This window comes from Drosophila kikkawai, chromosome 2L, assembly GCF_030179895.1.
Source record: "Drosophila kikkawai strain 14028-0561.14 chromosome 2L, DkikHiC1v2, whole genome shotgun sequence".
Classification (NCBI taxonomy): domain Eukaryota; kingdom Metazoa; phylum Arthropoda; class Insecta; order Diptera; family Drosophilidae; genus Drosophila; species Drosophila kikkawai.
In genome coordinates, this window is record NC_091728.1 from 30,245,763 (window position 1) to 30,317,851 (window position 72,089).

The 72,089-nt window shown below is 40.5% G+C and overlaps 2 protein-coding genes across 2 annotated transcripts; one reads left to right on the forward strand and one right to left on the reverse strand.

Annotated features, from left to right (window-relative positions):
* The first annotated feature begins 10,939 nt into the window (after positions 1 to 10,939).
* On the forward strand, positions 10,940 to 12,007 carry LOC138928631 (uncharacterized). The gene has a single exon (XM_070285986.1). It carries the CDS (start codon positions 10,940 to 10,942, stop codon positions 12,005 to 12,007), a length of 1,068 nt encoding a protein of 355 aa, XP_070142087.1.
* A 32,560-nt stretch (positions 12,008 to 44,567) lies between these two features.
* RpL38 (ribosomal protein L38) lies at positions 44,568 to 45,139 on the reverse strand. Its single transcript, XM_017176400.2, has 2 exons — positions 44,981 to 45,139; positions 44,568 to 44,916 (listed from the first exon to the last, which is right to left on the reverse strand). The coding sequence occupies exon 2, from the start codon at positions 44,914 to 44,916 to the stop codon at positions 44,704 to 44,706; it is 213 nt and encodes a 70-aa protein (XP_017031889.1). The 5' UTR covers positions 44,981 to 45,139; the 3' UTR covers positions 44,568 to 44,703.
* Between the last annotated feature and the right edge of the window lie 26,950 nt (positions 45,140 to 72,089).

Below are 72,089 nucleotides of genomic sequence, written 5' to 3' on the forward strand. Positions count from 1 at the left end.
ATTTGTGCATTTTAGCCCAATGCGAGGCTGCGTTTTATACCTTCTTGATACCTGCTGCCAGGCTAGTTCCACCGCCAGCCACTATGGCGCAGACGCAGGTCACGCAGCCGCCCAGTATTAGCCGACGCTGCGTGGATTAAGCCATTGGGTGTGGCGAAAACTTCCACCATATCGGGACGACACGGAGCCTCCCTCGCTGGTCGAATATTTCCCTCCGACTTCGTGCACGGGGGGTTATACCGACCCGCCTCGGTCGCCAGAGCCCCGTTTTTGGGTGTGCCGCCAGGGCGGTGGGGATGGCAGTCGGTCCGCTCCGTGACCTTTTCCACCAATTGGCCGCTCGTGTGAACCTCGAATTCGATGGAACATGGCCCAATTCCGTCCCCTTGCCAAGGACTTCGAGCAGCAGCCCTGGAATGTATGCTACGGATTTCCGCAGCGATCGTTTGCTGAAGCTTGTAGCATTAAGCTTCTGACACCTGTCAGGGGTTTAACCCCGTAGGTGGCGCTAATGTGCGCATGTAGAGTGCATCGGCGCTGCAGCGCTGCCACTCAGCTGCAGTGCGCTCTTTACTCTACACTAGGGGCACTGCCACAGCGCGAGTCTATTGCGGAGCCCCCGATGGGGCGTCCGTTCACCGCGACTTACACACACTGACGAAGAAGTGAATACGTGCATACATACATTTGTATGTGTATCAGTTGATTAAGTATTGCTGTCATAGGCCTGACGACGAATTTGCATGTAGGCAAATTAAGTATTTCGTGAGCCGGCTGGCTATACGTCTGTGGCAGGGGTGAAGCCGGCTGGCTATTTATCCGCGGCGGGGTGGTCGGCAGACCGTGGTTGCTGCCAGTGGCTCTAGTCGCAATAGAAATCGAAGGTGGCCGTTTGGCCTGTGGCATCAAATGTAGAAATATGTTGATTAGGATGAGAGGGTAACTGCCCTCATCTCACCCGCTGGCCTAGAGAATCAGTCAGGGTATCAAATCAATAATTAGTTAACGGCGGTTGCCGGAGTTCCTTTTAGCGAGCTTTGGCACTTTATTTATCTATATATATGTAAGATGGGTTGATAACCCCGCTTAGCTGGTTCTTTATTATAGTAGTTTTTTTTAATTATATTTATTTTAATTATTGCAAGTTTTGCGTCTTCTCTGCTTTTTTGCTTTTCAGCTTTCGTTTTTGTTCTTTCTGCTGTCGTATCTGAACTGCTGAAATGAAACTGCTGAATGAACTCTTTTCCCTCGGTTACTGCTTTACTGCCTGTGTCCCCTGTCACCTCCCAGCTCTTAGCCTGCTCCGTTCAATACCCTTTTTTACATATATAAAAGAAAGTCGTGTTAGTTACACCACTAAAAACTCAAGAGCGGCAGAACAGATTTGGGTGAAAATGGGTAGGGAGGTAGCTTTACTTTTTTATCCCGTTCGACACTATAAAACGTAGTATAACAAAAAAGAATCAGATCATAACAAAACGCTATCTTGCATACAATGGAATTATTTTTAAATCAATCGATACTGTTGTTGATGAAAATGAAAGTGTGAATTTTCCAACTGAATTTTTAAATTCACTAGATATACCACGTCAAGTATGCAACGGTACGCGTTTGGTCATCAAAACGATCACCGGAAATATTCTTGAAGAAACCATTTTAACTGGGAAGTTTTAAGGAACAGTGGTTTGTTGCCACGTATTCCAATGATACCGTCAGATTCTACCATACCCTTCAAAAGGCTACAGTTTCCAACTCGTTTGTCTTTTGCCGCATCTATAAATAAGTCTCAAGATCAAATGTTCATTTGTGGTTTACATTTGGAAAATCCATGTTTTCATGGGCAACATAGCATTCTCATGTGTAGGAAAACCGTCGAATATATTTGTGTAAGCAAAAAACAGGTTAACCAAAAATATTGTGCACCGATAAGTGCTAAATTAAATTGAAATTATAAGTATTATATTTATAATTCAAATAATAAATATTACTGATTTAAAAAATGTTTGCAGTATAAGGACAGCTCTTGCCAGTCAGACCTGCAATCGGATCTTAATAACTTTCAAGCATGGTGTCGTGCTAATTTATTACATCTCAATAGCTCTAAATGCAAGCTGATGACATTTTCACGTGTCACTCCCCAGTTTGCCACTTATATGCTAAATGATTGCGCTCTTGAAAGAATATCTCTTGTTGATGATTTAGGCGTTCGCTTAGACCCTAAACTTTCGTTCTCTTAACATATTTCGTGCATGGTTGATAAAGCCAGAGTCATGCTCGGTGTTATTAATAGGTGGTCGAAGGAATTCGATTCACCACAAAAGAACTTCTTACTTTTTGCCCTCCGAGGCCTACCCTGGGATGCTGATGAGAGACTACAATCCTATTCTAGTAGACTTATATTAATTAACTTACCCTCGCTAGCTAACCGTAGAACGATGCTTGGAGTCGTATTCCTTAATAACCTAATAAACGGTGATGTTGAGAGCCCCTTTCTTTTAGGGCAGCTCAATTTCCACGTTCCTCGACTAACATCTAGAACTCATATCCCCTTAGTAATAAATCAGGTTAATTCAGTGCAATAATGCCCACTTTACAACAAAATGTTGTGGCGAAACGGTTAAAGTTAGCTTAATGAATTAAATACCATATAATAACACAGCATTTATACAATTTTTGTTAATTTTTGTATTAAACAAGAAAGGAAGCTAACTTCGGCACGCCGAAGTTTGTATACCCTTGCAGATTGCAATTGGATCATTAAGAATCGAGCCATTCTGGTTAAATAATTTAAAAATATATAAAATTTGTATATTTATACATAGCATAAATAAAATGCTGAAAACACATACAAAACAAAGTTTCATTACATTTTACCTATACTTATTATGTTTACAGTTTGACGGTTACAGTTTTACATTCCCAGCTTTACACTTTCTCTACATTTACCGATCGCTTCTATGGCAGCTATATGATATAGTTGTCCGATATTCATAAAATGCATACCAAAATTCTGAAATAATAACAAAAGCTTATATCTTAGAGTAAATGAAAAAACGTTGAAAAACAACGAAGTTATCATTTTTATACCCTTGCAGGGTATTATAATTTCAGTCAGAAGTTTGCAACGCAGTGAAGGAGACGTTTCCGAGCCCATATAGTATATATATTCTTGATCAGCATCAACAGCCGAGTCGATCTAGCCATGTCCGTCTGTCCGTCTGTCCGTCTGTCCGTCCGTCTGTCCGTTTCTACGCAAACTAGTCCCTCAGTTTTAAAGCTATCTGAATGAAACTTTGCATATAGTCTTCTATATACTCTCACTGCTATATATGTCGGAACGGGCCGGATCGGACGACTATATCATATAGCTGCCATACAAATGTTCAATATATTTTTAGAAAAAAAAATTATAACTTTGCTGTTTTTCAACATTTTTGCACCATTTTTTAGATATGACCATTTTATATTATTTCTGAATTTTGGTAAAAATTTTATGAAAATCAGACGACTATATCATATAGCAGCCATAGGAACGATCGGGAAATTAATATAAAAAAAATTATAGATTCGTTGTTTTTCAACGTATTTTCATCTACTCCGGGATATAAGCTTATTTTATTATTCTAGAATTTTGGTATAAATTTCAAAAAAATCAGACGACTATATCTTATAGCTGCTATAGGAACGATAGGGAAAGTAATAGAAATAATTATAACTTCGTTGTTTCTCAACGTATTTTCATCTACTTTGAGACATGAGCTTTTAGTATTATTTCAGAATTTTGGTAACAATAATTTGAAAATCGGACAACTATATCATATAGCTGCCATAGAAGCGATCCGTAGATGTAGAGAAAATGTAAGGCTGGGAATGTAAAACTGTAACTGTCAAACTGTAAACACAATAAATATAGAAAAAATGTTATGAAACTCTGTTTAGTGTCTGTTTTCGGCATTATAATTTATAATATAAATATCAAAACCAATCTGCAAGGGTATACAAACTTCGGCGTGCCGAAGTTAGCTTCCTTTCTTGTTTTCCTATTAATTTCCCGATCGTTCCTATGACAGCTATATGATATAGTCGTCCGATTTTCATAAAAATAAAAACGAAATTCCAAAATAATACAAAATGGCCATATCTCAACAATGATGCAAAAATCTTGAAAAACAGCCTAAAAATTAATCGAATATTTGTATGGCAGCTATATGATATAGTCGTCCGATTTTTATAAAATTCTGATTCCGATATTCTGAAATAATATAAAATGGCCATTTGTCAAAAATGGTGCAAAAATGTTTAAAAACAGCCAAGTTATAATTTTTTTCTAAAAATGTATCGAGCATTTGTATGGCAGCTATATGATATAGTCGTCCGATCCGGCCCGTTCCGACATATATAGAAGACTATATGCAAAGTTTCAGATAGCTTTAAAACTGACTAGTTTGCTAGATCGACTCGGCTGTTGATGCTGATCAAGAATATATATACTTCGAAAACGTCTCCTTCACTGCGTTGCAAACTTCTGACTGAAATTATAATACCCTGCAAGGGTATAAAAATATTTAGAGGTAGAGGAGTTATAGGGAATCTCGTTTTTATTTTTAAAAATTTTTCCCAAAAAAAATTGGAAGTCAAAACCCCGATTTTTGACTAAAAAATTAAGTTATTTGTTAAATAAAAAATATAATAAAATCAAAAAATAAAAAAAGGTCGACGTGATTACCTGTAGAATTACCTAAAGAACTTATGTTTCAAATTTCAAACCGATTGGTTCAGTAGATTTTGAGTTATCGTATACACCGATTTTTTAAATGACAGGAGATCGCTTTAAACTTTGTGATGCTCATGCATTGAACACCAACCGACCTTCGTTCAACTCTGCATAAGTTCGTCAATTTTCCTCTGATCGATGTAAAACAATATTCTTAAGATATTGAACCTTTAAAATAAAAAAATTTACGAAAAAAAATTAAATACCAAGGGAGAACAACCAGCAAAATGTGCGAATTGCAACGAAAATCACGCTGCCAGCTACAAAGGGTGTAGACTCTATAAGGAGCTCATATCAAAACAATTAGCTACTGGTCGCAAACAAAAGCAAAACAAAAACCATAATCAAAATGATTCTGCAAAATACCAATCCCCTACTCTGCCTGATAAGCCGATCCAACAACCAAAAGATTATCAATCTTACGCTCAAGTTGCTGCCGGAAACAATAATTCGAATTCTTCTCTAGAAAGAATAGAACATCTTTTAGAAAAACAATCTGAACTCACCAATAACTAACTCAACATGATAATGTTACTGGTCAATAAATTATGCAAGCCTAAACTTAAGAATATTGAATGCCAATGGGCTTTCCAACCATGTTAATGAAATATCTTTTTTTCTAAAAACAAACGCAATCGACATCATGCTTGTTTCAGAAACACACTTCACCAGTAAATCTTATTTTAGAGTAGTTGGATATGACACAATAAGAGCTGATCATCCGTCTGATAGAGCCCATGGAGGCGCTGCAATTCTTGTCAAGAAGGGTCTGAAATTTAAAATCATGGATAGTACTAGAGAAAATGCTATACAGGCTGCCACAATTGAGATTAAATGCATGCACGCAGATGTCTCAATCACAGCAATATATCTTCCACCGAGATTTACAATAAAAGAGCTTGATTTTAAGAACTTTTTTCAAGGACTAGGAACAAAGTTTATTGTTGGAGACGACTTCAATGCGAAACACCCATGGTGGGGCTCTAGACTTACTAACCCGAAGGGGTCTGAATTATATAAATGCGTACGAAATAATAATATAATAACTCTCTCAACTGGTAAGCCTATATACTGGCCTACAGATAGTCGAAAAACCCCAGACTTGATCGACTTCGTAGCATTCTCTGGTATCCCTCAATCCCACATACGCCTAATGGAAAGTTTCGATCTTAACTCAGATCACTCTCCTATAATAGCTACCTATAGCACAATAGCTCATATGCTAGACAAGCCCTATAAAGTTATCTCTGCTTCCACAGATATTAACGCCTTTAAAGGCTACCTAGAAGAAGCCATAAGCCTAGATATCTCGTTAAAAACAGGAGAGGAACTTGACTATGCCGTGGAGCTTTTTACAAATACAATTCACAAAGCAAGCTACATAAATACGAATCACACTCGCAGAAATCAACAACCAAACCAATTGTACCTATCTACCGAAATTCGAGAAAAAATGCAACATAAAAGAGACCTGAGGAAACGTTGGCAAGAAACTCATTATCCTGCAGATAAAAGGTTATACAACAAAGTTGCATCTGAGCTTAAACAACTGCTGTCAAACTTAAGAAATGAATCTCTAGCTGCATATCTGAGAAACTTAGACCCGAATTTCTGCAACAAGGAATATAACCTGTGGAGAGCAACTAAATACCTAAAGAGACCAGCAAAAAGGAACATAGTCACTCGCAAAAGCAATGGGACTTGGTGTAAATCTGATGATGAACAAGCTGAAGCATTTGCAGAACACTTTCACTTTGTGTTCCAGCCAAACGACATAAACAATACTATAACAGAGTCTGAAGTGCAAAACTTTCTTGAGTCACCCTGTCAAATGAGCTTGCCTATTAAAAGTATCCAATTTAATGAAGTCGTTACTGAAATTAAATGCTTAAACAACAAAAAATCACCAGGCCCGGATAAGATAGACGGCATCACTCTTAAAACTCTTCCACCAAAATGCATACGGTTTCTCACTCTGGTATGGAAATGTGCAGAAATAATTATGATCCTGAAGCCAAACAAGACAGAAACTGAACTATCATCTTACCGTCCCATTAGTCTGTTGACAATATTCTCGAAAGTATTTGAAAAAATTCTACTGAAGAGGATGTTACCAATTTTGGACGAACTTGCCATCATTCCTGAATTTCAATTAGGATTCAGAAGAGGCCATGGGATACCTGAGCCATGTCATAGGGTTATCAATGAAATTGTTACCGCATTTGAGAATAAAAAATACTGTACTGTCACATTTCTTGATGTTCAACAAGCGTTTGATCGTGTTTGGCACAATGGATTACTCTACCAGATAAAGAAATGGCTACCTGCACCATACTATTTATTACTGAGATCCTATTTGTCCAAAAGATGCTTCTACGTTCAGCAGAGAGGTGACGCATCATCGCTACTTCTCATAAACGCAGGCGTTCCTCAAGGAAGTGTACTGGGACCAGTCCTTTACACTTTATATACGGCAGATATGCCAGTAACCAACCACTGCACCGTTGCAACATACGCTGACGATACAGCCATTCTGGCAACAAGCTCATCTAGAGATGAAGCATCTAACCTCTTACAATGTGAGCTCAATCTGATTGAAGCCTGGTTTCTTCGCTGGAAAATTAAAATCAACTCCTCGAAATCTGTCCAAATAACATTTGCACTAAGACCAGGAAACTGCCCAAATGTCACACTGAACGGTTCAGCAATTCCACAAGATACCTGTGTGAAGTATCTTGGCATGCACCTCGACCGCAGATTAACATGGAAACACCACATAAAAGCGAAAAGTCAACAGCTCAAACTGAAAACACTAAAAATGTCCTGGCTGCTAAGTCGAAAATCATCAGCTACTTTAGAAAACAAAGTTCTCCTCTACAAAGCTATTTTGAAACCTGTTTGGACCTACGGTATACAGCTCTGGGAAACAGCTAGCAATTCTAACATTGAAATCCTGCAGCGCTATCAATCAAAAACATTGCGTCAAATTGTTAACGCTCCATTTTACGTATCAAACGCAAACATTCACAAAGATCTAAATATTCCAACAATAAGAGAAGAAATTAAAAAATATAGTACGAAATATACAGCAAGACTTTACAATCACAAAATAATTTAGCCCTAGGTCTCGTAGACAATAGCCTAACAGTAAGAAGACTCAAAAGATTTCACATTCTTGATCTCCCTGATAGGTAAAGATATGTACACGATAAACTAGATTTAGTAGTAGGTTTCACTGGACATCTACTACTCCTGTTATGTAAATATTAGTTATAAAATTTACCTATTGTCACTAGACAGATTGTAAATAAAATATGTGCAAACAAAAAAAAAAAAAAAAAAAAAATGGTTTGCCATTTGGTCAGCATCACTGACAACAACAATGTAAACACGTGTGTTGAATATTAAATATCGTTTTAATAATTCTACGCGCCCCTTGCGTGATTCGCTGCAGGGCCACACACACACAAACTCTTTTCGCATCGCTTCGCAGGGTATTCGCATATACCGTCATACATACATACATACATTGTACAGTTAGAATCGGCTGCTGTACAGTTTGAACTTTTCTGCATAACGGAAGGTGTTACACAACTTCGCTCGCCAGGCAGAGGTCGCTGCCCGTTGTTTTCGGCTCCTTCATTACCCTCAAATTCGTTCTTTGGTTTTTCCTGGCCCAAGTGCAGGTGCAGCGGAAATTTCGTGCGGTGACTTTCGTATACCCTACAAGCGGCAAATAAAAATTAAAAATGACAGCCAAACATACGAAAAAACCTGAGCTCGCGCCTCACGCACCAAACGGCGAGGAATTTTATCGGGCAAAGGCAGATTCTATGGTACGCCAGCTGGCGGCCCTAAATTTATTTTTGACAGAGGAGCAGTTGGCCAAGTTCGACGAAAGTGAGTTGCATGTGCGGTTGGACTTAATCGAGCGCATGTACTCTGACTTCGACAGCTCTCGACTTAACCTCGAACAACTTGTAATTGAGGAGTTGGAGTCAGATGCGCGCTTAACCTTTACCACGGCATATTGTGAGACGAAAGGAAAAATCTGCCACCATCTCAACAGTGAGAATCCATGGCATGGCATCCTCGGTGGACACACAGCCGCCTTCAAGTGCAATTCGCGGCCCACCAGGCTACCGGAATATCAGCTTCCGCGATTTGGCGGAGCATACATCGATTGGCCGGACTTCAAGCTACCGATTTTATTCAAGCTACCCGGAGTGGGGAAGGGATCCGCAAGTAGTCTGCGGCAATTAAGCGACAAGGCAAATTCTCATTTGCGCGCCCTGGCTACTATGGCTTCTACAGAGGAAATATATGACGGCCTCTTAATTCATCTCATCGCTTCAAAACTGGACATTCAGACCCAGGAGAGGTGGGAAGAAGGATTACCTTCCAAGAAGCTGCCAAGTTGGGATAAATTCTCATCGTTCTTGGACCTTAGATACCGCATGATGGAAAATTTGGAATACGCTATGGTAAACCAAGCACCTAGCAAACAGGTTGGAAAAGTAGCTAACAAATTCTGTCGTAGCGCCCTCATTGCTTCATCATCAGCTATGCCATCATGTACCTTGTGCGAGTCTAGGGAACATTATTTGACAAAATGCACACAGTTCTTAGGATTGAACCCCAATCAGCGGTATAGAGAGTCAAAAAGGCTACATCTTTGTCTCAATTGCCTACGAAGGGGACACAGCCTACAGCAATGCAAGTCTGGCAACTGTAGACACTGCCACCAGAGGCATCATAGTCTTCTTCATTTGGAAACAAATCCCGTTGCAACCCTGGCCCAGCCTGTTCCAGAAATACTTCCGCAAGGATCATCTCACGTCTCTGTAGCCTTGTCCAAAAAAGCCACCGCTAGCTTCATCGTCAACTAGATCCGAATACGTCTTGCTTGCTACCGCCATAGTCTACGTAAAAAATCGCTCTGGCGGGTTCGTGCCATGCAGGGCCCTGCTCGATTCAGCTTCTCAAATCAATTTCATCACATCTCGTTTCGCCAATCAGCTTCAGCACAAAATCCATCGTTCAGTCATCTCCATATCAGGAATCGGTAAATCCTCGCTCGCTTCGGATAAATCGGTTCATATTTTCGCTCAGTCGAGTAACGCAAAGTATAGCACTTCGCTCTCTGCTGCTGTCACCTAGTCAATCACCGACTACCACCCGCATTTCGATTTCAACGCGTCTGAATGGAAAATTCCGAAAAATCTCGAGCTCGCCGACCCGCTCTTCTACAAAATTCAACGCATCGACTTGCTTATTGGAGCAAGCATATTCTTCGATTTACTTTGTATTGGACAAATTCGATTAGGCAGCAATTTACCCACTCTGCAGAAAACCAGACTTGGCTGGATCGTCTCAGGGGGTCTATCGGTAGGATCTTCCATTCGCTCATCGTTAGTTTCCTTATCTCAAGAGCCCAGCACTCATTCGGAGTCGGAGTCGATCTCTGAGATACTAAGGAGATTTTGGGAAATCGACAGCTGCGCAGATTCCACAAAAACCATTTCGAAAGAAGAAGCTCTATGCGAGCAGCTATTTCAGCAGGAATACACTCTGCTTGAATCTGGCCAATATTCGGTACTACTTCCTGCCAAAACTAGTTTCGATGCTCTAGGAGATTCGTATGATCGTGCACTTCTTCGTTTTAAATCACTCGAGACCAAATTAGCTAGAAATTTAGAGCTGAAGTCGCAGTATAAAGCCTTTATAGAGGAGTACCTGAACCTTGGTCACATGTCTCTAACAACTAAAAATGCTGCACCTCATCAGTATTACCTACCCCACCACTGCGTCCAAAAATTGGAAAGTACAACAACAAAACTGCGAGCTGTTTTCGACGGCTCGGCGAAGTCCACTTCGGGATATTCGTTGAACGATTTGTTGTACGCTGTTACGGTTCCAGTAGCAGCTAAAATTATACGCACAAACTTCTACGTGGATGATCTAATCGCACCTCGATCTTGCACCTTTCATTGTTGGTCAGATTCGACAATAGTCTTGGCTTGGATCCGACAACCTCCATCAGATTTTAACATTTTCGTTTCGAACAAGATTTCGCAGATACAGGAAAGAACTAAGGGAATGACTTGGAGGCACGTACCGTCACGGCAGAATCCGGCGGACATCTTATCTCATGGATGTACCCCTATGGAGCTAGTGGGATCAAAACTTTGGAGTGAAGGACCGCAGTTCGTACTCACTGATTCTTCTACGTGGCCCGATGACTCGCCCCCTGTCAAGGAACTTCCTGAGTGTCGACGCAGCGCATTGGTGCTGTCGCAGGAAATGGACATCTCACACAGTTGCAAGTTTGGAAACTCGTTTTGGAGAATGCAGAGAGTCTTCGGATATATATATCGGTTCCTTCAAAGGATCAGCAAGGATCGAATACGGCATAAAGGAGAGCTTGCAGTCGAGGAAATCAAAGGTGGGACTCACCTACTTATTAAAGGGATTCAGCACGTGCACTTTGCCGAGGATTACAAAGCACTAACCTTGAAGATGAAGCTGTCGCCAAGGAGTAAACTTCTGCCCTTAAACCCATTTATAGATGCAGGAGGTCTAATGCGCGTCGGCGGACGCCTTCAAAATTCGCAGCTGGATTTCGATGCCAAGCACCCTATGATTCTTCCCAAGTCTCATCATATAACCTCATCTATCATTGATCATTTTCATCGCAAGTTCCTTCATGCAGGAGCGCAGAGCTTGTTAGCTGCTTTACGACAGAGATTCTGGCCCATTGGAGGGCGAAAAACGGTTTTTGCTGTTATCAACAAGTGCATTCAATGTTTCAGATTAAAGCTAGTAGAACACATCATGGCGCCGCTCTCGGAGGACCGAGTGCAGCCGAACCGCCCATTCGTTATCTCTGGGGTGGACTTTTGTGGCCCCTTTTATTCGAAGTCAGAGGTCAGAAACAGGCCCCCTACGAAGTGCTACATAGCCATATTCGTTTGCTTCGTCAGCAAGGCTACACACTTGGAAGTCGTCGAAGACCTCTCAACGCAATCGTTCATAGCAGCCCTGAAGCGATTTAAAAGCCTGAGGGGAAAACCTCAAACGATTTGGTCAGACAACGCAACGAACTTCGTGGGAGCCAAAAACGAGCTAATTGAGCTTCGGCAGATGTTTCTGAGCGATCCTCAAAACATGGAGCTATGGAATTCCCTTACGTCGCTGGAATTTCATCCCACCTCGTTCCCCGCACTTCGGTAGCCTGTGGGAAGCCGCGGTCAAATCCGCAAAATATCATTTCGTCCGTGTTGTTGAAAAATCAATTCTCACATTTCATGAACTGCGCACTTTAGTTTGTGAAATTTCCGCAATTTTAAACTCACGACCGCTCTGTCCCATTTCAGAAAACCCAGATGACATTAGTGTTCTTACTCCTGCACACTTTCTCATTGAATCTACATTCACTGCAATGGATGAGCCTGATGTCACCCATCTGAACATCGATCGCTTGAGCCGGTGGCAGCGCGTATGCCAAATGCAGCAAACCTTCTGGCGCAAATGGAGCGCCGACTACCTTTCGCTGCTGCAGGAGCGGACTAAATGGCGCCTTTCTGTGAACAACGTACCGGCAGGCAGCATGGTCCTCATCAAGGAGGACAACGTACCCCCTTCCGGACAGGATGGCGTCGAACGAGTTGCAGTCATCCGAACCGACTCTGGACTATGCAAGCGGGCAATGAGGAAGCTTGCGGTACTGCCCCTGGAAACCACTTCACTTGGAAGCATGACTCTTCCAACGGGGGGAGCATGTCGGGAGCAGCCGCAGCAATCAATTTAATATCAATTTAAAATCATTTATTGTTTGCCATTTGGTCAGTATCACTGACAACAACAATGTAAACAAAAGCTCCCAATTATCTATTTTGCTAAAGATAAGCCGAGATAAGCGACTGCGCTCGCTGCTCTCTCGGACTTACGCACTCTCATCATTTACATTCGCTTTTGATCGCTGGTACAGAGCAGCTCGTTCGCTCTCGCTACCACAATAAACGCAAAAAAAAAAAAACACTTTCTCGGTTTTCCTTTCAACACCGTTCTGACACACGCATAATTCTCTCTCGTTAAATATTCGCAAAAAAGGTGGCATAAATTAATGCCTCCTCTAAACAGGCCATATCTCAATTTTTTTTTTTTTTTTTTTTTTTTTTTTTGGCATAACATTAAACAAATTTTTTTAACGTTGATCAACCAACATAATGGCTATAAAACGTTGGTTATAAATATGAACAAAAATAACATGGCACTTAACAGAAATGGAAACAAATTAACAAATTTTTAATGACATGTGGAAAATGCTAGTTACTGCTTTAAGACTCGCGAGATATGTCTTCCTCTTGTCCAGAGATCGGCGGGATGTCTACGTTTGAGCCTTTTTCTGACTGACGTATTGGCCAATAAAGCCGCTAGGCGATTGGTGTGAGCCGTGAGACGTTAATTATAACGACTTGAATGCCAGTTGATCTGCTCCCTGATAGAGGGAATGTGGAGGTCACTTGCCAAGGCTTTGTTTCTTACGTACCAGGGGGCATTAGCAATCAAGCGCAGCGCTCGATTTTGGACACTTTGGACCTTCATTACGTTCGAGTCAGAAGCCATGCCCCACAATTGGATGCAGTAAGTCATCGAAGGCACAACAACAGCCTTGTTGCCAAGGCTGAGCTTGCTCGTTGGTCTAAGCATCCAGTTGAGCTTTTTAAGCTTAGTACGACAGGAAGCTGCTACCTTCGTTGTGTGCTGCTTCCAGGTGAGCCGCTTGTCCAGGATCAGACCTAAATACTGCGCCTGTGGGGCTTGTGGGATGGCGATGTCATGGAGATCAACCCTAGGGAGGATCTTTCCATTAAGAGTGAAGTTGCAGTGCTGCGACTTTCTATTATTTATAGAAATATTCCACCTGTTGGTCCACTTGCCGTATGAGTCCAGAAATTCCTGGGTGATCCTTGAAGCTTCGTTTCGACAGGGGGAGTTAACAAGGAATGCGGTGTCAGCATAGGTGGCCAGAAGTGTGCCCGGTCCATTAGGGCTTGGTAGGTCAGAAGTGTACAGAGTGTACAGTACTGGGCCCAGGACACTTCCCTGCGGAACGCCAGCACGAACCATACGAATGCTTGCTCTTTCCCCTCTCACCTCAACCATAAAACTACGATCGTGCAGGTATGACTTTAAAAGCAGGAATTGGCCAGTCGGGAGTAGAGACTTCAACTTATAAAGTAAGCCATCATGCCACACGCGGTCAAAAGCTTCCTTGACGTCAAGAAAAATAGCAGAGCTGTATTGCTTGTTTTCAAAAGCATTTAAAATGTGCTGGACAACTCGATGTGCTTGCTCTGGGGTCCCATGATGCTGCCTAAAACCAAACTGGTGGTCGGGAATGGCTTCCTGAACGCTTCTTACTCCCATTATTCTAGTAAGGAATATTCTCTCGAAAATCTTAGAGAAGGTGGGTAGTAAGCTTATCGGTCGGTATGACTCAACAAGGTTCTCCGGTTTACCAGGCTTTGGTATCATCGTTATCACAGCACACTTCCATTGAGAGGGGAAGTGGTGGATACGAAGCATGGAGTTAAAAAGGAGAACAAGGAACAAGATTCCCTTTTTAGGCAAAGCCTTGGCTATTCTGCTGTCAATGCCATCGAATCCCGGCGCTTTACTGGGATGTAGCTTTCGAATATGAAGACAAACTTCTTCTGGGCTTACATGTTGGATCGGAACCGCTTCAGGGGAGGGGGCATTTATGAAGGCTAATGTTTCTTCAACATCCTCGGGGTTCGCGAGGTCGAAAGGCTGGAAGCGCTTCTGTAGTTCATCCGCAAAAGCTAGTGAAATCTCTGCATCAGACCTGCACCATGTATCTCAACAATGATGCAAAAATCTTGAAAAACAGCCTAAAAATTTATCGAACATTTGTATGGCAGCTATATGATATAGTCGTCCAATTTTTATAAAATTCTGATTCCGTCTGTCCGATTCGAAATTCTGAAATAATATAAAATGGCCATTTGTCAAAATTGGTGCAAAAATGTTTAAAAACAGCCAAGTTATAATTTTTTTCTAAAAATGTATCGAGCATTTGTATGGCAGCTATATGATATAGTCGTCCGATCCGGTCCGTTCCGACATATATAGAAGACTATATGCAAAGTTTCAGATAGCTTTAAAACTGACTAGTTTGCTAGATCGACTCGGCTGTTGATGCTGATCAAGAATATATATACTTCGAAAACGTCTACTTCACTGCGTTGTAAACTTCTGACTGAAATTATAATACCCTGCAAAAATATTTAGAGGTAGAGGAGTTATAGGGAATCTCGTTTTTATTTTTAAAAATTTTTCCCAAAAAAAATTGGAAGTCAAAACCCCGATTTTTGACTAAAAAATTAAGTTATTTGTTAAATAAAAATATAATAAAATAAAAAAATAAAAAAGGTCGACGTGATTACCTGTAGAATTACCTAAAGAACTTATGTTCCAAATTTCAAACCGATTGGTTCAGTAGATTTTGAGTTATCGTGTACACCGATTTTTTAAATGACAGGAGAGCGCTTTAAACTTTGTGATGCTCATGCATTGAACACCAACCGACCTTTGTTCAACTGTGCATAAGTTCGTCAATTTTCCTCTGATCGATGTAAAACTTGGACACAATATTCTTAAGATATTGAACCTTTAAAATAAAAAAATAAAAAAATTTACGTATACGACACAAACTCTAGATCAGTGTCAGTTTTAGAAATGATATTAGAAACCAATTCAGATTTAACCGCAATGAGAACACCACCGCCTGCCCGTATTGGACGATCACGTCTAACGATGGTATAGTTTCCTGAAAAAATCTCAGAGTCGGACACAGAGGAGTTGAGCCATGTTTCATAATAATTTTACTGATTTTAATAATCATTATTGTAACGATTCAGGCGAGATGTTGTCGCAAAACTCCGGCGCACGCGGATTTGCTCGGCTTCGCTCGTCGGCTATGGTGGTGGTGGTCTTGCCGGAATTTCGCTTTTACCTTTTGCAACCAGTAACTTATTAATTTTTTTGCGTGCAGCGACGAGTAAGGGGAAAGGGAAATCAAATTGTCACAACCCATTTAAGGACGGGCTACTCTTCTTTCATCACAACATTTAGGGCTTTGGATCCTCGGCTGTTGTTGAGGTCCTTCATCTGCCCTCCCTGCCTTGGCCATCTCATCCACTCCTAACCATCTTCTTTGACGACCCCTTTAAAAACCATTGCGGGCCTTACGGGGGCGACATGCCGGTGGAGGCAATAAAATTAAGGATTTTTACCACATTATAAAAATTATTTATTTCCTAAGTAAAAACTAAAAACATATAAACGAAACATCAAACGTAAATTAAATGATACAATGCTGAACTATACAACTACAAAATTTCCTATTATTATAATTTGGACTTTTATGACTTTAACAGTATTTAATTATTTTTTTCTTTTCTTCTTTTATATATTTTTTCTAGTGAGGCCACGAAAGAAAACAATGAAACTTTGGTTTTAATAAATTTAGTTTGGTCATTGGTAGTTAAGCACAGTGGGTCAAATGGATTAAAATGGTGGCAATTGCCTTGATAAAAAAGATAATTTTTTTCTTTTTGATATGAGGAAGCATTTGGCATTTATATTCTTTGAAGATAATCCAATCTTTACACTCACCCTTGGCGCAAATCCATCGGCGAAAGCGCTTCCGACGAGGCTAGCTGCAGAGGAGGGGGGAAACTGAGGAAAGAAATAAAAATGCCCTAACACTTCCGACAATTCATATTCAAAGGCGATTGTGCCACAACTGTTTTTCTTCCTCACACTTCTTTAGTTGGCTCACCACAAAAAAACATAAAAAAAACAATTCTAGCACTAATTTAAACTTTTCACTAAATATAAACTAACTTACATTAATTTCGCGACATTTAAATTTTTTTATTTTTGCTTTCTTTTAATATTCTTTCTTTTCGTGGTTGTTCCGCGCTCCCGGCAAAATTCTTCCTCGCTTAATCGAGCGGTACATTCAAACTAACTGCTCTAGAAATGGGGAGCGGGAAGCGAGAAAAAAAAATAGGCTACCGATCAAAAAAAAGAGTCGCCGCTTGACGCTGCTCATCAGTGTCAGTTTTAGAAATGATATTAGAAACCAATTCAGATTTAACCGCAATGAGAACACCACCGCCTGCCCGTATTGGACGATCACGTCTAACGATGGTATAGTTTCCTGAAAAAATCTCAGAGTCGGACACAGAGGAGTTGAGCCATGTTTCTGTAAAGACAATAACATTGGCATCGAAAAAGACAATATTGACGTGCAGCCTACTGAGCTTGCCACGTAAACTACGAACATTCTGATAGTGAGAAACAATAGAATCAATTAGTTTTTTTAAGCCTAGTTGAATAGAAAATAGTAGGTCAGAAAGAGCAATTTTAAACGAAGATACATACAACTTGGAGACACTAAACTCAGTAACAGAAACATTCAATTTGTTGCTCAAGTGGGTCTTAACGTCGCCCTCAAAAGCGAATTCGCCCAGTCCGAAAATGGAGACCGGTGCAACAACTTCAGCAGAGGCAGCAGCATGCAACGTGGATGCCTGGTCAACATTGACAGGCTGCTGATCCAACGGCATGACGAGATCTTCAAGCACAGAAGTTGGGACCGATACAGCATCTTCACGTGGCTTGGAACGTTGCCTGAACTGCATAAGGGGGCTTGCAGGGTATGGAAAAGATAAGAACTTATCAGGCAGGTTGCTCATTTCATTGTTTGTGGGGTCACTTAGCAGTTTTGGCGACTTAAAGTGGTGTTCCGCCTTCTGGAAACGAGTTGACCACTTCTTAAAGCCGGCCGCCAACGACTAAAACTCCAGGTAAGTTTGCATAATGAAAACCCGCATATCGGATTTATATGAATGCAGCTCGGGCACGTCCAGTCCAATTCGGCATTAATTCGAATGCGATCGGAGATATGCGATCCAATTTGCCCCAGATCGGCACATCCAGGGTGAGCGATATTTTTGCAGAGCCAGCAGTAAACGGTGGCCTGCCACGAAAAGATTTTTTTACAGTTTCAGCACTTAGGGAAACTACGCGTAGCCGTTTTTTGGATTAAAAAATAATTTATCCAAGTAAATTACAAATCGTTTTAATTTTTGTGCGCGACGAAGGAGACTATGAAAACGAATTATTCAATTATTAAAAAATTTTTTTAAGTTTCGCGAAGAACGCAGAAATAAAAGCTTTTATCTAAGCGGCGAAAAATAAGAAATTTGTGGTATTGATTTAGCTAGCGCCAACAACAACACAAGGCGATGCGACGATAAGCAGTAAACACAATGCACAAGAATAGAAAGGCAAGGCAATTGTAAAAACGAAATTGTTTATTTACAATGGTCCGGTTGTTTATTGATTATGAAGTTCACGGAAACACCGACCACTGGCCAAAAATTTGGGCTTTGCTAAATAGAATTTCACTATGAATGCTTTCAATAAATGTAGAGCTATGTAAAGCACGTCCAACTCAAAGCTTGGTGAAAGAGAATATGAATATAAGAGATCACATGAAAAAAAAACGTTATAAAACAACAAATACGGAAGTAGGTGCTAGGTTATATTATATTTAACAATGCACTATGGTTTTTTTGCATAAACTCTGGCAAAAATCCTCCATCTGAACCCTCCCCGAGGGTGCCGGCTGGGCAATGGGCACTATATTAGCCCGGACACGGGTAATGCATTGCTGCTTGCCCCGTCCGCGATAATACAGTGTCTAGCAAAGGCGACGGTTCAACTCCTACTGCCCTAAAAAGCCTAAAGAATTTCTTCTTCTCCACTCCCCGAAACCAGGCACCAGCTCCCAGCGCAGGGACGGGCGAAGCGGTCAAGAGGAGAAGGCAAAGCTTACCTGGGCTGAGAAGAAAATCGCTGAGGGGAGGCTTCACTTCGCCAAACTCCCCCACATGGATTGGACTGGCGGATTCGCCAACACAGTGGAGGAGACGCTTGCCAACAAAAGGCAACGCTCAACCGAAAGCGCCTCTATGGACGCACCGGGGAGCAAGCGGCAACGCGGGCCTAAGGAGGCAGGCCCTCCGCAAATGGCGAAAAAGCCAAAAAAAAACCGCAAAAGTCAGTGAGGTGACCAAACGACACTTGATCGTGGCCCTCATTGACAGAAGCGACCAAGCCGCCAAAATGACCGAGGCGCAGTGGAAGATGGTGCATGCGCGGCTCGTTGAGTCATTGCACGCACGGATGGAGGATGATCTCGAAGCTCCCATGCCCACCTTCGATGGCGCTGGGTGGCTAAATGGGGTCAAAATCCTAAAGTGCATGGATGACCCGACGAGAAAGTGGCTGACGCAAGCGGTGTGCCAGTTGGAGGCGCTGTGGGACGGAGCCAAGCTAGAGGTGGTGGACCGGGAGCTAATCCCATCCACTCCAAAAGCGAAGGTACTCTTCACCATCGCAATCCAAGCGGACCGGGCGCTGAAGCTGCTGCAGCGTCAGAACCCGGATATCCCAACCGCGGACTGGAAGGTTCTGCATGTTGCGGCCCCATCACCCAAGGGGGGGGACAAAGTGCAGTACTCCAAATAAACAAGGAGGCAGAGGATATCCCAGATCCCAGATACGGGAAGATGGCGTGGGGCATGGGTAGCGTATACCTGCGCCTCAAAAAGCGCCACCCCGGGAATAAGGATGCTCACACCCTGAAGGCAGATGGAGAGGACCTAGGTCTGGAAACCATCGTGGATGCCGACCGGGAAATGACGCTGGGTGAGTCCGACAAAGGAGAGGACGGTGACCTGACCGTAGTAGTCAACCCGTCGTATGGAGGTGAGCCCAGTACCCATGACACTCAGGGTGCTGCAGCTCAACCTCCATAAGAGCAAGGTCGCGTCGGCGGAACTCCTCATAGCCATGGATCAAGGATCCGCCGAGCCCCGACATAACGACAGAGGTGAGTCCCTCTTAGACTTTATACTCTCAACCAACCTGAGTATAGCAAACGTGGGGGAGGAACACATCTTTGTAGGTCCCACCTCCTCAACGTGCTAGATCTTACTCTTGTAAGGGGACAAGGTACTTTGGTATCAGAATAGACAGTCCTTGAGAGACCATCCTTCTCAGAACAAGTACATACGGTTCCAATACGCATTTCACTCCGACGCAACAAACTCAAAGATTCTTCAAAATCGCCAAGCAGACGCAAGATTATATCGTCAATAAGGAATACAAAGTCCTACTATGGGACTACAAGAAGGAAATACGCAAGGCGCAGAAAAGCTCGTGGAGAAACTTCTGCTCCAATATAGGGACTGCCCCAGAAACGGCTAAACTCCGGATGCTGCTATCGAAGCAGCCAACCATACAGAGTCAGCTCAAACGCGACGACGCGTCGTCGCGAATGTAAAAAATCCCTGACGTTCCGGCCTTCCTTGTTCCCAACTATTCCCCTCCCGATTGCGTCCCGCCGCCGCTGGGCGAGGGTCGAAGCGGCCGAGAAACCGTCACCGACCCATTATTATACTGGCCAGTACCTTTTTGTAATTGCTCTCGGTGACTTGGTAAGCTTTAATTGTTCGTATAGCTTCACCAGAGAGACATGAAATTGGGTGGTTCAATTTTTCGAACACTGAAAAGCTGGCGCCTTTATGAACCAAAGTTTCGAACAGTTTTCCTACTCATTGCTAAATTCATCATCACTATCTATGTATGTCTTCTATCAGTTCTTGTAATTGATTTACCTTATTTATTGAAGCATTAACTTTTCGAGTTGACATTTTAATTCTTCCTCTAAAATCGGAATCGATCCCTGCTCAGTAGATATTTATCCCGATTATCCCGACGTTGTCAACTTGTCAATAGAGGGGTAATAAAGATGGAATAGACTAGAGTCACTGCATGTAAAAGGACACTTGAGAACAAGTGTTCAAGGGTTCCCACAGGGAGCGATCCCTGAGCGATGCACGTGCACCGACGACCTCTCACTTAAAAAAATAGAAGGTGAGGCAATTGAAAATGGCGCATCGCGGCATTCCTGCTCCGTCCGGAGTGATCCTGAACATCAAGTGTACGTTCACCTACGACCCTCGCTTGAAAAAGGGACGGGCTGTAAGAGAAGAAGAGCGGTAGAGTCGAAACAGATGCTCACGACCCTTGACTGTGATTTTCCCGGTGAGATACCTCACTTGAAAAAAGTTAATTTGTTTTCCCACTGAAGGGCGCACGGCGGCGATCCTGCTCCGCCCGGAGTGACCCGGATCCGCACGTGTACGTTCACCTACGATCCTCGCTTAAGGGGGGACATCTGAGTAACTTTTTTTTAAAATCGAAACATTTTTTTTTCGCTTAAAAAATTCATTAGGGTCTTAAAAATAACATACCAAAAGATAGAGTCCGGCAAAAGTTTCTAAGTGTCGAAATTTTCCATTCTGCGGCGATGCCTCACATGTATACATACATATATATGGAATTTTAAAACTTTAAACGCGTTTTTCTCGAAACCACTTTTTTTGAGTTGGCCGGAAACATAACTCGAACAAATCTTAACCGATCGATCTGAAACTTTGACAGTATATCCTAAATACCTATGGCTATCGACACACGTAGGATTTTTTTTTTTTTTGCTTACTTTTTTTTTATCAACAATTTTGTGACGTTTTTTTTTTCATGAAAATTTAAAATTTTTTTTAATCACTCACCATTTTGCTAAAAATCAAAATATCGAAAAAATCCTACGTGTGTCGATAGCGGTTGAGATATAGAATCTAACAAAATTTGATTTTTTGTTCTAGATCAAAAATTAAGGACGTTAGGTTTCCGGCCATGGACCCCTTTCAAAAAAATAGGTCCTACGAAGACAGGCTGCACAGCCGCCATTTTGTTTTCAATTTATTAAAAAAAAAAAATTATTTTGTAGTTCACATCCAACATTATAAAACCAACTTTAAAAATTTTCGATTGGTTTTTTTATTTGGCCCAAAAAAAAATCCTGAAAATCGGCAATTTTTTTGCCAGTTAACAGGCAAAAAAAAAACCGATTTTCAAGAATTTTTTTGGCCAAATGAAAAAGCAAATCGAAAAATTATAAAGTAGGTTTTATAATGTAAGATGTGAACTACAAAATAAATTTTTTTTTAATTAATCGAAAACAAAATGGCGGCTGTGCAGCATTTCTTCGTAGGCCCTATTTTTTTGAAAGGGGTCCATGGCCGGAAACCTAACGTCCGTAATTTTTAATCTAGAACAAAAACTTAAATTTTGTTAGTTTCTGTATCTCAACCGCTATCGACACACGTAGGATTTTTTCGATATTTTGATTTTTAGCAAAATGGTGAGTGATTAAATAAAATGTTCAATTTTCATGAAAAAAAAAGTCACAAAATTGTTGATAAAAAAAAAGTAAGCAAACGTGTGTCGATAGCCATAGGTATTTGGAATATACTGTCAAAATTTCAGATCGATCGGCTAAGATTTGTTCGAGTTAGGTTTCCGGCCAACTCAAAAAAAGTGGTTTTGAGAAAAACGCGTTTTAAAATCGTATATATTTACATGATAGGCATCGCCGCAGAATGGAAAATTTCGACACTTAGACACATTTGCCGGACTCTATCTTTTGGTATGTTATTTTTAAAACCCTAAAGAATTTTTTAAGCAAAAAAAAATTTTTCGATTTTTAAAAAAAGTTACTCAGATGTCCCCCCTTAAAAGAGGGAGGGGATGTAATTGAAGAAGGGCGGTAGAGTCGAAACGGAAATACAAAAGCACGTCCATATGAAAGATGTTCACCCATGACCCTCACATTAAAAAAGGGATGGAGATGTAATTAAAAAAGCCCTCATAACAGAAAAACCAAAGTACATTCGTATGGAGAGCGCTCAGCAACGAGACTTCACCCAAGAAGGACAGACTGTGATTTTCCTTCACCCACTCCACCTCGAATTTATGAGAAAAAATATTCAATTAGCTCACCAAAATCTGGATGGGGCGAAAGGATACATTTGTAACGGTTTCTCAACAATCTCGGTGATGTGAAACACCCCATCCACCCAAAACTCACAAATCCAAAGTCAATCTGAAAAAGTAAAGGCTGCAAAAAAAAGTTAAGTTAACTATGGTCAGCCAGACCAGAGTCGTTGACCACAGTCAACATTATAATAAAGCTCCGGCCAAACTGCTGACCCAGCAATGGGCCGGATGCTCGTGCACAGACGGCAGACACTGCATATTTGCGTGGCCGCTGTAAGCTTTTGTTAGCTGTAAGTTCATTCCATATATTCAGTTCACATTTGATATTCAATAAATCAAGAGCACCAGCTCTCATTCATGAAACTCCGGCACTTAGGCGTTAAATCTCTTATTAATTATTATACTGACTGAGTCACTAGGCCAGCGGTATCTAAGGACAGTCATCCTTCCACCGTAATCTCCCTATCTCAATATAGGAGCAGTACGATCATCCCTTGGGATCTACAGCGACGAGGGCCACCAGCGGCAGCAACTTTCCGCCGACCCCCCGCCACGGATATCCAACCAGCGGCAGTAACCTACTGCCGGCCCAGACAATCAATTGAGGAAGGAGGTCGAAGCGACCACCCGACTCTCTAGTGTCTGCCCACCTTGGTGGTCACCACTACCTAACCAGCCGGCTCTACCCCTGCCACGGAGGCATAGCCAGCCGGCCCTGCAATATAAACAATTTACACAAATTGGAATATTACTTATTTTAATTTGTATATTTATTTTTGTGTTAATATAATTTTATTTTTCAAGTATAATGATCAGAAGCTATCTTCCAAATTAACATACATTTTCATAATTCGTAATGATTTTTGTGAGCGTACAGTAAAGAAATGACAAAAACATGTATCAACTCCATTCTCGGCATTATCGTGTGCCTAACAACATGATGTGAAATGTTGTCCATGTATATTGGAAACCAGCAGTGTATCAGCCATCCTCGTAGACTATATATTTATTTGAGCGACTCCTCCAGATCTCGCTTATGTTCGGGGAAAATTTGATGTTATTTTCATGAAATTATTTATCTTTATTACAAGTTGTTGAATGCTATTAGCGGTTGGGACATTGTCTTTGTTTTTTAGTGATAGCATTTTGATGGCTCCGTGTGCGTCAACTTGCAATGAATTCAACAATTTAAATCAACTAATCCTTTTCAAATTGTTACACGATATGTTGAACCAATCCACTTAATGGTCAGTATTCATTTAGTCGATCAGTAATAAGAAGGCAATATGCCTTTGTATTTATCTCACTCGCAACAGTTAGCTCAGTGGAAATTTTTATATCAGTCGCTTCTGATTTGACACTCTCTTTCTGGTATGAGAGATCAACAACCATAATAGGAGCCTTCGGCATGAATTCCATCGGAGATAAAAGAGCTCGGGGTTCTCGATTGTATTAGCTCTCTTGAAATTTTGTATACATGTCATACAGGACAGCAAACCGATTCTCATTTTTATTTTTATTTATTTTAAGATATTCTTCATATCGCTGCAAGTACAAAATACTTATAAGTTAATGCGCTAGTCACACAGGACCAATTCATATTCAGTTCATATTTATAAGCTACAAAGTTTTGATTATTCCTATAGTAAAATTAAGAACTAGGGTCGCTTTGTTTTATTTAATGTCTCATTTTGTTCTTGTAAGTGTGCAATAAGTTTTGCCTTAAACTGCGCAGCACTGCTAATATTTCGTAGATAGCTTGAAAACTGGTTCCATAATCTTATAGCATAGATAAAATATTATCGTTCTGAAAGCAGGGATCTGTGCCTTATTTCTATAATAATATTTGCCCTTCGTGATCAAATCGCCGAAAATTTTAATACAAATCTTGTGATACTATTGAAGGCCATTTTAAGTTTGTGCTGGCTGATTGAGTCACAATTAGCAAATAATTCGATCCCATAAAATAATGTTGGGATCAGACAAGATTTCGCAAGCATCACTCTTACATTTATGGGTAGAAAGTTTCTAACCAAATAAAGCGACCTTAACAATCCCTACGTTTTCCCAACAGCGGTGTTAATGTGATCCACTCCAGCTCAGCGTGTTATTAAAAATAAAACCCAAATTGGTAGCTCTTTCTACGTATTCAATAGGAAGGTCATTCAAAAGTAAGGGCCCAATGTTAAGACTCAGTTTCTTTTTATAAATAATTATACACTTTGTAAGGAAGTCTCGACGGGTGGGAATAGGCTCAGTCACGTCCAGAGTCTCTTTACTGAAAAATTTGTAAAGACATGGGACAAAGAGGTCTTTGACGAAAATCGGTAGACTGACGAAAGATGTAATGTGTCAGTCACCGGGATACATAGTAGGAGAAATGGTTGCTTCGACGTTTGCAGAAGAGCAAAAGAACCAGCGGAGACGCGTTTTGGGCCTGGCTCATAGCAGTCGCTACAAGGAGGCCGAGAGAGGGGACCGATTATGGGGACACCTTTTCCTAGGGCAGAATTTATGGCCTAAAAGCTAGGTATCGGGATGGGAAAAATCTGCGGCCGACGTGAGCACTCGCTGCCGCTTGAAGTATTTCGGCGGGCTAAGCCTGGCCCTGAACAAGCGCGGGTTCTCGAAGTACATGTATTTTATGTGTGGGCAGCTCTTGTTATATTTCCCTTAGGAGCGCAAGAAAATAGTCGAGAAATATTTATTGATGCATATTATTAATTTATTTCTCTCAGTGTGGTCGGTTCGATTGCTCTACAAGTGGCCGCGAGTGTCTGGGATTTCATAAAAAAAATAAAATTTATTTGAATGATTTGGAATCCGAGTTTTACTTTATCTTTCCCAGTGTAGTCAGGCAAGGGTGGGCTCAATACGACCGACAGTGGCGAGAAAAGATCTAAGTTTTCCCTTTAAAATATTTCCAGAATTTATTTGGGAATAATCATGGCGAGCGCCGTATTTTCAATGTGCGAGAAATATTTTTTTAAAAATTTACAACAGGTTTCCTAAGATTTGGTCCACCCACTTTCTCTCAGTGTGGTTAGGCTCGGCGGGAAAATCAGAGAATTTAAAGAAAACATGGCGGCAATAAATTGGTGTTCATGTATGCAAGTCAATATTCTTTATTTAATATAGCTTCGATTCATTTTATTTTTCTCTGTCAATGGTTTCTCTCAGTGTGAGGTTAGGTTAGGTTAACTCGGGGTTATTAAATTTATTCTAGCCTACTCTGGGTGACACCGCATCGAGGCCTTCGAAAAGTTTCGCACGTGATTCTCGCTGGCCAGAATGCGGTTGACTCTAATTCGCTCACCCGTCTCGATTTCACTCACACACACACTCGCGTGGTCTCCTGGTGCTCCGCCGCTAGTCCTGGGCCGGGCACACGCTCCTAGAGATCGCCTCGTTGATCTCCTCCTAGGTTGGCAGCCGGTGGCTGAAATTGGGCGCTCCTGATCGCCGCCGCTGTTGGCCTCGCGCGTCGAAGCTGGCTCTCGCTGGCCACTGGCTGCAGCGCATCCCTCCTGGTGGTCTCCTTGGTCACATGGGACTTCCTCGTCGTCACTCGATGCTCACTGTAAACCGCACTTAGCAATCGCAAAAATCTGGCTCGAGGTTTTACATATTTTCCGCTCGCACTTCTGATCGAGAGGGCCATGGTCGCGCGGTACCGCCGCTAAGCATTGCTTCGCGCGAGGTACAGGCCACCTACTCCGCTCGCATCCTTCTCTCCGTCTCCAGTGTCCTCAGGGTCTTCATGACGCTTGCCACGAACATGGCTGTCGGGTCCCAGGCCTCCTGACTGTCCAGCATGGTGGAAACCAGGTTGTCTAGTTATATGGAAGGTTGTGGGGTTGCCTTCCAAGCCGAGACTTCTGTGTCCGTTGGATGCAGGTGTTGATTGCCGCTGCTTCGGGTTGAGACTTCTGTGTCCCAAAAAGGTCGATCGATCCCTTCAGCCACGACCTCGTTGTCGTCTGTAGGATGATTGTCAATAAAACGCCTCCATCGACTTCTTTGTCGAGTGAAAAAAGGGTTTACGAAAACGGAGGTTTCGTTTAACAAATAGGTTTTTTATTGATACGTGCGCATTGTTCTAAGTTGTCTTCTCGAATGATCAAAGCTAAGCTTAAAGTTGGAAGCTTCAACTAAAAGCTTAGCGCCATGTATGTGAACATAAACATTATCTTATTCTAATAAGTGAGGGTATGTGAGGGTATACATGACTCCCCCACCGTAAGTTTAAACAAAGTGGTTGAAATAAAGTAAGGGTACAGAAATGTTCTTAGTTTATACAATCTTAATTTTGATATTTATATCTTCTTTTCACCTGATCCTTGTAGATCTTTTTTGGTTGGCATTTATTATTAATCATGTAGTTGCCATCTTCCTTATAATTACTTATTTCTTTGTATTTTGGGTTTGATTTTCCTAATTGGTTATTTTTAACAAATATATTTGCAAAGTCTTTCTCACTTATGTTATCTTGTTTCGCATTTAATATCTGCTTATTTCTCAACATTTGTTCCGATAATTTGGAAATTTCTTCGTTACAAAGTATATTATTGAATAAATCTATTGGTCTAGTGTTTGTACTTGAATGAATTGTATTATTATAACAAACAACAGCTTTGTAAACATTTTCTTGATCAGTGTCAGTATTATTTGGATCAGCGTTATACAATCGCATATGTTCATTGAGAGTTAAATGTAATCTTTCCACGTCAGAGTTTCCGGTTTTCTTATACGGAGTTGTAAAGTGCACATCTATGTTATTTTCCAGGAGAAATTGCTTAATTACAACAATGTCGAATTCGTTATCAGTTACGCAAAGAAATCCAAGATCTATCTTTAATATGTTGAGCGGTTGCATATTTAGACATTTTGTCAATTGATGTGACGTACATAATATTTTTTTTAGGATACCAAATGTCTATATGAATTATATCGTTTATTTTATCTGGCGTTTCTGTAATATTCAAATTATATTTTATAGGTTGCCTATCATATTTGGCTAAATTACAAATTTTACAATTGTTAACATAATTTTGAATAACTTTTTGAATTTTTGGATAGTAGTATTTTTCTCTTATAGATACAAAAATTTCATTAATGCCTCTGTGATTATTTTTTATGTGTTCGGTTTCGATAATCTTCAAAAGTTTTTCTTTATCATTTATGTCTTCTAATAGTATACTTGACTTAAGAATTCTTAAATTTTTATTGCTTGAAAAATACTGTCTATAAATTTCTTGAAATTTTACAAATAAACTTAATTTTCACAGAATATTACAACTAAGCCTTTTTCGGCAATTTCTCTTGCATGAACTTAAGAATATTTTCCTCATTTCCGCTTGTTTTAAAAATATGTCTTATTTTCTTGTTATGCAAAATTCTAAAAGTACTTGAATCAGTTTCCGCCTCTATAATTTGTATTTGGATTTTAAAAACGTTTAAACAATTAGTTGTAATATTAATGAAGTTCAGATCGTCTGAATCCGCACTATGAACTGTTTCCAAATCGTCAATTTCGTTAGTAAATATATAATTTAAATCTTTCGAGAAATCTTCATTTTTACTTTTCGACTTAAGTGTAACTTCTGGTAAGCTGTTATTGTTCTCTAGCATAAATATATCTAAGTTATTTATCTCTAATTTAGTTTGGACATTTTTGTCATACTCTTCTGTTGATTCTTCTACGATTCTGCTAAGTCCGTCTGCTAGAGCGTTCTCCTTGCCTTTTATAAATGTTATGTCAAAATCAAACTCATTTAGTTGCACTTTCCAGCGTTGCAGCTTGAGGTTGGGTTCCTTTAGATTATTAAGCCAAACTAGGGGCCTATGGTCGGTTTTAATAATAAACTTTCTTCCGTAAATATAATATTTAAAGTATTTTGTTGACCAATAAATGGCCAGAAGCTCTTTTTCTATTGTACTGTAATTGAGTTCGTGAATTTTTAGCGAACGGCTGGCATAAGAAATTACTTTATTGCCTTGCATGAGCACGGCGCCCAGTGCATAATTTCTTGCGTCTGTAACTATCGTAAATTGTTTATTAAAATCTGGGTACACGACTATGGAGTCGCTTGTTATTAATATTTTCAGTTTTTGAAAAGCTTCTATGTATTTATTTATTTATTTATTTATTTATTTATTTATTTATTTTAGAATTTTTCTTTAAGTACTTTATTAAGGGCTGGGCAATTTTGGAGTAGTCTTTTATGTAGCGCCTCAAATAACCTGTGATACCTAGAAATCTTTTAATTTGTTTCTGGTTTGTTGGTATCTTTATCTTACGTATTGCGTCGACTTTTTTCTGACTTGGCTTTAGACCTTCTGAATTGATGGTGTGGCCGAGAAATTCAATCTCCTCTCTCGCATTTGTCTGATTGGAGTTTTAAATTTGCCTTAGTTAGGCAGCTGAATATACAGCTTAGATGATTGACGTGTTCTTCTATATTCTTGGAAAATATAAGGATGTCATCCATGTAAACAATTCAAAATTGTCCGGTATAGGGACTAAGAATATTATTCATTAGCCGTTGAAATGTTGAAGGTGCGTTACGTAGCCCAAAAGGCATACGAAGGAACTCATAATGGCCACTGGTTGTTGAAAAGGCTGTTTTATGTACATCTTTACTGTCCATCTCTATCTGGTAAAAACCTTTGGCAAGGTCTAAAGATGAAAAAATTTTACAGTCGCCCAACTTGTCGAAAATCTCATCTATATTTGGGATCGGGAATCGATCTTCAATGGTTTCTTTATTAAGTTTACGGTAGTCCACGACAAGCCGCCACTTTTGCTTATTCGACTGGTCCAATTTCTTCTGAACAACCCACAAAGGACTATTGTATGGGCTTTTAGAGTGTCTTATAATACCTTGATCTAACATTTCAGCTATTTGCCTGTTAACTTCGTCTTTGTGAATTTCAGGGTATTTGTATGTTTTCGAATAAATTGGAAGATCATTCTTTGTAATAATTCTGTGTTTGATTTCACTTGTGAAACTTAAGTCTTGGCCTTCTGTGTAAAAAATACTTTCGAATTTTTTTATAAGCTCCTTTATTAAGGATCTGGCCTGTGGGGTAAAAAGTTAATTGGAATTAAGTTATTTATGTTTAGATCCGAGTGGTTTTCCTGTATGAAAAGATCTAAATGAACATCATTGACTTTTAGCTTCTTGTTTGGGTAATCAATGACTGCATTCATGTCATTAAGTATGTTACAACCGATCAACCCATCGAAAGAGCTGTGAAAGTTATATTCTAAAAATTCGCAAATATAATCTTCAGCTTCAAATTCTTGAAAACATGGAAACCTGCATAATTTTTCTATTTTAATTTTGTTGCCCATTGCCTGCACTTCTATATCGATATCTGTTTTCCATTTCGGATGACACATATTTTTATACCCTTGCAGGGTATTATAATTTCAGTCAGAAGTTTGCAACGCAGTGAAGGAGACCTTTCCGACCCTATAAAGTATATATATTCTTGATCAGCATCAACAGCCGAGTCGATCTAGCCATGTCCGTCTGTCCGTCTGTCCGTCCGTCTGTCCGTTTCTACGCAAACTAGTCTCTCAGTTTTAAAGCTATCTGAATGAAACTTTGCATATAGTCTTCTATATACTCTCACTGCTATATATGTCGGAACGGGCCGGATCGGACGACTATATCATATAGCTCCCATACAAATGATCGATAAAATTTTAGAAAAATAATTATAACTTGGCTGTTTATCAACATTTTTGCACCATATTATAGATATGGTCATTTTATATTATTTCAGACATTCGGTAAAAATTTCATGAAAATCGGACGACTATATCATATAGCTGCCATAGGAACGATCGGGAAATTAATAGAAAAAAACATTATAACTTCGTTGTTTTTCAACCTATTTTTATCTACTCTAAGATATAAGCTTATTTTATTAGTTCAGAATTTTGGTAAACATTTTGTGACGCGCAGACGCGCACAAATATATACGTAAGATATAAAATAAGGAATACACAATAGAAAACAATGAATATAGAATATGGAATAGATTTGAATTGAATGAGCGCGCGCGCCATGATCGCGCCCAAATGGTCACACTGGCCCAGGAAGGGCCTGGCCACACTATTATGGCAAAATATCTTCGGGTGCGGCGGTCACACTCGACCCTGCCAGAGCCCTATATAAGGCGAGCCTCAGCCCTTGGAAAGCATTCAGTTTTTCGGCCAGCGATCGGCCAAGTCCTCTACCCGGAGCTAAGGGGAAGCCAACAGGAAGGAGTCACCCAAGGAGCACGGTTAAGTAAGGTATATTGGTAAGCGGTAACCCATAGTCGGACCCCGACCATATCTTACGTCTATAACTTGTGGAAGACCTTAGGGACTCTCTGTACGTCTCAATATTGGAAGACCTAAGGGCCTCCCTATAAGTCTCTATATATCTTGGTAGACCTTAGGGCCTCCGTGCACTTCTCAAACTTAGAAGACCTGAGGGCCTCTAAAACCATCTCTCTTTTAGAAGACCTTAGGGCCTCTAACAACTTCTCAATCTTAGAAGACCTTAGGGCCTCTACAACCTTCTCAAACTTAGAAGACCTTAGGGCCTCTACAAACTTCTCAATCTTAGAAGACCTTAGGGCCTCTAACAACTTCTCTCTTTTAGAAGACCTTAGGGCCTCTACAAACTTAGAAGACCTTAGGGCCTCTACAAACTTAGAAGACCTTAGGGCCTCTACAAACTTCTCAATCTTAGAAGACCTTAGGGCCTCTAACAACCTCTCATCTTAGAAGACCTTAGGGCCTCTACAAACTTCTCATCTTAGAAGACCTTAGGGCCTCTACAAACTTCTCATCTTAGAAGACCTTAGGGCCTCTACAAACTTCTCCATCTTAGAAGACCTTAGGGCCTCTACAAACTTCTAAAGATTGGAAGACCTTAGGGACTCCACAAATCTGCTCGCTAACTGGAAGATCTCAGGGTCTCCGCTAACCAGTTATTCCACTAACTGGCAGACCTGAGGGCCTCCACCAGCTATTCTCACTCTAGGAGATCTGAGGGGCATCCGCGCACCGGCGTTTCACCGACACTGTCGACCCGAGCGGGAAGGATGTACCTGACCCTGAAGTGCGGCGTTCCAGAGCGACTACCCACGGCAGCAGACTAAATCCAATCTTTTTAACACTTGTAATGTTGGAGGCAATAAACAGATAATTATAGTTACGGCATATTTCTCGGCGCTCTACTCTGGGACCGGGTCGGCATCTCTTTCAGCAACCACCTCAGACAACAAATAAATTTCTGAGACGAACCCTGGCCATCCTTGAGCCCCGAGGAATGACCTAACCGTCACAGTGGCGCCCGAGCAGATTGAGTGGTTGCAAGAGATAGACCGACAGACCGGTAGAGTTATGTCGACCTAAGTATATTTAGGGTCGAAGAACGCACCTGCGGAATACACGTAAAGGCTCAAGACAAGATTGTTGCATTGAGTCGGGATCGGAGCAGACAGATCTGAGGATGGAGCGAAGGATAGACGTCGAGATCCTGGACCGGATACGAAGCTGGGGAATCCGGTACGATGGGATGACTAATCCACTGGAGTTCATTAAGAAAATGGAGGATTGGGCGACGGGATACGGCATCCAGCACGATCAATTGGTGCAAACGATGCCATTCATTTTGGAAGACGCAGCAATCGACTGGTGGATCTGCTTCCCTGTCAAAAATGACAGTTGGGCAAAGCTGACATCAGAGCTAGTGGAGTACTTCTTACCACGAAGGTACAAGGAGCAATTGATGGAGAAAATTGCGCAGCGTAAGCAAGAAGAGTCGGAGTCGGCGAGGGAATACGCAATGAGCTTAAGGCAGATGATGAGATTTGCAGATCTTACAGAGGAGGAAAAATTGGACCGTATCTACGTAAATTGTAAAAGCGAGATAAAGTTGTATACGAGAAGATCGGAATTTAAGACACTTCTCGAATTCCTCAAACTGGCGGAAATAGTCGAGATAATAGAATCGGAATCGGTTTTCGACCAGGCACAGCAAAGACTCACCCCGGAGATCAGCGAGGGATATAAGGAGTGCTGTGGAACTGCGACGATGGGACCAGAGCAGACAGGCCAGGAGATTCAAGACCCGTATAACACACTCGGAATTCGAAAGAGCGAGTTGTATATGCGGTCAACCGATGGACAAGGGGACACAGAACAACCAAAGGAAGCCGAAAGGGAGGTCGATCAAGACGGTATGGACACGGGAATCATGGACCAATCAAAGGAGGTTGCCATGTGGGCAGAGGAACAGGAGCGGAAAAGACGGCGAGAGCAGGAACGTTACGGAGTGGAGCATGAAGGGCAAGACAGAAAGGAGCAGACGATGGCAGAAGTAGAGGCAGGGGCAAAACTGCAACGAGCAACCCCAGGCAACGATGGCACGGTGATACAGACAACGGAAAGGGGCAAGAGGAAATGGCAACGGACAAGTTCATCAGGAGAACTAAGGTCATACGGCACGGGACTTGCCCAAGAAGATGAACCGGGAGAAAAATGGAAGATACAACGGCAGGTGGTACAATCGGAGGGCACCACCGGATCCTGGAGAAGCGTATTCGACAGAGGAAAATGATTACGGTGCGGTATCACACCGCCTCCGAAGCGAGGGGGGAGTGTGACGCGCAGACGCGCACAAATATATACGTAAGATATAAAATAAGGAATACACAATAGAAAACAATGAATATAGAATATGGAATAGATTTGAATTGAATGAGCGCGCGCGCCATGATCGCGCCCAAATGGTCACACTGGCCCAGGAAGGGCCTGGCCACACTATTATGGCAAAATATCTTCGGGTGCGGCGGTCACACTCGACCCTGCCAGAGCCCTATATAAGGCGAGCCTCAGCCCTTGGAAAGCATTCAGTTTTTCGGCCAGCGATCGGCCAAGTCCTCTACCCGGAGCTAAGGGGAAGCCAACAGGAAGGAGTCACCCAAGGAGCACGGTTAAGTAAGGTATATTGGTAAGCGGTAACCCATAGTCGGACCCCGACCATATCTTACGTCTATAACTTGTGGAAGACCTTAGGGACTCTCTGTACGTCTCAATATTGGAAGACCTAAGGGCCTCCCTATAAGTCTCTATATATCTCGGTAGACCTTAGGGCCTCCGTGCACGTCTCAAACTTAGAAGACCTGAGGGCCTCTAAAACCATCTCTCTTTTAGAAGACCTTAGGGCCTCTAACAACTTCTCAATCTTAGAAGACCTTAGGGTCTCTACAACCTTCTCAAACTTAGAAGACCTTAGGGCCTCTACAAACTTCTCAATCTTAGAAGACCTTAGGGCCTCTAACAACTTCTCTCTTTTAGAAGACCTTAGGGCCTCTACAAACTTAGAAGACCTTAGGGCCTCTACAAACTTCTCAATCTTAGAAGACCTTAGGGCCTCTAACAACCTCTCATCTTAGAAGACCTTAGGGCCTCTACAAACTTCTCATCTTAGAAGACCTTAGGGCCTCTACAAACTTCTCATCTTAGAAGACCTTAGGGCCTCTACAAACTTCTCCATCTTAGAAGACCTTAGGGCCTCTACAAACTTCTAAAGATTGGAAGACCTTAGGGACTCCACAAATCTGCTCGCTAACTGGAAGATCTCAGGGTCTCCGCTAACCAGTTATTCCACTAACTGGCAGACCTGAGGGCCTCCACCAGCTATTCTCACTCTAGGAGATCTGAGGGGCATCCGCGCACCGGCGTTTCACCGACACTGTCGACCCGAGCGGGAAGGATGTACCTGACCCTGAAGTGCGGCGTTCCAGAGCGACTACCCACGGCAGCAGACTAAATCCAATCTTTTTTACACTTGTAATGTTGGAGGCAATAAACAGATAATTATAGTTACGGCATATTTCTCGGCGCTCTACTCTGGGACCGGGTCGGCATCTCTTTCAGCAACCACCTCAGACAACAAATAAATTTCTGAGACGAACCCTGGCCATCCTTGAGCCCCGAGGAATGACCTAACCGTCACAATTTCATGAAAATCGGAGGACTATATCATATAGCTGCCATATAAACCGATCGGTAGATGTAGAGAAAATGTAAAACTGGGAATGTAAAACTGTAACTGTCAAACTCTAAACAATAAGTATAGGTAAAATTTAATGAAATAATATCTGCAAGAGTATACAAACTTCGGCGTGCCGAAGTTAGCTTCCTTTCTTGTTATTTATTACACTGAATTCGGCTCCAGTGTCAATAATAAATAATAATGGTCTCTTTTTACCCTGAACTACTATATATGGTAGTCGCCTGGATCCTCTATCTGAAAATTTACACTTGATTGATTAACGTCCATTGGCTCGAAACTACGTCTGCTTTGCCCAGAGCTTTGAGCTATTTGTCGACTATTTGTCGAAACTTGAGCAGAATTAGAAGTTGAGCTGTTATTCGGTTGATTTTGATATCCCTGCCTGCTATTATTTATCCTAAACGTTCCTTCAGATCTTTGATTTTCTTGTTGTAAAACATTGTTTGGTTGATCTCTATTTGCTCCCTCAAAATTAGTTTGTGTAACGAGTGGTTCGTTAACGTTTCTATTATCGTTACTGAAATTTGTTCTGAAGTTGTTCCTATAATTTCTATAGTTTCTTCGAATTGGCCCGTATAATGTGTAGCTCTGGTGCCGAGCATCTTCAATGATTTTATAGGCATCCTCTACAGATTGTGGGTTTCTTGCGAATATTAAAGTTTTTGTAGGTTCAGGCAAGTTTTCTCTGAAAACATGGAGTGCAATTCGGTTCACTTCTGATGTACTGTATGTTTCGTCGTTATGGATTAGTATCCGATTGTGTACCCTATTAGAAATTTCATTAATTTTGTTATAATATTCTTCTATGGTTGATTCTACTCGACACAATTTTAACATATCCATTAAGGCATCGCTTGTTTCCTTTTCACCGAAATTTTTCAAAATTACCTGTTTAAAAGTTTCCCACTCAATTATATTTCCATGCCTATGAATCACTGGCCTGCATAGTCCCACAAATTTATTCTTTATAAAGCTAAACAAAATGTTTTTTGTAGTTGAGTCGAAAACATTGAAAGTGGGAAGGACAGTTTCAATTTGTGTTATTAAATCTGGCAATTGATTCGTATCAGTACCATCAAAATTTTGTATTAACTTTATGCAATTCATTGTTGTGTTTAATGCGGCTAAGCTATTTTCGTTCATTTTGGTTTTTTTTTTTTTCTTCTTGAGTTTTACAGATAATATTGGTTAGTTACTTTATTCTTATTTTAACTGTGCTAGAGAGCTTTCTTGAAGAGAAAAAAAATTTTTAATTCTTAGCTTTCGTTCTTCTTTTCCAGATTGCGGTTGCTCCCCTCTTTCCGTATATGCGGGTGTACGAAGCTTTCCAGTTATGTTTTATGCTCCTCTTTACGTTCGGCCACGTGCATTTGACTATGCGTATGGAAATTTCCACACTTAGATTACATAAGAACAGCTTACTGTGGTTTCGATTGAATTTCTTGATTTTGACGTATGGCTGGTTTCTTTTTGCTGAATTTTGATCCTCGTCGCCAGTTATATGGAAGGTTGTGGGGTTGCCTTCCAAGCCGAGACTTCTGTGTCCGTTGGATGCAGGTGTTGATTGCCGCTGCTTCGGGTTGAGACTTCTGTGTCCCAAAAAGGTCGATCGATCCCTTTAGCCACGACCTCGTTGTCGTCTGTAGGATGATTGTCGTATTTCTCAATAAAACGCCTCCATCGACTTCTTTGTCGAGTGAAAAAAGGGTTTACGAAAACGGAGGTTTCGTTTAACAAATAGGTTTTTTATTGATACGTGCGCATTGTTCTAAGTTGTCTTCTCGAATGATCAAAGCTAAGCTTAAAGTTGGAAGCTTCAACTAAAAGCTTAGCGCCATGTATTTAGAAGGCGGGCTTCCTGGGCTTCCTGCACAAGTTCACGGCACCAACCCCGCAATGACTAGGGCCGCTTCGTCGGAAACCGTCCGTCAAACGACTCCCCACAACTTGGATTTTGACTTGGCTTTACTATAGTCAAGTAGTACAAGAAGCGTCATATTGGAGTTGTCAGCATATTCTCGTATATCATTTGATATTTTTAAAATTGGCGGAGTGCATCTGCGGTGTTTCCTGAATCCTGATTGGTTATTATTCAGTAAAGCGTTATCATAGATGAACGAATTAATTTGAGATGTCATTATATTCTCAAAGGCCTTTGATAGATACGGAAGAATAGAAATTGGGTATACTCTTTGTTTGCCTTCGGAACAGGGATAATTTTTGCGATTTTCCAACGGTCTGGAAACGTGGAAGTTGTAAAGGCCGTGTTAAATATATATGTTATGTATTTCAGGATTTTTGGTAACAATACTTTTATAAATTTAGGATTAATATCGTCAAATCCAACTGCGTCTGATTTGATTTTAAGAATATTGACGAGCACTTCACACTGATTGACCCAAACAAATCTAAATCTACTATCACAGAGGTTTCGAGGTACTGATCTCAGGTACATATTGTTTTCGCAGATTTCAGGTACATTTCGACAGACTTGTGTTTAATTCCTCTATGTCAACATCCTGTTCCGGCGCTGCTGATTTCCTGCCTATTCCTAATGACTTTATTTCTTTTCAAGTTTGTGAGGTGGATGCTGTTGTTTGAAATCTACTACTATAAAAGTTTGTCTTTGCAGAGTCAATGACGGACTTTTTGATCACTTTGGTTTTGACCGGAACACAGCTGTCATATAAATAGCTGATATTGCTTTGAAATTGTGCGAGCTGCTGGTCTACTGTAGGAGATGCGAAAATATTATTCCAATTGCACTTGTCAAGTTCAGTCATAAGCAAGCCATAGTCAAGGTTCTTAAAATCTCTATATACTATCGATTCGTCATTGTATTGCAGGTCAAAGTTGTAGGTCAAATATATAAGGTCATGTTTTGAGAACGAAGGAACGATGAGTTGGTCAAACAGATATAGTTTTTTAACGTCAGAGACAAAGTGCTGCAAGTTCTGATGAAATGTGTTGGAAACACAGAGTTTACCAAATGCACGCGTATGGATTCAAATTCATTTTTAAGATGTGTTTCCCTCAGCCTGTTGCTATTCAGATCTCCAGCTATTATAATGTCTGCATACTCCTAGCAAACTAATTATTTCATTATAAATAATATCACATCGTGGTCGGTAAATGCATCCAATAAGAATTTTACTTGATGCCAATTTATTGCTAATTTCTAGGAAAATATATTCTATCGGACTATTATCCGGATGCTTACATACAAACTTTGTCTTTAATTTTTTAGACACAAAACTTGCATTGGAAACATACTGAAAAGGACACAAAGAAAACATAGCGACCTACATTAATTTTAAATCTAATAAATATTATAGTTATGAGTAAACATTGCAGATACAAAATTGAGTGAAGCGTCTTAATCTCGAAATGTGCTCTTATCGGCGCCGTCAGCATCATTGATTAGCTCAGAAAGGTCGTGTGAGCTTTGCACATATCGAGGTTCCCTTTCGTCGCTCAGCTTCACGTACACCACACCACGTCGTGTAAAAACACCTGCGAGCTGGTTGTGCTTTTTGCATCGCATGGCCTCTTTAAATATATCATATTTTATAATTATGACCGGGTCTACAAATGTTTGACCCGATCGACGTGGCCTTGTACCGAAAACGGACTTTACAGCAGGAGGCGGAGTTAATTTCAGCGAGAAGCACAGCTTGTGGTATAGCGTCTTTAGGTTTTCGCCCTCGACCTGTGTGACACCATGCCAACGCAAATTGGTTGCGACCGCAGCTTCCTTTTCAGCGATGCATTTGGCTGTCAGCCTTGCGTCCAAGTCCACGACTTGCTGCTTCAGCTCGCCTACTAGACCACTGGCAGAGCCCTTTGCTGACAGTTGGCTCCCCAATTCCTGGACCCTTTGCTGCAGCTCGTCTACCTTCTATACTTCATTCTCCAGTTGAGTGACTCTTTGAGTGAGGTTAGATATCTCTGCTGCCATAGCCTGGAACTTCTCCTGAAGGTTGCAGAGAACGCGTGCCTCACTTTCCCGCAGCTCCTTGGAAAGGATATCCTTCTGCTCATCAAACCTCGCATTGATGAGTTGGAGCATTTGATTCGATGTGACATCGGGCGCTTTTAACTCCGTGTTGGAACGCTCTCGCAGTCTCTTAGCGGAAGACATGTCGTTGTTGTTTTGTATATTGAGTGATTTTTTTGAATTGAGTGATTTTATAGTGTTTCGGATTTGCGCTTATTGCTTTGTGTTTTGGTTGAGTGTTTTAATAGTTTTGTTTTTGTAAAGTGCCGGTGTAATTTGTTTTCTACTCTTTAACGTTTGTGTTATTGATTTGGGTTTGGTTTTAAAGAAATTAAATACACAAAATACTTATATTTCACCACTTTATGGAGCTATGTGCTGAAACTCAGCTTGGTGTATTTGCAGTGATATTTTAAGTTTTGTACGGAGGTCGAAATTTCACGTCTTTCTCTTTTGATTTTCTTTGAGAAGAAAAGGTAGCAAGCACATCGCCGCAATCTGGAGTTTGCGACCCAAGCGACCGAACTCGCACATCGTACCAAAAACAAGAACAATTTTAAAGGGAACTGCGCGGCTGGCGTTGACTTCTGCACTAAAGAAAAAAGTTTGGATTTCTTTTGCAGTCGTTTTTCTTAGGCGGACATAAATGCACGCAAAAATGGCTGAAGTTATTGAAAGCTCCAAACTTTAGATGAGATATTTCTTTACAAAAATTAATAATTTGGATCTGATGCCGTGCAATCATTTTTTGACGAATTAATAAACACAAATATAAATTTTTGACCAATTAATAAACAAATATAATTAATTCTATTCAAAAAGTTGTTGTCAGAGTATTTTCTTTGCTCGCACATTCTGTGTGGCGCGTGGCTGCGACGCGTTGCGACGCTGGGGGTTGTTGTTGTTTTTTTTTTTCTGGCTGATCTGCTACCCAAACCGTTAGATCATGTGCCCGTCTCTGTTTTAAGTGACACCGACTGCAATATGCCCTGTTCCTATCTCAGTAGATGAATTTTTTTATTCATTCGAATACATATGTACATATATGCAACACATGTCACTGCTGCCACTGATTTGAATTGTAAACAAATATGCAATGAATGCTGAAACATTAAGAAATATATTATAACATATAACATTCTTATTTTTATCATTAACCCAATAGCGAATATGCCCATATTGTTAAGGTACCTAGTATGAAAAGTAGCAAAAGACCAAATATTCTTGCTGGGCCGAAATGAAATGTTTGCACACATGCACCCGTGTACGTGAATGCATGAACACGCATACATGTAAATGCCTGTCACTAACAGCTAACAGCTAACAGGGGGCCCGTCGCTAACAGCTAACAGCGGGCATGTCGCTAACAGCAAACAGCTAACAGAGGGCCTGTCGCTAAGAAATTTTGGTGTCCATTTTCGTTGTATGAAATGACCAGTCTATATGTTGTATGGTTAGTGATTTGACCCAACAATTTTCTCTGATCTTTTTTTTTTCCTTTTCTAGTTTGTTCCCACTTTTCTTATTATTTATCACTCGTTTCCTACTTTTAATTAGCTGGTTATGTTAGATTTTTTCTTGTGATTTTTCTTTTTAGCTTTTAATAGAATAAGATTGAGTTTTCGCTTTCAATTGGGTTTCTTAGTCTACTCTGCCCTTAAACACCAAAAAGAAACCCCTGCTTTCCGTCTCTGCTCTTTCAAATATTTCAAGTCTTCTTCCCACCAAGTTAAGGGGGCCCGGCGAGCGATTGCGCGGCGACTGGCCAGAGCCTCTTTTTGGGCCATCCTTATGCTCTTTCAGCGCCCCTACTTGAGCGCTTTTCAGGTCTCTTTTGACAATTTGGCATACCTTAGCTGCATGTCAGAACAGATCGGACGACTATATCATATAGCTGCCATACAACTAACTAATCGAAAAATTTTAGGGAAAAAATTATAACTTGGCTGTTTTTCAACATACTTTCATACTTTTTGAGATATGCCAATTTTTTATTAATTTAGAATTTTGATTTTAATTTTAAGAAAATCAGATTACTATATCATAAAGCTACCACAGAAATGATCGGTAGATGTACAGAAAAATGTAAAGCTGGCAATGTAAAACTTTATCTGTCAAACTGTAAACATAAGTACAGTTAAAATGTAATGAATCTTTTGCTTTGTGTGTTTTTTATCATTTAAATATATAATGTTAATATTTAAATCTAAAATGTATCAGGCCTTTTCTAGTTTCCACTCGGAAGTGAATTTGATAACATTTGCGGATTTCCCTTTAACATAAGCGAATTTCCCTTGGTAATTTAAGGACATTTTTTTAATTTCCCTTATATTCCCAAACAAAATCAGCTGGTCGCATTCAACAAAAGAGTTTGCCTTGACTAAGATTTCAAATTTTGACCCGCTGTAGTCTCCAACTCATAGATAGTAATGAAGCACAAATTGAAATATTTGAAATATTTGTATTTTTGAAATATTTATAATTGCAATCAGCTGTTCTGGTCGCAAATGCTCGAGAGAAGAGTTGCCGAGGGTTTAGAAAAAATTCCCTTCGCATAACACTTAGTTAAGTTTGTAGATTAAACTGGCTGGTATTTAAAAAAAAAACACTTTTTCATATACTTTACCCTAATAGCAGATCTTTTAATTGTAAAACAACATAAAAAGTAATTATTCTAAATTTATCTTAAATATATGCCTTTTTTTTTAAACGCTGACAACCCTTAAATGGTCCCTTTTAAATACGACACAGCGGCGGCGGATTTGCAATTATGTTGAAGGTTAGAATCGAACCGATTTTAAGGTGCACCCACAAAATAATTCTTTTTAAATCAAGTGTGTTAGTATTAATTAATTCAATTATACAATAATGTTCCCAAAACTTCAAGTAATAAAATACAATTAAAATTTTTAATTTTCATAATCGCATTGTATCGACGCAGCAGATGTAAGTTGATTTTTGTCTAGAATAGATCCACAAAGGTCGTAGTTATAGTGTGTATAGTGGCTCAGCCCATCCAAAAAATATAAAGACTACTTTAGCCAGAAAAAAGTGAAAAAATGGACACCTGGCAGGTAGCGATTTACCTGTGCAAGCCCTAACCCAATTCCCCTTTTTTTGGATTGGGTTACAGTTTATGAATGTGTCTATTATTTAAAGCAAAATTCATGGCGATAGGTAATATAGTTTTTGTGTAATATTACCTGAAAGTCAACCAGGTTTCCCTTTTTTTCTTATCATGCAAAAATGGAAACAAAGTTCAACTTTGAATGCTCATATCTTCTACAAAAAAAATCCGAAAATTGATTTTACAGCAGATTCTGAATCCATGGGAAATTTCCTGTCGAGTAAGTATTGTCTATCGTGTTTGCGACGACTTTTGATTTTTGCAACGGCTTTTGTTCGAGAGGCGCTACTGTGCTCCGTAAGGCGCCTCGGCATGGAATCCACCAGTTTTTTTGACTCCTCGGCTGTAATTTTCCCCATTCCTCTACTATGACATCCTTGTGCATTTTTAAGATGTTATTATGTGTTTCCGGATCTTTCGCTTTATTAGATCCCACAAATGTTCAATTGGGCTTTTAAAACTTTGCCCTTTATTCCGAAAATGTATAACTTGCATTCATCGGAAAATATGACCAAAAGTCTGAATGTTTTAGAGTGGCGAAAAACCGGAGAAGCCTTTAAAAAGAAAAAATGTTGTGGGCACGGTAAAGCATGGAGTGATCGGCATTATGGTGTAGGGGTGTATGGCATCGAGCGGCGTGGGAAATTTGACTTTTATCGAGTCAATTATGGACCAAGGAATCTATATCAACATTTTGAAGGAAAACTTACAAAAAAGTGCTGAAAAATTGGGGCTAAAACATGAATATTGGTTCCAGCAAGACAACGATCCCAAGCACACGGCGCATAATACGAAGCTTTGGCTTCTATATAATGCTAAAATCCGCTGAGAACACCTCCACAGGAGTCCTGACCTTTTCAATTGAACATTTGTTGGATCTAATAGAGCGAAAGATCCGGAAACACATAATAACATCTTAAATGGGGAAAATTACAGCCGAGGAGTCAAAAAAACTGATGGATTCCATACCGAGGCGCCTTACGGAGGTGCTAAAGGCAAATGGATACCCTACTAAATATAAAAAGTTGTAAATAATAGGTTTTAAGTAGTTTTTAGTTAGCTGTACGCAGACTTTTGCGTGTACACTTTTTCTTAGCGTTAAGCTTAAAATTAAAAATAAATCATGACATTGTTAAAAAATTCTAAGTAAAAAATACTTAATTAAAGACAACTAAAAGTTATGTTACGAAAAAAAAGTGTGTTAAAATGTTGAAAAATGGCCGAACGGTGTGTTCTTGAAGTTATAATTTTAAATTTTTATGGGGTGTACGCAGAGAATCTACCGTCCACATTATTAAGAGGTTCCGTGATGAATTTAGATTAGCCAATAAAAGCAGGGAAGGCCAAAACAAAATCTTAAATGACCGAGAAGAGCGGTCGGTTTTAAAAGAAATTAAACAAGATCCCTTCAAAACTGCTAAAGAACTTAATATTTCTTTACAAAACCGAACTGGTAAAGACGTGTGTCTCAATACTGTGCGTAATACTTTACATAAATTTGATTACTTCGGACGAGTTGCGAGGAAGAAGCCCTTTATTAGCCCCAAGAACAAACAAAAACGCATTAAATATGCAAAAGAATATTTGATGAAAACAGAGGATTTTTGGAAGACGGTAATATAATAGTTAATGAGCTGAGAAAAAGTTGTTAATTTTTATTAATTAATTAAAGGTTCTATTTACTGATGAGAGTAAATTTAATTTACATGGATCCGATGAAAAGAAGTTTGGCGTAAACCAAATACCGAATTTAAACCCAAAAACACAAAGGCCACAGGAAAGCATGGAGGAGGTTCTGTGATGGTTTGGGGCTGCATGTCCAGTGCTGGAGTAGGCCAATTGCATTTTATAGATGGCATTATGGATAAGTTTGGTTACCTAAAGGTTTTAAAAGAAAATGTAAAGCAAAGTGCTCAGAAATTGGGTATCGCAAACAACTTAGCTTTTTACCAGGACAACGATCCTAAGCACACATAGAGTGTTGCAAAGCTTTGGTTGATCCATAATTGTCCCAAAGCTGTCGAAACGCCAGCGCAAAGCCCCAACCTTAACGTAGTTGAACAGCTCTGGGAAGAATTGGCTAGAAGAGTGTAGCAGGAGAAATTTTACACTATAAATGGCCTCAAGGAAGCTTTGTTGGAAGCATGGAACTGCATTGAGCCGGAAGTGTGCGAAAAATTGGGTGAAATCCATTCCTAGGCGCTTGCAAGCTGTTCTAGAGACCAAATATTAAATGTATCCTTTTCCTATTTTTTTCATTCATATTTTTCTTTGTCCGATTATACGTTGAGCGTCAAATAATGGAATAATTGTTTTAGTTCTGGAAATATGTCATTTTTTTGTGTGTTATTGAATAATAAGAATGTTAATCTTGAATAAAAACAGAAAGAACCGATCCATTTCGTACAGTTTTGATAGTTTTTGAGCACATTTATAATAAGAAGGTACTTGTCCGATTATGCGATGGAGTCACTGTATGCGTCGAGTGCACATACATATGTATGTATCATGACCGCATGATACAGTCATACATACATATGATACATAATATACAAATAAAGGTCCAAGTATACATTAAGGCTTAAATATTTTCCTTATTTGTGAGGCGTGCTTTATTTATTTAAATATATTAAATACATATTTTAGCAAGCCTTCTAAAACCGTACATTATGTATGCGGGGTGGCACGGTAACCATCAACTGAAGGTACTTTACTTCACTTCCTTAACTTGTAAGCCTGGTGGCAAGGACTGCTTTATTTTATCGGCCTTTTCCTTATCTTGCACGACAAGGGTATATAGAAATCTGGAACAACGAATCTTAAATTTGGTGTTGGTCGGATTCTTCTTGATTTTAACAGCACGTGCATCGGAACGCCGTGCCTTGTTCAAAAAGTCCTTGACTTCTTTAATTTCACGTGGCATCTAAGTGATTAAATTAATTCTTGTTTAAAATAAATTGCATTTCAGCTTAACATTTAAAACTTACTTTGACACCAACAAAATAAATTCAACAAATCGAAGTAACTTGCGTACAGTTAGTTCCGCAAACAGAGAAAGAAAGGGACAGAACTTTATTTCCGGTTGCCAATGCGCTTGTACCATACGTCGAAAAAATAAAAATGAAAAAGCTAAGAATTCGTCGTATTGGGGGATTTACAAATACACCATTCCCACAGAGCCACATTCATCGAAAATGGAACATCCAATTGTCATATGTCAACGATATATCAAAGAATTCCTAATACTGTCTTTCCACTCACTGTATTTGTGTGGAACGGTTGGGATTTTCACAAATGCGAAACTCGTGTTCCCACAGAGCGCATTAAACTGCATCAGCATCAAATTACAGCTGATCGATCAGCTGTGGCTTATGAAAACCTAAACAAACATGGCTTAAGCCGATATGGGAGTAAAATGAATAGTTTATCAATTATTTAGGCTTTTTAACAAAAGCATAACCCAGTTTGCCATTTTTCGATTTAATCCGTACTAAATTAAAATGAATTAAATGACGAGGAATTTGAGTTTTCTTGTGAGGAACGGTTAGGATTTTTAAAAAAAGTGAAACTCGTGTTCCCACAGAGCTGCGTTAAAGCGGATCTGCCATCCGAACAGCTGATCGATCAGCTGTGGCTCATGAAAACGTAAACAAAGACTGTCGAATTGGCAGTTGCAAATTTGAAATGGAGCATTTACCAATTTATTTTGGCTGTTGTACAACCGCAAAAGCACAGATTGCGTCAGAATTTATCCGCACTAAATTTAAATTAATAAAAGACAAGGAATTTTAGTTTTTTTAAAGGTTTTTCTCTAACAAAGAGCAAATTCCCCGAAGAGCGCCTATAGGTGGTATATGCATCCAAAATCTTTAAAATAAGGTAGAGGCAGGCGGTTTATATTAAATAGTAACAAATGGGGACATATTGTCGCAAGAATATACAGAAAAACACTAACAACTATTTTTGGGGTGTTTTAAATTTCATTTTTCAATTGTTCCTCGCCAAGTGTGTATACATTTTTCGAAGTGTTGGTCAAATTTTCACTGTTAAGAAGAAGAAATCAGAGTTGCACCGAAAAACTATCGTCTAACTATCGCCAAACAAACCGTGGTTAGATTTTAATGCGTTCTAACCGCGGTCCATTTGAGAAAATTCGAAACGGCAAAACCACACACCGTCAAAGCGCATTTACCGTCCGTTGAACAAACGGTCCATAAGGTTTTGCCGTTTCAAATTTACTCAATTGGACCTGCATCAAAGCGCATCAAAATCTAATGACCGTGTGTTTGGCGATAGTTAGGCGATAGTTTTTCGGTGCAACTCTGATTCTTCTTCTTAATTTGACCATTCACTACGAAAATGTAAACAAACTTGCGAGGAACAAATGAAAAATGGAAGGCCCAACGCAACAGGTTGTATATTAACAGGTTGTTTACATTTTAATATTGATAATTGTTTTTAATTTTGCAGATGATTCTAGAACCGCCGGTGGGAAGCCGAGATGGACCCTGCATATGGAGTGCCTGCTCATCGATGTATGGCAGGAAAATATTGAGCAGTTGCGGGGATCTCGAAAAAATAGCCATGTGTATATGAAGATGGCCTAGACCTTGATGGAGGCTGGGTATGATGTATATTGGAAGGATATTAAGACGAAGCTGGAGAACATGACAAGGAAATACAAGTAAATATGAGTACCAGAATATATTACATTAATTAATTCCGCGAAATTATTATTATTTGCAGGCAGGAAAAAAACAAAATGGGGCCGAGCGGTGGGGCTCCATCTGATTGGCAGCATTTTGAGACGCTGCAAGCGTTTCTCGGCTCCTTCCGTATCCATAGCATAGAGCAGGATACGGTGGACAACGAGAGTATGTTCCCTCCCAGATAGCTTTTATGTACATTCAATAATTAACATGTTTTTATTGCAGTAGTATTTTTCAGAGGAAGTTCTGGAGGACCCGGAGGCGTCTAATATGAGCGGAAGTCGACGCTCCGGCAGTTTGCCTCCAGCCAAAAGAGCAAGAGTAGACCAAAAAAGTGACCTGGTCGAAATTGCTCGAGAGAGGCTGGAGGAGCAGAAAGCGCAGACTGAAATTCTGCAAAGAATGGCGGACAGCCAAGAGAAGTTCCAGTCGGAACTTCTCCAATTTCTGAGGGAGTCCAGGAACTAAAAATAATTAAATAGAAAAATTGATTAAAAAACTTAATAAATAATAATAAATAATAAAACCACTATTTATTTAAATATTGTTGTTTCCATTAAGACAATATTGAGCAATTGCTGCTCTAACTTTTTCAGCAGGCTGTCTAAAATCTGCAGACATATTGGTTCGATTGGGTTGTTCACGAAGGTCACTGGCAGCCAGGTGCCAATTATCATTAATAGCGCTGTTGTGCTCATTTAAAATGTTATGCAAAATACAACAGGTTAGAACAATTGCATTATTGTTTTTGTAGTGGCTGTCAAGTCCCTTTCCAACAAATCGAAACCTGGCCTTTAAATGCCCAAAAGCATTTTCTACAACTCGCCTAGCTTTGGACAAATTGCAGTTAAATGTGCGCTCTTCTATGCTCGCGGTCGTCGAAAATGGGATTGGTTTCATCAGCGTTTGGGAAAATCGGAAAGCCGAGTCTCCAATAAGCAGCAGCGGAACTTGTACGCCACAGATTTCCTTTGATTTTTCCTGAATTAATGTAGACGACCCCAATTTCCTTGCAAGGCTAGACTTTTGAAAAATAGTCGAGTCGTTGCAACACGCCCTGCAGAGCCGATGTTTACATAGGTGAATCTGTACCTATAGTTAATATACAATTTAATACAATTAGCAGATTATGAAACATCTAAAGAGCAGGTAACTTGCCTGTAATCCACAAGAGCGAACAGTACTATTGAGTACCAACCTTTATAGTTGTGATGATCGACTGCATCTACTGCCGATGGTTTTATTCCGATATGACAAGCATCTAGAATATAGATATATATATTTTATATATGTACGTGAACTGATTAATGAATTGATTTATTACCAGTTCCTCCTAGACATCGGGGAAATCCATTTTGTTCAAAGCCCCTGACACACTCCTTAAATTTTTTGAGAGTTAAATAGTCAGGGAACATGAATTCACCGGCAAACTGGGCAATGCCAGCCCGGCAAAAACACCGAATAGCCTTCCAATGGAACGATACTCCGAGGATAACCCCAAGGTGTACAAGGCGATAGCAATACTCTTCTCCAAAGAAATTGCATTTCGCCAGTTAGTATCCTTCTTTCGGAGAACTTCTAGTCGATCTACCAAAAAAGAAAAAAAAAAACGCTTCTCCATCCGAAAGCTCTCTTTAAAGAACTCATCGTTGTTTTGTGGTACATCCTTCTCCCAAAATTTTCCGAATCGCTTCTATTTAATATACAAATCATATTTAATCTGTATTTAATTAAATTTTGGTAGCACCTACCACCATCCACACGCTTCGTGGCATTTGCTCTTTAGTAGAGTAAAGGACTTCAAGGAGAGCTTCGAAGTCGTCGTCGTCATTTACATTTAGCGACATGAAAACCTGTCGCAATCTAAGATTTTGCTGCTATACAACAGCCAAAATAGTTGGTAACTGCTCCATTATAATTTTGCGAAAACCAATTCGACAGCCTTTGTTTACGTTTTCAAGAGCCACAGCTGATCGATCAGCTGTTCGGATGTTGAATGTGCTTTAATGTTGTGTGGGAACACGAGTTTCACATTTGTAAAAAATCCCAAACGTTCCTCACAAATGTGCTGTGTGGGAAGACAGTATTAGTTTTTCTAATGATTTTTCTCTAACAAAGAGCTCTAATTAATATTGTTTCCACTACATATATATGTATTTTTTCTCGTCGCTTCTACTTCAAATAATTTTTTTCCAGTTTATAAACTTGCAATTCGTTATTCCGATCGATTTTACCGTCTCACATTTCTACATTTTTCAACTGAGTTGACGGTACTAAGATCGATTAATTCCACCATCTAAATTCTACCATCCCAATTCTACGGCATATTCTTGCAATCCATATTTGTTTCGATTTACCGTCTCATATTTCTACATTTTCAACTTAGTTGACGGTACTGAAATCAAATAGTTCCACCATCCATTCTACTGCATATTCTTGCAATCCATATTTGTTTCGATTTACCATCTCATATTTCTACATTTTCAACTTAGTTGACGGTGCTGACAATTCCACTATTCGAATTCTACGGCATATTCTTGCGAACAAGTTTTTACTTGCCATCCTTTATTTTGGGAATTCTGCATAATCCAGCAGCTTCTCTCACCTAATTAGTTGGTCACTCCTGCCTAATCCCAAAGGAATATAAATATGTCTGAAGGACAGGAGTCAATTCCCCAAGACGTGAGTCAGAAGAGGGAGGGAGCTCAGTTAGCGCCTTCAAGAGACGGAAGCCAAAGGCAGGAACCAAGTCTAAGAGACACGGGGGCCGGACCCTCAAGTAATTTGAGATCCAAAGCCAAGGGCTCCACTTAAACGCCAAAATGTAACGAACATTTTAAATTATATACTCAGGCTTGCTGTTGGGACTGAGAGAAGCGCACATGCAAAATTGTTCTCCGGCTGCGGCTCGTCGGCAAGGGGGGTGGTAGTCTTGCTGCTTCCCTATGTATTGCCTATGCTTATTATTTTTCAAAGAAAAAGGGATTGCTTGTCTAAATTTCTTGCCGATATTAAGTGGTAGAAAACTTGGACATTTTAGCAACAACATATAGACGGATTAAAGAGGAAATATATACCAGAAACCTGCAAGAGTGGCATTTTTTAGCACTCTACTCACACCCAACTAAATTCGGGTGCCGGTGCCACTCACCATCGAGCATCAAAGTAACAGACAAACACCCACAAAAAAACATCTGTGTGTTGCAAGTACTCTGTGAGCTGAGCACCCGATCATTGCGGGACTTTTCGTCAGCGGGTGCCGATCACACTCGCACTCAAAGAGGGCATCAGAAAAACAACTATGCAAAAAGAGTTGCAAGAAAAAAACACATTTATGACCTGGGTGTCGCGACGACACACATGAGAAAAACAACTATGCAAAAAGGATTGTAAGAAAAAAACTCATTTATGACCTGGGTGTCGCGCTGACGCCCTTTTATGACCCGGGTGTCTAGACAACACCCGGGTGTTTGTGTCGACACTCGGGTGTTAGGGACATGATCCCCTCTTTGTTTTGAACACTTGTTGGCGATCGGATTCATTCTTGTTTGGATAGCTTAGAAAGAAGTCGCAATTATGGCAGAAACGTCAAATATTATTAAAAATAAAATAAATTGTGGAACATACTCAGTTGGTCCACAACATAAAGGAAAAAGTGTCATATGGAACATCCTGTGCGACATTTTAAAAGAAGATGAAACTGTGTTGGACGGATGGTTGCACTGCAGTATATGCCTGAAAGTGCTCAAATTTATCCAAAATCAGACGTCTAATTTATCCCGCCATAAATGTTGTGTCAATTTAAGAAGACCACAAGAACTAAAACTGGTTTCTGAATGTGACAAAAAGGAAGCAATAGAAAAATGCACCCAATAGGTTGTGCAAGACTGCCGGCCGTTTTCTGAAGTAACCGGAGTCGGATTTAAGAACATGGTGCAGTTCTTTATTAAAATCGGCGCAGCCTATGGGGATAGAGTAGACGTGGATGATTTGCTACCAGATCCAACAACTTTAAGTCGGAAAGCGCAATCGGATGCAGAAGATAAACGGACTCTTATTTCTACTGAAATAAAGGAAGCTGTGGACAGTGGAGGAGTAACGGCGACCGTCGACATGTGGACTGACCAGTATGTCCAAAGAAATTTTTTGGGTGTCACCTTGCACTACGAAAAAAAATAAACTGGGTGATGGATTTCCAAAAATCGACTGGAGAAAACATTTAAAAAAAAATTAAATGCTTGTTTGCCCAATTTAATATTGACAATATTGATAATGTGAAGTTTGTAACAGATAGAGGAGCAAACATTAAAAAAGCATTAGAGAATAACACCCGTCTGAATTGTAGTAGTCACCTATTTGCAAATGTCCTTGAAAAATCGTTTGAAGAGGCCATTAAGTTGAAGAAAATTGTTAAAACTTGCAAAAAAATTGTTAAATATTTCAAAAAGGCAAATTTACAGCACAAATTGGAAACAACATTAAAAAGCGCATGCCCGACTCGATGGAACTCAAACTACAAAATGCTCAAGTCAATTTTAGATAACTGGGTTACTATTGATGAAGTGTTAAGTGAGACTCAAGTAGCAGAAATATATATGGACTTTGTGACGCGCAGACGCGCACAAATATATATATAAAATATAAAATAAGGATGATAATGGATTATACAATAGAAAACTATGAATATGGAATAGATTTGAATTAAATGCGCGCGCGCGTCATGATTAGGCGCAAAGGGTTACACTGGCCCAAATGAGGATCTGGCCACACTCTTAATGGCAAATTTCTCCGGGCGCGTCGGTCACACTCGGCCGCACCGGAGCCCTATATAAGGCGAGCTCCAGCCCTTGGGGGGCATGCAGTTTTCGGCCGGCGATCGGCCAAGTCCTCTACAGGAGCCAGGGTAAGCCAACAGGAAGGAGCCGCCTAAGGAGCAAGAACGAGTAAGGTATATTGGTAAAGTGGTAACTAATAGTCGGACCCCGACCATATCTTACGTCTATAACTTGTGCAAGACCTTAGGGCCTCTCTGTACGTCTCAATATTGGAAGACCTAAGGGCCTCCCTACAAGTCTATATATCTCGGTAGGCCTTAGGGCCTCCGTGCACGTCTCAATATTGGAAGACCTAAGGGCCTCCATATAAGTTTCTATATATCTCGGTAGACCTTAGGGCCTCCGTGCACGTCTCATACTTAGAAGACCTAAGGGCCTCTAACAACTTCTCAAACTTAGAAGACCTAAGGGCCTCTAACAACTTCTCAATCTTAGAAGACCTAAGGGCCTCTAACAACTTCTCAATCTTAGAAGACCTTAGGGCCTCTAACAACTTCTCAATCTTAGAAGACCTAAGGGCCTCTAACCACTTCTCAATCTTAGAAGACCTTAGGGCTTCTAACAACTTCTCAATCTTAGAAGACCTAAGGGCCTCTAACAACTTCTCCATCTTAGAAGACCTTAGGGCCTCTAAAAACTTCTAAAGATTGGAAGACCTTAGGGACTCCACAAATCTGCTCGCTAACTGGAAGATCTCAGGGTCTCCGCTAACAAGTTATTCCACTAACTGGCAGACTTGAGGGCCTCCACCAGTTATTCTCACTCTAGGAGATCTGAGGGGCATCCGCGCATCGGCGTTTCACCGACACTGTCGACCCGAGCGGGAAGGATGGACCTGACCCTGAAGTGCGGCGTTCCAGAGCGACTACCCACGGCAGCAGACTAAATCCAATCTTTTTAACAGTTGTAATGTTCGAGACAATAAACATATAATAATATTTACGGCATATTTCTCGGCGTTCTGGGACCGGGTCGGCATCTCTTTCAGCAACCACCTCAGACAACAAATAAATTTCTGAGACGAACCCTGGCCATCCTTGAGCCACCGGAATGACCAAACCGTCACAACTTGAACAAATCGACATTAAAAGTAATGGTAGAGCTGCTAGAAGATTTTGAAAGAATTTTTAAAGAACTGCAAACATGTAGCTCGCCATCTTTATGTTTTGTTTTACCATCTATTTCAAAAATTTTAGAACTATGCCAGCCAAATATATTAGACATTTCATCAATAGCATTGCTGAAAGAAAAAATCAATAATAACATTAAAGATATTTGGCAGACGAATTTGAGTATATGGCACAAAGCGGCTTTTTTTCTCTATCCGCCCGCTGCACATTTGCAAGAAGATCTTTTTGATATTAAGTTTTTCTGCATTTCTGAAATGGGAAATTTAGATTCGTGCTCAACCAGAAGCTCAAGTTTTTCAAACCAATCTGTCCAATCCAGAAAGTCCCAGCACATCATCATTAGTTAATACCCCACCAACAGTGTCTAAAACCACATTCTTTTTCTCAAAATTAGTTGCTGCGTCTGATGTAAATTATATTGAAACTCCATTAGAAGAAATTGATAAATATTGTAGAGAAAGAGTTCCATTAAGTGAACATTTTGAAGCAATTGAGTAGTGGAAAAATAATGAAAAATGTTACCCTCTTTTGTCAAAACTAGCTTTAAAAATTCTCTCAATACCGGCGAGTAGCGCAGCAGCTGAAAGAGTATTTTCCTTAGCAGGTAATATTATTACAGAAAAACGAAATAGACTATGTCCGAAATCTGAAAACAGCCTTCTTTTTCTACATTCGTTTTACAACAATTTTAACAGAACGGAATAATTATCCCTTTTTATATAAAATATATATGTTATTCTTTTATTTTTCAATTTTTTTCTCTTTTATACCTTTTTTAAGGGGGTATCCTGAATTACAAGGTCAAAAAAATCGAATTTTTTTGTATTGCTTAAATCGATAGATAAACTATCTAAGAATATACCACAAAAATTTCAGAAGCCAATTCGAAGTATTTTCGAAGATAGAGATGAAAGCAAAGGAGCGCCGAGCAGGTTTGCGAGCGCTTAGGAGAACTTTGAAGCGCGTTTTCTCCACTTTTCATTTTTACGATTCTTTTGAATTGGCGGGAAAGTTAACTAAAAAAACTTATTGACCGATTGAAACGAATAAAGGCTTACTCTCTTTAGAATTAAATTCTCTTCTAAATGAACTAAAACGGTTTTTGAAAACCACTTTTTTATATTTTTTACAGCATGTTAAAGTCAATATTTTATCCCGAAAAATGCATTTTTTTTTTAAACCTGAATAAAAGTTCCGATTTCACGATTTTCTCCGGTTTTTCTTAGTTCAAATAGAAAATTCACTTATAAAAATTGAATTTTTTTGAATTTTTTGTTTCAGACAAGAATTACGAGCTGCACATTTCCCGCCAATTAGGGACTGCTGTGACGAGGCGCTTCAGTGAACTACTTATAAGTCCGCCATTTTGAAATACATATATTTTTTTTAAATTTATTTAAGCACTTTAAATATGTAGAAAAATTTACCAAAAATTGCAAGAAGCTTGGTCGTTTCTTTACCTTCCAAAAAAAAAAAACAACGCGAAAAACAACTAATTTTTGGCCTCCTAATTCAGGATACCCCCTTAATTTATAAGTTTTAAATTTTTAAAAATAAAAACCACAAAAAAAAACCAAATATAGAAATAAATTTCAATATTTAAGCAAAAATGAAGTTCCTTTTAATATATTTAATATATGTACTTTTTATGTTACTTTTTATATGTTACTTTTTATATGTTATTATTATATAAGTAAGACCATTAAAAATAAAAATAAAAACATTAATGCCGTCTTTAATTTTAAAATAATAAAATGCTGGAATGCTGCAAAATCGTCAACAAAAATACATGCTCACGACAAGCGGGCGGGCGCAGGTCATTTTTTGTATGTATACATTTTTTATGGGTGACCGAAAAGACAACCTAAAACAAGAAGAGTGAAACTGATCACCCATTTCCAATCTTCCTTTTTTATCTTGTCTTTTCAGACACCCATAACAAATAGATTGATACAAAAAATGACCTGCGCCCGATCCATGCTTGTGTGTAGGATCACCCGAAGCATTTTTTGAATCACTCGTTCGCACCCTTTCAGCAGTAACCAAAAAAACCATCGGGTGCCAAATACACCCGGGTGTTTCTTATTGCAGCAAATAGGGTGCCTTAAACACCCGGGTGTCTGAGACACCCGGTGTTTGGGCGGTGCACTTGTAGTTCCGGTGGCTTGCTGCAGTTCTCTGATATATACCCAGATCTGCCCTTATTCTCTGCCCTAGAACTCCTTTGGGATCTCCGGTGTTGATGGGATCCCTTTCGCCCTCCCTTTCTTCGGCCGTTCGACTGCCAAATAAAACATCTTTTTTTTTTTTTGAACGGCCCCTTTTGAGTTCTAAGGGCTCCCCGAGGTTATAGTTGCTCCGTCAAATTTAAAGAATAATTTACAACATTATAAACATATTTTTATTTACTAAAACGAAAATTCTCCCCTCCTAGCTGCGAACACATTAGAAAAAATAGACAAGGAACATAAAATAATATAAATATAACTAAATCTACAGGAATAATATAAAATTAAAATAAATTTATAATATAAAAATAATTGAAAACGACATAATATATATGTTCAAATGTAAAGCCTAGTACTCTGACGAGAAAAAACCGCTGTATAAATTTAGACAGCGGCCAAACTCCATATAAAAAAAACGGTGTCGAAAAAAAAGAAGAAGAACTTTTAGACACGTCGTTTTTTTCGGTACTCTGACGACGAAAATGAAGCCTGCGAAAATTGAATGGCGTTGCCAGATCAAGATAGTAAACAGCTGATATCGCGCTGTCTAAATAATTCATTTGATTTATTTAGACACCCCTAATGGAGGGAAAGTTGAAGGAAAAAGGTGGCATTGATAGGGGCTGTCAAGAGGAAGCCCATAATATGGAATTTAACCCACAAAGGACATTTTAATGCCATATTTATTAATATTTTTAATATTTTTTTTTAAATATTTGTTTACAAACAGCTGTCCAGCTAGGCTTAAAGCCTAGTACTCTGACGAGAAAAACCCACTGTCTAAATTAGACAGCGGAATCTCTGTTTATTTCGCCACCGAGCTAGTGTGACCAAAAAAATTAAGGAAATTCCATGAAAATGTACTTTTTATGGCGATTAAGGATTTTCCTTGGTCACACTGGACAGCTGTTTGTAAACAAATATTCAAAAAAATGTTAAAAATATTAATAAATATGGCATTAAAATGTCCTTTGTGGGTTAAATTCCATATTATGGGCTTCCCCTTGACAGCCCCTATCAATGCCACTTTTTTCCTTCAACTTTCCCTCCATTAGGGGTGTCTAAATAAATCAAATGAATTATTTAGACAGCGCGATATCAGCTGTTTACTATCTTGATCTGGCAACGCCATTCAATTTTCGCAGGCTTCATTTTCGTCGTCAGAGTACCGAAAAAAACGACGTGTCTAAAAGTTCTTCTTCTTTTTTTTCGACACCGTTTTTTTTATATGGAGTTTGGCCGCTGCACTATGGTCCAGAATCCGTTTTTTTTGGCATAAAGTCGATTTTTTTATGTTAATATATCGTTGTTTTCTTATTTTAATCTTAAAGTAAATTCATCATACGTTATAAAAATGTTAACTAAAAGCTTTAAATGTGCCACCAAAGCCTATTGAGAGCTTTTAAAAATGCGATTGCGATCAGCTCATTTCCGAATAGAAATTCGCGCCAAAATATTTAGTTACTTTATGTTGTGTCAGACGTGTTATTTTGGTTCAAAAAAATCAACTAAAATATGGAAAATAATCTTCAAGGTATGCACTATTTAATGTATATTGTAATTTTTTGTGTAGTTCTACGTATTTAGTGTTGTGTAATGTCAAATTTATGTGTATGTTTTTAGAAAACTATCATGCGTTCTCCATGTTTCGTGGAGTATAACTAATAAGCTTCTCCATGCTGACAGCAACTAATTGGTCCAGATTGTACTCCTGGATGTTGTCTTTAACCACAAACAAAAAACTCATCCCCGTTCGTCCCCCTTTTCTAATATTTTGGTAATATACATAGTTTATTCACAGCGAACTTTTTAAATTATGGAGCAGCAACAATCGAAAAATTCAATCTGTATCGAAGTGACTATGCACCAAAATTAATAAAGACACTGTGAAATCCAAGAAAATGAAGGAAATAGATTAAAAATGCAGTAATTTTTATAGTGATATTCATAAATATCTTCCCAAATGTAAATACGTTCTTGAACGGTTAATTTCTTCCAATAATTCTAATTATAAATTCGGAAAAATATCTCTCTTTTTTTAACAACTTTTTCATTATATATGCGTTAATTATGTATATAATAAATGGTAATTATGTACATATATAAAAATTATAAATTAAATATCAATCAGTTTGCAAGGGCGGCAAGAGTGGGCGTGGTCGTACTGGCCCAATTTTTTGTACACAAGTTGTTAATGCCACAACAATAAAATCTGCGAAGTTTAAACCCTGTAGCTCCATTTTTCGACTTTATGCCAAAAAAAACGGATTCTGGACCATAGTGCGCTGTCTAAATTTATACAGCGGTTTTTTCTCGTCAGAGTACTAGGCTTAAGGATGAAAATTTCGCAAGAATTACTCAATATTAAATTAATGATTTCTTCTTTTAAAAAAATTTGGGCCAAAACTGATGAGTGAAAAACTCTAAAAGCGAAAAACAAATGACAAAGAGACATCAGACACGAAGAGACAATTACGTTATTTTTTTTTCTATATATTCTTTATGCTCATTTTTTTTGAGTCTCTGTTTCCGTTGCAGTTTTTAATTCTTTTGCTTTATTTTATATTTGTTTCATAATTTTTGCATTTAATATTTTTTTAAAACGGTGATAAAAAAATTGACTCCATTCTTTCTTTTTTTTTGTACTTTTAATTGTTTTTGGTAGCTCACCACAATTTTTCCGTCGACAGATCCCTCGATGAAAGCGCTTTCAGGAGGCTGCAACGCTAAGAATGTTATTTGGAGGGGGGGGGGGGCCAAAGATCACACTTTCAAAAGAAACATTAAATAAAAATTACACGACCGGAGCAGAGACGAAAAATTACAACACAAAAACTAAACTCTCTCGATTCTTGCCTCTACATGCCTTCGCCCATTGGCCAATTAAATTGAACAAATTTCTCTTCACTCTCGGCTCATTTCACTTAAAAAAAAATTAATAAATAAATTTAACTAACTAAATCTAAATCAGCTTCATTTTTTTCTTCGAGATTTTCTTTCTCTTTTTATTTCTCTAGTTCGTTTTTTTTTTTTTTACTTTTTCTTCCCTTTTTTTTTCCACTCAAAATTTTTATGTGGCACTGGCAGGTTATGTTATATTTTTTCTCAGCGAAATTTTTCCCACATCAACCATTAAACCCTGGCTCGCTACAATGCTGGCCATTTCTGCATCGTTTACTCTTGATAGAGCATCTGGCACCACATTGAGCCTCCCACTGCGGTGCTCTATTTTAAAATTAAAGCCTTGCAGCTTTAATGCCCAACGGGCTAAGCGCGAGTGCAGGTCAGTTTGGGACATTAGCCATTTAAGAGAAGCGTGGTCCGTGATAACTGTAAATTCGTGTCCCTCAATATACGGCCTAAACCGCTTAATGCAGACTATAGCCGCCAGACACTCCTGCTCAGTGACAGAATAATTTCTCTGTGCCTTATTGAGCTTCTTAGATACGAAAGCAATTGGATACTCATCCCCTTGCTCTGTCTTCTGCACTAAAACTCCACCTACTCCTGTCTTAGATGCATCGCATTGCACGAAGAATGGCTTGCTGAAATCTGCGCTGCGAAGCACAGGAGCCGAACACAACATATTTTTCAGCTCTTGAAATGCCTTCTCACCTTCTGGCGTCATATGGAATTTCTTCCTAGGCTTGTGCAAGTCTGTCAACGGAGCAGCCACAGAGGCAAAATTGCTAATGAATTTGCGATACCACCCAACCATCCCTAAGAAGCTACGAAGGGATTTCAAACTTTTCGGGAGTGGGAATTCGGACATCGCAGATATTTTTTCGGGGTCAGTACGTATAACTCCGTTACCAACAATATGCCCCAAATACTTCACTGACTTCATGCAAAAGTGGCTTTTCTCTACGTTTAGAGTTAAACCAGCTGCTCGAACTCTATAAGCTACTCTCAAAGGTGTCAGAGACCACTAGCAGGTCATCTAAATAAACGAACTCCTCATTCCTCAAATCTACGGGTATGACTCGATCCATTAGCCGCGTCATCGTCTGAGATGCGTTAGTCAGACCAAATGGCATCACCTTATATTGGTAGAGCGGCTTTCCTGGGACGGTAAAAGCCGTCTTATTGCGAGACTTGGGGTCAAGAGGGATCTGCCAATACGCATCTTTTAGATCTAGACTGGAGATAAACATCGCCTTTGGCAACCTCGACAATATGCCATCGATCTGCGGCAGGGGATAAGCATCTTTTGTCGTCACCGCATTCACTTTTCGACTGTCTAAGCACAGTCGAACCTTTCCTGGCTTTTGGACGAGAACAACTGGCGACGACCAAGCGCTCTGGGACTCCTCTATCACTCCCATTTCCAACATCCTGTCGATTTCCGCATATAGCAGCTTCTTGACAGCGGGAGACACAGGGAAGTGATTTATGGGTTTGGCTTCCGCCACATCGATTTCGTGCGAGAGCAAATTTGTCTTCCCCAAACCTGAGATAGCGAACGAAGGAAATTTGGCCACCACAGCACTAAGACTGCCTTGTTGGCTTTCAGAGAGACTATGGGAATCCGATGTATTCTCAGCGATCTGCATATTTTCCGGGAGCAACTTAAAATCTGACCAAAACTGGATTCCCAAATATAGATCTTGATTCAGAGAAGGGACTATGTGAAACTCTACTTCCTTAGTTATATCCTTGAAAGGAACCTGAGTCTTAAATCTTCCCACAATTTCCTGCGTTTTCCCATCTGCCGTGTGGGCTACCGTGGCCGCTCTCTTAAATTTTACTCCACTGCATATGACCTGTTTTGCTAAGTGGCCACCAATAACATTGATCGCCGCCCCGGTATCCAACAATCTATCCAGCAACCAGACCTCGGCTGGAATTCACTGTTCGGACTGTCTTCCAAAATTCTTTCATCCTTTTTGCATTCCTTGAAATAGCTGAGTTTTCTACTAAATAACTATTTAAATTTATCTCCTTACTAACTATTTTTGGCCAAAACTCCATGTGGCCTTCTAAATGCTGCACCCTATTATCTCCTACTGGCTCAGACTGATCAGATCCTACTGCTGACTCGTCTCCGTGTGTGTCGCCTTGTTTCTGAGAACACAGGACTGCAAGCGGCTGCTGCCTGTGTTCGAAATCCCGTTTTTTTGACAGCGAACACAGGTCGTTTTATACGCGTTTTTAGCCCCGCAACCATAGCAGAAAATTTTTCTTTTTGATCCGCAGTCTTGGTACCGGTGGCCCTCTTTGTGGCAATTCCAACAAATGAGTGCTACCGCCCCAACTTCCTGACCAACTTCCTCTTCCGAAAACTCCTCTGCGTCTTCCCACGGTGCCCCCTCGACTAGCTCTGCGACTGGCCTACGGACTGACACCGACCTTTGGTATCCCTGGGTCTTTCTTTTCTTCTCTTAAATTTTCCACAGTTTTGATTTGCAAATTCAGAATCTCATGTCTAATGTCTGGCCTCAAATTCCGCCTTAAAATCTCCACAACTTCCAGCTCCGTCAAGGGCATTTTAAGCGCATCCATCATTTCGGACAAGGCCTCATAAAATTCGTCGAATCCTTCCTTTTCTTTTTGTTTCCAATCGCGAATTGCCTCCCTGATGTCTATATCCGTCCGACCATCCCTAAACTGTCTTCTCAATGCCGTGCAAAGATAATCCCACCATAGTTCGGTCAGCTTTTTGTGGCACCGCCAATAAAACTCCCTAGCCTTTCCCTCAAACAACTTCCTGACCAACTTCCTCTTCCGAAAACTCCTCTGCGTCTTCCCACGGTGCCCCCTCGACTAGCTCTGCGACTGGCCTACGGACTGACACCGACCTTTGGTATCCCTGGGTCTTTCTTTTCTTCTCTTAAATTTTCCACAGTTTTGATTTGCAAATTCAGAATCTCATGTCTAATGTCTGGCCTCAAATTCCGCCTTAAAATCTCCACAACTTCCAGCTCCGTCAAGGGCATTTTAAGCGCATCCATCATTTCGGACAAGGCCTCATAAAATTCGTCGAATCCTTCCTTTTCTTTTTGTTTCCAATCGCGAATTGCCTCCCTGATGTCTATATCCGTCCGACCATCCCTAAACTGTCTTCTCAATGCCGTGCAAAGATAATCCCACCATAGTTCGGTTAGCTTTTTGTGGCACCGCCAATAAAACTCCCTAGCCTTTCCCTCAAACAAAAGGCTTGCTTGGCTGCTGAGAATGGCGAAGTTCCCCTCCAGAGTCTGGTATGTAAGAGCCTCGACCCGATAGATGAAATTATTCACACTGATCCCGTCAGGGTGGCCGCTGAAGCGTAGCTTCCAGCTACTTAAAATGTGGCCTACTTTGTCGGGCCTCTGACTCAATTCTGAAGCGAAACTTCTGGGCGTATCGCGTCTGGAACCTGGTAGCTCTCTACGGTGGTCAAATAGAGGACGGTTATCACCGTCTAGGACTGTTTCAGCTCCAGGGTTTGTCCCTCCTCCTGGCTGATAATGGCCAGCCAAGTTGGTTTGGAACAACTGGGCCATTTTATCACTCAATTGAGCAAGCAAGTCGTTTTGCATGGCCTGTACTGCGCTGATGACTGTATTTTCGATCAGCTCAGTTTGCGCGGTACCCAGGACTTGAGTATTTCGCTGGCCACCTGGTGTTGGGTCGCTGACAGCCAAAACTTGCCCCTTTTGCCTTCTAGTATTCTATATATTCTTTATGCTCATTTTTTTTGAGTCTCTGTTTCCGTTGCAGTTTTTAATTCTTTTGCTTTATTTTATATTTGTTTCATAATTTTTGCATTTAATATTTTTTTAAAACGGTGATAAAAAAATTGACTCCATTCTTTCTTTTTTTTTTGTACTTTTAATTGTTTTTGGTAGCTCACCACAATTTTTCCGTCGACAGATCCCTCGATGAAAGCGCTTTCAGGAGGCTGCAACGCTAAGAATGTTATTTGGAGGGGGGGGGGGGTCAAAGATCACACTTTCAAAAGAAACATTAAATAAAAATTACACGACCGGAGCAGAGACGAAAAATTACAACACAAAAACTAAACTCTCTCGATTCTTGCCTCTACATGCCTTCGCCCATTGGCCAATTAAATTGAACAAATTTCTCTTCACTCTCGGCTCATTTCACTTAAAAAAAAATTAATAAATAAATTTAACTAACTAAATCTAAATCAGCTTCATTTTTTTTCTTCGAGATTTTCTTTCTCTTTTTATTTCTCTAGTTCGTTTTTTTTTTTTTACTTTTTCTTCCCTTTTTTTTTCCACTCAAAATTTTTATGTGGCACTGGCAGGTTATGTTATATTTTTTCTCAGCGAAATTTTTCCCACATCAACCATTAAACCCTGGCTCGTTACAATGCTGGCCATTTCTGCATCGTTTACTCTTGATAGAGCATCTGGCACCACATTGAGCCTCCCACTGCGGTGCTCTATTTTAAAATTAAAGCCTTGCAGCTTTAATGCCCAACGGGCTAAGCGCGAGTGCAGGTCAGTTTGGGACATTAGCCATTTAAGAGAAGCGTGGTCCGTGATAACTGTAAATTCGTGTCCCTCAATATACGGCCTAAACCGCTTAATGCAGACTATAGCCGCCAGACACTCCTGCTCAGTGACAGAATAATTTCTCTGTGCCTTATTGAGCTTCTTAGATACGAAAGCAATTGGATACTCATCCCCTTGCTCTGTCTTCTGCACTAAAACTCCACCTACTCCTGTCTTAGATGCATCGCATTGCACGAAGAATGGCTTGCTGAAATCTGCGCTGCGAAGCACAGGAGCCGAACACAACATATTTTTCAGCTCTTGAAATGCCTTCTCACCTTCTGGCGTCATATGGAATTTCTTCCTAGGCTTGTGCAAGTCTGTCAACGGAGCAGCCACAGAGGCAAAATTGCTAATGAATTTGCGATACCACCCAACCATCCCTAAGAAGCTACGAAGGGATTTCAAACTTTTCGGGAGTGGGAATTCGGACATCGCAGATATTTTTTCGGGGTCAGTACGTATAACTCCGTTACCAACAATATGCCCCAAATACTTCACTGACTTCATGCAAAAGTGGCTTTTCTCTACGTTTAGAGTTAAACCAGCTGCTCGAACTCTATAAGCTACTCTCAAAGGTGTCAGAGACCACTAGCAGGTCATCTAAATAAACGAACTCCTCATTCCTCAAATCTACGGGTATGACTCGATCCATTAGCCGCGTCATCGTCTGAGATGCGTTAGTCAGACCAAATGGCATCACCTTATATTGGTAGAGCGGCTTTCCTGGGACGGTAAAAGCCGTCTTATTGCGAGACTTGGGGTCAAGAGGGATCTGCCAATACGCATCTTTTAGATCTAGACTGGAGATAAACATCGCCTTTGGCAACCTCGACAATATGCCATCGATCTGCGGCAGGGGATAAGCATCTTTTGTCGTCACCGCATTCACTTTTCGACTGTCTAAGCACAGTCGAACCTTTCCTGGCTTTTGGACGAGAACAACTGGCGACGACCAAGCGCTCTGGGACTCCTCTATCACTCCCATTTCCAACATCCTGTCGATTTCCGCATATAGCAGCTTCTTGACAGCGGGAGACACAGGGAAGTGATTTATGGGTTTGGCTTCCGCCACATCGATTTCGTGCGAGAGCAAATTTGTCTTCCCCAAACCTGAGATAGCGAACGAAGGAAATTTGGCCACCACAGCACTAAGACTGCCTTGTTGGCTTTCAGAGAGACTATGGGAATCCGATGTATTCTCAGCGATCTGCATATTTTCCGGGAGCAACTTAAAATCTGACCAAAACTGGATTCCCAAATATAGATCTTGATTCAGAGAAGGGACTATGTGAAACTCTACTTCCTTAGTTATATCCTTGAAAGGAACCTGAGTCTTAAATCTTCCCACAATTTCCTGCGTTTTCCCATCTGCCGTGTGGGCTACCGTGGCCGCTCTCTTAAATTTTACTCCACTGCATATGACCTGTTTTGCTAAGTGGCCACCAATAACATTGATCGCCGCCCCGGTATCCAACAATCTATCAAGCAACCAGACCTCGGCTGGAATTCACTGTTCGGACTGTCTTCCAAAATTCTTTCATCCTTTTTGCATTCCTTGAAATAGCTGAGTTTTCTACTAAATAACTATTTAAATTTATCTCCTTACTAACTATTTTTGGCCAAAACTCCATGTGGCCTTCTAAATGCTGCACCCTATTATCTCCTACTGGCTCAGACTGATCAGATCCTACTGCTGACTCGTCTCCGTGTGTGTCGCCTTGTTTCTGAGAACACAGGACTGCAAGCGGCTGCTGCCTGTGTTCGAAATCCCGTTTTTTTGACAGCGAACACAGGTCGTTTTATACGCGTTTTTAGCCCCGCAACCATAGCAGAAAATTTTTCTTTTTGATCCGCAGTCTTGGTACCGGTGGCCCTCTTTGTGGCAATTCCAACAAATGAGTGCTACCGCCCCAACTTCCTGACCAACTTCCTCTTCCGAAAACTCCTCTGCGTCTTCCCACGGTGCCCCCTCGACTAGCTCTGCGACTGGCCTACGGACTGACACCGACCTTTGGTATCCCTGGGTCTTTCTTTTCTTCTCTTAAATTTTCCACAGTTTTGATTTGCAAATTCAGAATCTCATGTCTAATGTCTGGCCTCAAATTCCGCCTTAAAATCTCCACAACTTCCAGCTCCGTCAAGGGCATTTTAAGCGCATCCATCATTTCGGACAAGGCCTCATAAAATTCGTCGAATCCTTCCTTTTCTTTTTGTTTCCAATCGCGAATTGCCTCCCTGATGTCTATATCCGTCCGACCATCCCTAAACTGTCTTCTCAATGCCGTGCAAAGATAATCCCACCATAGTTCGGTCAGCTTTTTGTGGCACCGCCAATAAAACTCCCTAGCCTTTCCCTCAAACAACTTCCTGACCAACTTCCTCTTCCGAAAACTCCTCTGCGTCTTCCCACGGTGCCCCCTCGACTAGCTCTGCGACTGGCCTACGGACTGACACCGACCTTTGGTATCCCTGGGTCTTTCTTTTCTTCTCTTAAATTTTCCACAGTTTTGATTTGCAAATTCAGAATCTCATGTCTAATGTCTGGCCTCAAATTCCGCCTTAAAATCTCCACAACTTCCAGCTCCGTCAAGGGCATTTTAAGCGCATCCATCATTTCGGACAAGGCCTCATAAAATTCGTCGAATCCTTCCTTTTCTTTTTGTTTCCAATCGCGAATTGCCTCCCTGATGTCTATATCCGTCCGACCATCCCTAAACTGTCTTCTCAATGCCGTGCAAAGATAATCCCACCATAGTTCGGTCAGCTTTTTGTGGCACCGCCAATAAAACTCCCTAGCCTTTCCCTCAAACAAAAGGCTTGCTTGGCTGCTGAGAATGGCGAAGTTCCCCTCCAGAGTCTGGTATGTAAGAGCCTCGACCCGATAGATGAAATTATTCACACTGATCCCGTCAGGGTGGCCGCTGAAGCGTAGCTTCCAGCTACTTAAAATGTGGCCTACTTTGTCGGGCCTCTGACTCAATTCTGAAGCGAAACTTCTGGGCGTATCGCGTCTGGAACCTGGTAGCTCTCTACGGTGGTCAAATAGAGGACGGTTATCACCGTCTAGGACTGTTTCAGCTCCAGGGTTTGTCCCTCCTCCTGGCTGATAATGGCCAGCCAAGTTGGTTTGGAACAACTGGGCCATTTTATCACTCAATTGAGCAAGCAAGTCGTTTTGCATGGCCTGTACTGCGCTGATGACTGTATTTTCGATCAGCTCAGTTTGCGCGGTACCCAGGACTTGAGTATTTCGCTGGCCACCTGGTGTTGGGTCGCTGACAGCCAAAACTTGCCCCTTTTGCCTTCTAGTGTTCTGGGATGGAGTAGCCGGTATTTCAAAACAAATTGCAGAGCCAGTAGGGCATTTAGTACTCGATTTAGAATATGCTGCTACGCAGGTCTGATGGAACTGGTGCCCGCAATTAGTTGTGTAAGTGGATGCAGCAGCTAATTCAGCTTTGCATAGCGGACAAATAGGTGCACTACTACTCTCTGATTCTTCCATATTGATTTTCTTAATTATTTTTATGACAATATAATTAAACCCAAATAAAAATATTTATGCTAAAATATAAATGTGAATATAAAATATAAAATATAATTAAAATGTAATATTAATAATTGTTCTCTATTTAATTTTTATTTATTATTGTTTTTCTTGTATAAATTTTGTTTGTTTTTACTTTGAACTGCTTGCCGAATTAATTGATTTTAAAATGCCAACTAAATCACTGACATAAGAGTTTCTTATCTGCTTTTGCTTGTACGAGGTCATTGAACTCTCTGTCTAAACGCCTGACCAGCTTTACCGCTTACGCTCAGGAATGGTATGAGCTCGCTCTCAAACGCTCAAACTTTAATCGGGCTTCAAAGCGGCAAACGACAAAGAAAAGATCAAAAGATCAGCCGATCACGAAATCAGAACCATAAGCATGCAAAAAAAAAAATTTACTCGGAACAGACAAAACCACAAGAATTCGGAAATAACAAAAACAATTGTAATAAATCAAATTTGACGTCGAGCGTGACTAATCCACCTGGGAATATGAGACAAGTGCAGAAACAGGAAAGAAGGAAAAAGACAAAACAACAACACTGCCTGTGCTAGACGCCTGGCGCTTATCATATGTTAAGCGCCACCTGCGCCTTCGCACTCTGCAAAGTTGAGCATATCGGTTTCGCCTTTTATCGTGGTCAGCGAACTCTTTAGAAAAAAAATCCACTGCTTTCCGAAGCGACTAATGGCGAAATTATCTGTTTTTTTATTAGATGGAAATTTGGTGGGTTGTGTTTGTCCATTACCCGTGGTCAATCAATGCAATTATGAAACCTCACCGACTGCAATTCCTATGCGTTTAATGGACAGACCTATTGACACTAGTTGAATTGTAGAGTATCTGGTTGAGCTTTTCTTCCTCGCTTGCAATTCCACTCAACCGTGGTCGGACGACAAATCTCTCAAGATTTTGTCTCTCCGTGATCCGATGCGTTTGAGTGAAGTTCCACCCGAGGTTTGAAGCTGCGATGAGTGACAAATCGGAACGACTCAATATTTGCAACGAAAGTAAAAATTTACTTGCCTTTGCTAAAAGTTCATACCGAACCATCAAAATTGGCTAAAATGTCTATTTGTTTCTGAAGCAACGTAAGAATTACGTGGCCCCACGTTGGGCGCCATCTTTAATAATAATAATTATTCAATATATAATTATAAATGTAACGAACATTTTAAATTATATACTCAGGCTTGCTGTTGGGACTGAGAGAAGCGCACACGCAAAATTGTTCTCCGGCTGCGGATCGTCGGCAAGGGGGGTGGTGGTCTTGCTGCTTCCCTCTGTATTGCCTATGCTTATTATTTTTCAAAGAAAAAGGGATTGCGTGTCTAAATTTCTTGCCGATATTAAGTGGTAGAAAACTTGGACATTTTAGCAACAACATATAGACGGATTAAAGAGGAAATATATACCCAGATCTGCCCTTATTCCCTGCCCTAGAACTCCTTTGGGATCTCCGGTGTTGATGGGATCCCTTTCGCCCTCCCTTCCTTCGGCCGTTCGACTGCCAAATAAAACATCTTTTTTTTTTAACGGCCCCTTTTGAGTTCTAAGGGCTCCCCGAGGTTATAGTTGCTCCGTCAAATTTAAAGAATAATTTACAACATTATAAACATATTTTTATTTACTAAAACGAAAATTCTCCCCTCCTAGCTGCGAACACATTAGAAAAAATAGACAAGGAACATAAAATAATATAAATATAACTAAATCTACAGGAATAATATAAAATTAAAATAAATTTATAATATAAAAATAATTGAAAACGACATAATATATATGTTCAAATGTAAGGATGAAAATTTCGCAAGAATTACTCAATATTAAATTAATGATTTCTTCTTTTAAAAAAATTTGAGCCAAAACTGATGAGTGAAAAACTCTAAAAGCGAAAAACAAATGACAAAGAGACATCAGACACGAAGAGACATTTACGTTATTTTTTTTTCTCTATATTCTTTATGCTCATTTTTTTTGAGTCTCTGTTTCCGTTGCAGTTTTTAATTCTTTTGCTTTATTTTATATTTGTTTCATAATTTTTGCATTTAATATTTTTTTAAAACGGTGATAAAAAAATTGACTCCATTCTTTCTTTTTTTTTGTACTTTTAATTGTTTTTGGTAGCTCACCACAATTTTTCCGTCGACAGATCCCTCGATGAAAGCGCTTTCAGGAGGCTGCAACGCTAAGAATGTTATTTGGAGGGGGGGGGGGTCAAAGATCACACTTTCAAAAGAAACATTAAATAAAAATTACACGACCGGAGCAGAGACGAAAAATTACAACACAAAAACTAAACTCTCTCGATTCTTGCCTCTACATGCCTTCGCCCATTGGCCAATTAAATTGAACAAATTTCTCTTCACTCTCGGCTCATTTCACTTAAAAAAAAATTAATAAATAAATTTAACTAACTAAATCTAAATCAGCTTCATTTTTTTTCTTCGAGATTTTCTTTCTCTTTTTATTTCTCTAGTTCGTTTTTTTTTTTTACTTTTTCTTCCCTTTTTTTTCCACTCAAAATTTTTATGTGGCACTGGCAGGTTATGTTATATTTTTTCTCTGCGAAATTTTTCCCTTTTTCTGGGTCGGGATTTTCCCAGTTAAGAGCTCGAGTTTTTCTCACAACACTTGGCAAATAAATTCGGTCGGTTTTCCTAAGCACAGCAAAAAAAAGGAACTTTCGTCTCTGCTTGGCGATTTGGAGTAACTCCGCCGAATTAAGGCGCTCCGGCGGGCGCTTCCGCGACGACTGGCCTAAGCGTTTTATTGGCCCTCCTTTCGTGGCCACAGCGCTCGCAATTGAGCGCTTTTTTAAACCACTCCGGAGCGCTATTTTCTCCCTTTCTTTCCCGGTGGCTGATCTTGGCGCTGGCTTCTGCGCTGATGGGGATTTCCCTTGACGAAATACTCGCTTTCTGCTGCCGCAACCTGTATAATAAATTGGGCAGGCCCCTGTCAGATAAACCTATTTATTTCTCCTTTTTTTTTCGCCAACTCACCTCGCTCTATTTAGCGGAAAGGCTGGTATAGCTGGTACTAAAGTGTTTCTCCCTTAGGGTCTGTCCGCTTGTTGGCACTTCTCGACCGCTTGAAGGATGGATTGGGAAAGATCGAACCGACGCCAACTTTCTGGCGGCTATCCCCTTCCCGAGTCCAAAAGGAGAGATGTGCCCCAGAGCAGGTTGACATTTCACTCTGTTACTCTCCCTTCCTGATCTACCTTTCCTCCTTACGTCGCTCACCCACCCCTAGGTGGCGCTAAAAACCAACTCTCATGCTAAAAGCGCTACAAAAGCCCCCTCTGAAGAGCAGACTTGGGGTTAGACACCCGAAGTCTGATCCACCCAAAGCTTGTAGCCTATCCGGTCTACTGCCTCATGTCCTTCGCATGGAACCGCTCTACAGTTCGACCATTCAAATTTTCCAGCTCATAGCAGGAATTGCCAAGCTTCTTCCGAACTCTCGCCTTTATATAAGCGGGTCCCAGTTTGGAACTGTATCCGGCCGGAAAACTGCTTTGCTTGAAGTTCTTCCTATAAACTTCCTGTCCTTCAGCGTAAACCACGTCCCTAGCTCGCAAATTGTATTGACGCTCGTTCTTCGCATTCTGTTTGCCCATCACCTCCATTGCCTTTAGCCTCGCCAATTCCAAAGAATCCCCTCGAGAATAAACTGCCGACCTGTCCTCCAACAGGCCCAGTTTATATGACGACCCGGACGTCATGAAGTGCTGTCCGAACGCCATGTAATATGGGGTTGTACCGATTGCCGAATGCACTGCTGAGCGAAGGGCGCAACAAATGCTACTTAGCTGCTCGTCCCAATCTTTTTGGTCTGCTCTAACATAGGATCGAATCGCAGCGATCACCGAACGATTCACCCTTTCAGATGCGTTCGCCTGTGGGCTATACGCGGCTGTTAGAGTGTGCGAGATCTCATGCTCCCTCAAGAACTTTTGAAACGCCTCAGCCCTAAATTGAGAACCATTATCGGACACTAACGTCTCCGGCACTCCAAAAGTGTGGAACAATTCCTGCTGCAGATACTTGAGGACAACATCCGCCGTGAGTTTCTTTACGGCTTTCAGGAACACAAACTTGGAATAGTGGTCCAGCACAATAAATATCCCAACATTGCCGCTACGAGAGCGTGGATAGGGTCCAAGGAAATCAATATACAAACGCTGGAAAAATCTTTGCGACTCAGGCGCAACGCCTATTGGCGGTCGCTGAGTCCTGCTCGGCGCTTTGGTGGTCTTACAGACTTCACAGGATTGGATATACGATTTTACATCGTTTACTAAGCTGGGCCAATAGTAGTAACGCCGAATCCGTTCAAGCGTTTTATGGATACCACCATGCGAAGCAAGAGGATCACCATGATTTTTCTTTAATACCTCAGGCACTAAACCTGCTGGTATCCACAGCTTTCAAACAAAGGTGCTCGGATCTTCGGTATAATAGTCCATCCCTTAATTTTAGGTCAGGCAACTTCTCCTCATTAGCCTTAACTCGCTATAACAACTCGACATATCTCCCGAATTTAAACTCTGGCGACTGAAGATCAACCATTAAACCCTGGCTCGCTACAATGCTGGCCATTTCTGCTTCGTTTACTCTTGATAGAGCATCTGGCACCACATTGAGCCTCCCTCAATATACGGCCTAAACCGCTTAATGCAGACTATAGCCGCCAGACACTCCTGCTCAGTGACAGAATAATTTCTCTGTGCCTTATTGAGCTTCTTAGATACGAAAGCAATTGGATACTCATCCCCTTGCTCTGTCTTCTGCACTAAAACTCCACCTACTCCTGTCTTAGATGCATCGCATTGCACGAAGAATGGCTTGCTGAAATCTGCGCTGCGAAGCACAGGAGCCGAACACAACATATTTTTCAGCTCTTGAAATGCCTTCTCACCTTCTGGCGTCATATGGAATTTCTTCCTAGGCTTGTGCAAGTCTGTCAACGGAGCAGCCACAGAGGCAAAATTGCTAATGAATTTGCGATACCACCCAACCATCCCTAAGAAGCTACGAAGGGATTTCAAACTTTTCGGGAGTGGGAATTCGGACATCGCAGATATTTTTTCGGGGTCAGTACGTATAACTCCGTTACCAACAATATGCCCCAAATACTTCACTGACTTCATGCAAAAGTGGCTTTTCTCTACGTTTAGAGTTAAACCAGCTGCTCGAACTCTATAAGCTACTCTCAAAGGTGTCAGAGACCACTAGCAGGTCATCTAAATAAACGAACTCCTCATTCCTCAAATCTACGGGTATGACTCGATCCATTAGCCGCGTCATCGTCTGAGATGCGTTAGTCAGACCAAATGGCATCACCTTATATTGGTAGAGCGGCTTTCCTGGGACGGTAAAAGCCGTCTTATTGCGAGACTTGGGGTCAAGAGGGATCTGCCAATACGCATCTTTTAGATCTAGACTGGAGATAAACATCGCCTTTGGCAACCTCGACAATATGCCATCGATCTGCGGCAGGGGATAAGCATCTTTTGTCGTCACCGCATTCACTTTTCGACTGTCTAAGCACAGTCGAACCTTTCCTGGCTTTTGGACGAGAACAACTGGCGACGACCAAGCGCTCTGGGACTCCTCTATCACTCCCATTTCCAACATCCTGTCGATTTCCGCATATAGCAGCTTCTTGACAGCGGGAGACACAGGGAAGTGATTTATGGGTTTGGCTTCCGCCACATCGATTTCGTGCGAGAGCAAATTTGTCTTCCCCAAACCTGAGATAGCGAACGAAGGAAATTTGGCCACCACAGCACTAAGACTGCCTTGTTGGCTTTCAGAGAGACTATGGGAATCCGATGTATTCTCAGCGATCTGCATATTTTCCGGGAGCAACTTAAAATCTGACCAAAACTGGATTCCCAAATATAGATCTTGATTCAGAGAAGGGACTATGTGAAACTCTACTTCCTTAGTTATATCCTTGAAAGGAACCTGAGTCTTAAATCTTCCCACAATTTCCTGCGTTTTCCCATCTGCCGTGTGGGCTACCGTGGCCGCTCTCTTAAATTTTACTCCACTGCATATGACCTGTTTTGCTAAGTGGCCACCAATAACATTGATCGCCGCCCCGGTATCCAACAATCTATCA

Coding starts and splice junctions, on each gene's coding strand:
- RpL38 (XM_017176400.2), bottom strand. CDS start 44,916: ATGCCACGTGAAATTAAAGAAGTCAAGGACTTTTTGAACAAGGCACGG.
- LOC138928631 (XM_070285986.1), top strand. CDS start 10,940: ATGGAGCTAGTGGGATCAAAACTTTGGAGTGAAGGACCGCAGTTCGTA.